Genomic DNA, 72,089 nt, shown 5'->3' on the forward strand with positions numbered 1-72,089 from the left:
GAATGGCGGGAGGAAAGGGGCAAATGGGAGGGAAGTGGGGGAAAAGCGGGAAGAAACGGCGGGAAGAGGCGCTCGACTCGCCGACAGGGCGGACCCACACGCCCCTTTTCGCTTGTGCCGGCGCCCCAGGCGCCCCCAGGGCGCCGGGTTCTGCCTGGGTCCGCCGGCACCAATTTCGGTCTGAGCCGACGAAAAACGGGCTTCTGGGGGGCGACTGGGCCGTTTTTTCGGCGCCGGCGCGGAAAAAACGCCTGGGGAGGGCCTGTTGGGGGCGCGACTGGAGATGCTCTTAGAGCATCTCTAGTGGATCATCTATATGGACGTGTATAACAAATATATACACGATGTGAGCTGAAAAACTGCTCCCAGCGACTCATGTAAAAGGGCGTGTAAACATCCACACCCAAGCCACGACGATACGAGGCATGGAACTAAACACGAGCAAGCCACGCCGTGAGCTCGCGAAAAGGAGATCGCTGCTTCGTCCCGCGCCCGCCCGAAGGAAGGATCGGAGGAGCTCGCCCCCAGGTCGCCGTCACTGTTCATCATCATGGACGATCATTCAAACTATACATGTCCTAATTTACACGTTCCACTGAAAAATTGGGAGGTGTATAATTTAGCAAGGTGTATATGGACGTGTACTCTTACCCATATAAATGCACACATGCACACCCTACCACTATGAACACCTCTGAGAGACTGAGTCAGCATATCATCTTGAGACTGATGAACTTGGCACATATGCCTTCATAATCAACGAGAATGTCTCTCTCACTGAATGCACATCCGAAAGGCCTGGAATAAATCCAGGCAAATGCGAGCACCAGACCCTATGGGTTGGGAATACATGTTGGTTCATTTGTTTCCATGAGTTGGGTCATGTGCTAGGTGCCATTACCATGATGAGACGGGATGTGTTGTCATGTGTGTCGCTGCACAATGAACAGATAGACGAAATGTCATGCGATTTAGAATTACTGAGGGCCAAAAGACTTTTGAAGCTTTGTGCTTGCCACTACACCGCATCCTTGAAAATGATACTTCCCAGGGTCCGCTCCACCTTCTAAATGGGAGGTCCCCTCCTACTAGGGCGTCACTATATGCGGACAATGTAGCTAGCCATTTTTGTTGCACCAATTAAAGAGGATATTCAGTTCTTGGCTTCAACTTTGGATGACTTTGGTGATGTCATTGGGTCATAAACTACACCAAAAGCCTTGTTGCACCTATCCGATGCGCAAACATTGACCTCGAGGACATTCTTCAGGCCTTCCCGGTAGTCCGCTCCTCCTTTTCGATGCGCTACCTTGGTCTCTCTCTGTCGATTAAAAGGTTGAAGCACATTCATTTCCAGCACCTCGAGGACAAGGCTGCAGGTAAGCTTGCACCTTGGTGTGGCAAGCATGCGGCCACCCCGGCCGGATTGTCCTTGTCAAGGCGGTGTTGACAACCATTGCAATTTATCATTTAAGCCGCTCGATGTGCTTGTTGAAGTTAAAATGAAGGTAAATTCTTTGAGACACACCTATCTTTGGGCGGGTTGTGAAAAGGTGTCTGGAGGCAAGTGCAAAATCAATTGGGAGCTGGTTTGTAAGCCATAATCTTGCGACAACCTGGGTATTCTTAATCCAGAGAACTTTGCCTTTGCGCTTCCTATAAGTTGGCTCTAGTATGAATGAGCCAACCCCCCTAAGACTTGGATTTGGTCTTGGATCACCTTGTAATGACAATGATTGTGACATTTTCATGGCGGCTACCAAAGTTTTTGTGGGAGATGGGAACACATGCTAATTTTTGGTTTTTTCCTTGGCTACAGGGCATTAGGCCGAGAGACCTCTCCCCCAAGATCCCTCAAGAAGAACTGCTCGGTTAGCATGGACTATGTTGGATAACTTGTGGCTCCACCATATCAACACCCATCGTGGCTTGCCAATGGAGTTTGTCACTGTCGGTGTCAAAACCGGCGGATCTCGGGTAGGGGGTCCCGAACTGTGTGTCTAAGGTTGATGGTAACAGGAAGCGGGGGACACGATGTTTACCCAGGTTCGGGCCCTCTCTATGGAGGTAATACCCTACTTCCTGCTTAATTGATCTTGATGAATATGAGTATTACAAGAGTTGATATACCACGAGATCGTGATGGCTAAAACCCTAGAAGTCTAGCCTGTACGATGATTATGATTGCCTCTACGGGCTAAGCCCTCCGGTTTATATAGACACCGGAGGGGACTAGGGTTGTACAAAATCGGTTACAGAGAAAGGAATCTTCATATCCGGGCGCCAAGCTTGCCTTCCACGCCAAGGAGAGTCCCATCCGGACACGGGAGAGAGTCTTCTGTCTTGTATCTTCACGGCCCAACAGTCCGGCCATCCGAGGACCCCTTAATCTAGGACTCCCTCAGTAGCCCCTGAACCAGGCTTCAATGACGAGGTGTCCGGCGCGTGAATTGTCTTCGGCATTGCAAGGCGGGTTCATTCTCCGAATACTCCAAAATAGTCTTTGAACACAAGAATCGTGTCTGGATCTGCAAAACAAATTCCACACACAACTGTAGAGAGTATAATATTTCACGAGGTCAATCCGCTGACAACTTTTTGTAGCGTGACATCACGTTGCCGCCCGACCATTATTTTGAACCGTTTTTTAGCCTGCCGCTCCATATTTCGAGATGCAGTTTCATTGGCACGTCTTGTCAAAGAAGAGATTGTGTCCCCTTATTACGGGATTCTCATCAATACGGGCATGGGTAATCTCACCGTATCGTCTGCACGGCCCTTGGGAATATGCGGGTTTTTAGGGCGAGTGGGGAGGCGCTTGATATTCACTGCCTTTATAAAGAGATAACGATTCACCCCTTTCACCCACGCCTTCTCTCTCTCTGCCTCCCCCATTCTCGAGCTCCAGCGCCCAAGTTCTCATCTTTTTCGCCCCAAGAAAGCACTCCAACCATGTCCGGATTCGGAGCGCAGGGCAAGTGGATGGTCTCCTCCGTCAAGGAGAAGGACATTACGAAGCTCCGGAAGGCGGGGTATCTGGCCAAAGAAATCGCCCACCGGCTCCCGGCCGGGGGGCAGATCATCCCCACTCCGGAGCCCCATGAGAGGGTGGTGTTCATCCCCCACTTCGTCCGCGGGCTGGGATTTCCTCTCCACCCATTCGTCCGCGGACTCATGTTCTACTACGGGCTAGATTTCCATGCTGTAGCCCCAAATTCTTTCCTCAACATCTCAACATTCATTGTCGTGTGCTAGGCTTTCCTCCGCATCCCACCCCACTCCGGATCGTGGTTAAAGATCTTCAATGTGAAGCCGAAGGTGGTGGGTGGCCAACACGCAGAGTGCGGAGGCGCCATGGTGAGCAAGATGCCCAACATCACATGGCCCGAAGGCTCCTTCACGGAGTCCATCAAAGGGTGGCAGCAATCGTGGTTCTATATCACAGAACCCTGCGACGCCACCTGGGCCGCGGCTCCCGAATTCAAGTCCGGAGCCCCAATGCGGCTCACCTCCTGGATGGAGAAGGGCCTGAATTGGGCTGCATTGGACGAGCTGACAACACTGCAGACGCGCATCCAGAGCATGGTGGACAAGAACATCAAGCTTGTCAACGTGATCCAGGTGATGCTAGTTCGCCGAATCCTTCCATGCCAAAGCCAGACCTATAATTTGTGGGAGTTCGATCCGGCCGAGCACCAGACGCTGCAATATTTCTTTGGCGTCATGCATGAAGGCACTTTGAAGGTGCTCTTCAAGGCCAATGAGACGTGGCCGAAGGAACCGAAGACCGTGGGTACAACCTGACCCATCCCGCCAGTCCGGTAATTAGTTTTTCGCATTTCAAGGTGAATCCTTTACTTACTTATTCAGGGAAGATGCATGAGCCTTCTATTTATTTTTGCAGGGCTGGACAAAGAAAGCGGAGCGGATCAAGTGTCCGGCTCCGCTGCCCGAGGAACCGGCCATCCCGCTTCTGACGAAGATGCTGGTTTTGGCACCCTACCAGGCGCCGGAGAAGAAGGCCAAGGGGAAGGCCAAGGAGACCAGAAGCGGTCTCCGTCGCAAGGGTACTTCGGACATGACATCCGAAGACACCGAGACTCACTCCTCCCCCGCTGGGGATGAAGAGGAGGAGGAAAGCAACTCTCCGCCTGAGGGGGGAAGGAAGAAGAGGGCGGCCTCTACAAATCTGGAGGCAGAGGTGTCCAAGAGGGGGAAGGGTTCCCTCGTGGATAACTTTGCGTGGGACGTCAACAACAGCCTAGAGCGACGCCCCCGAGACAAGCCCCTGGCCGAATCGTGAGTACTCAAAAACCAGGACTCATTCATATATCCGACCTCTCTACTTCATAGTCTTAACATGTTGAATCATGCATTTGCAGTCCGGCTCGGTCCGACCTCGAGCGATCCTCATCTTCGGGGAATTCACTGGACCCGAAGGCGATGGACAGCGGGTCCCTTCCGGTGGCCTCCTCTCCCAAGGCCATGGATGACACCTAGGTGTTGTCCCGAAGGATCCTAGGCCAGGGAGAGACTCAGGAGGCCGTCAGGGCGGCGCCGGAGGTTGAAACCTCAGCCACCGGACACATGGGGGAGCAAATCCCCATGGAGACTGGCGATGGGGGCCATATTCAGTTCGGCCCCTAGCCGAATACGGTCCCGGAGACCTATGCGGCTCCAGAACCTGGCAAGCAGCCTCCTTCAAAAGGAGGAGGTGTGCCAATTCCGCCGGTGTCCTCTGTCCTGCCAGAGGCATCAGACACTCTAATGGAAGCGCTGCGAAGTGCTTCCATTGTTGAGGAACACCGTACCCTTATGGGTACGGTGGTTGAGAGGATTCAGTCCGTGAAGAGCGGACTTACCGAAGCCTGCACAAGCCTGCTAACAAGCTTTGAGGTAAGCAACGCAATTATGTAAAAAGAATGACACAGTATAGACAGTAGCCCCTGAGACATTGTCCGATGTTTGAAAAGAAAAGTCGGAAAGAGGATCAAACAAGTTTCGTAGGAGACTAACCAGATGATTTAATGTGAACAAGCAAGCGTCGTTACTGGATGCGACCTCTCATACTGCTGAGGTTTCCGGACTGAAGCAGAGTCTGGAGCGGGCCGGGGAAGAGCTCGACCGCGTGAAAAAGCAGTTAGAGGATAAACAAGGTATGAAATGACCTTATGTATATCATAAAGGATAGATGATTTGTAATGACCGTAGTGCCATTTTATTTGTAGGAGCGGCGATCGAGGTGGAGGCTCTCAAAAAGGAGCTGGTCGAGGCCAAAAAGAAAGCAGCAAAGGAGCAAGCCGCCTGTGAAAAACACGAGGCTAGGGTTAATGAGGTCCATCAAGAGCTCCAGGATGCTGTTAAGAAATGCGAGTCCTTTGAGCGCGATATTGCGGATCGAGAGACCGAACTCGCCAAGGCTCGCCAGAGCGCGCAAGATGCCCGGGTGGAAGCCCAGGGCGCCCTCCAGAAAATCCAAGAGGTCAAGAAAATTACAGCGGGTAAGGACTTCATTACGCAAAGCAAATATTTGAAGAAGAGGTATCTCTTACTAACCCGGATTTGGAGTTCTCCAGGGGAGTTTGCGAATCTGCCGCGCAGTGTTTTCGACGCTGTGGAGTTCTTCCGAGCCGAAGAGGGGAGCTCGATGGAGAGCTGTTCTGGTCACAATACCTTGCGCCAGAACATCCGGTGCCCTTTAGCGATCAGCTAAAACAGCTAGTCGAACTACATAGGGTGGCTGAACTGGCCATGAAGGATTTGATAGTCCGACTGTGGCCTGCCGAAGCCATACCCAGCAGCTACTTCAGGCTTGTGAAGCGGCTGGTCAATGCCTGCCCCCGGCTTGACGTCCTCAAGCGGCCGGTCTGCATCGAAGGTGCACGGATGGCCTTCGCCCGTGTCAAAGTTCAGTGGGCGAAGATGGATGCCGTCAAGCTCGTGACCGAAGGACCGCTCGCTGGCAAGGAGCACCGCACGCCCGAGCGGTATTTTGACGATGTCCTAGAGGGATCCCGCATTATGGCGGAGCAATGTGCTAAGTATATTATCTTTGAATAAATACAATCATGTTATCCTGTCCTATACTATGAAACAAGGTCGCGATGTAATATAATGCTTGTTTTTTATTTAAAATTTTACCTCCTGTGCGGCTGTTTTCATTGAATCTGAGAGTTGGCCAGTCGTCGGCTTCAGCCCCCACGTAGTTAGTACGGGGGTGTTCGGGATGGAATCTAAACACTCTTGATCCAAAGGTTTGGTCCTTAAAGGAGGTGTTTAGGGCAACGAGCTAGGCAATCAGACTATGTGACTTTATCACCCTCACTTAGCCATAGGAGTTTGACAATAGAAATTTAGGCCCAGCCCCTAGTATTCGTACGTCCGAACTTGGGGTGTTGTAAACACCTGATCGGATAAAAAACGATTCATCGCATAATGCGGGAAAAATCGCAAAAGATTTATAACCTCTTGAACAGCTGACCGGCTCACGCCGCATCATGGCAATCAATTTTCGACTTTCTCTACTGAGGTGCTCATCCGGATAAACAAGGAGACAATCGCATTAGTTCTTCCTTTACTACCCTAGCCGATATAGCGGAACTTAAGGTAGTAGGCACAGGAGCCGGGCAACCCAACTATTGACCAAAGACATGATTCGGAGCCGATGCATATAGTGCTAAAGTTCGGGGTGACTTTGTTGGCGTATTATGGGGCATAATGAAGCCCCTGGCGAATTAAGGCGTACTAGAGTGTACGGGTGCAATTGATAAGAATATCAAAAAAATGAAGTAATAGGCTAATGCCGCAGAAGTTGGGCCGCAAACTATTTTCCATTATAGTTTGATTAATACGTCAAAGCGTATTTGTACAAGTAGTGCGATAAGCAACATGGCTATTTAACATGCCACAACCAAGGGAGAGCTGCGTGCGGGTCCTTTAAACAGGCATAACGATCGTTTAAAGAGACAACCTGGAAATTCCCTTATACGTCAATGCTTCTTGCCGTCTTGGTGTATCCGTCCTTCGATAGGTCCGACAATCAGGCCACCAGGAAAGGCCTGGGAAAAAAAGAAACCTGAAAAGAAAAAGAAAAAGTGAAAGCATGTGGGTCCAGGGAAGGTTGAGCCGTATTATGGACCACAATCTAGTTGTGCCTCCGTCTATGCCCATGGTATTTTGAGTGTGTAGTTATGTACGCGCGGTACGAATGCCGCCGTTTGGTCGGGATTGAGACGGAGGCCGAATTGCTAGTCAAGTTCTTGACAAGCTGGACTGTCCTGCTGTAGAGTAGTTCAGACTCGTTTGACAGTGTCCGGGAGCTTGGCTGCCGTATTAAGGTTCTGCCTGAAAAGGCTGCTCTATGCTTCTGCTGCGAGGGCATCGGTGTGCTCCTCGGTACGGAGGGAGCGTTCTGTGTTTCCATTGACTGTTATGACACCGCGTGGTCCGGGCATCTTGAGCTTGAGATAAGTGTAGTGTGGCACCACATTGAATCGAGCGAATGCGGTTCGTCCGAGCAGTGCGTGATAGCCACTGCGGAAGGGGACGATATCGAAGATCAACTCTTCGCTTCGGAAGTTGTCCGGGAATCCGAAGACCACCTCTAGTGCGATTGCCCGTACAGCGGGCCTCTACACATGGTATGACTCCTTTAAAGGTGGTTTTTGTGGGCTTGATTCTTGAGGGATCAATACCCATTTTGCGCACTGTATCCTGATAGAGCAGGTTCAGGCTGTTGCCACCGTCCATTAGGACTCACGTAAGATGGAATCCATCAATGATTGGGTCGAGGACCAGTGCAGCTGAACCGCCATGACAGATACTGGTCGGATGGTCCCTGCGATCGAAGGTGATCGGGCAGGACGACCATGGGTTGAACTTTGGGGCGACTGGCTCCATCACGTAGACGTTCCTGAGCGCGCGCTTGCGCTCCCTCTTGGGGATATGGGTAGCATATATCATGTTCATCGTTTTAAGTTGAGGGGGAAACTTCTTCTGTCCCCCTGTGTTCGGTGGCCGGGGCTCCTCGTCATCGTCCTCGCTTTGCGACCCCTTCTCCTTGTTCTCAGCATTTAACTTGCCGGCCTATTTAAAAACCCAACAGTCTTTGTTGGTATGATTGGCTGGTTTATCAGGAGTGCCGTGGATTTGACATGGACGATCGAGTATGAGGTCCAAGCCGGACGAGCCCGGATTGTTTCTTTTATATGGCTTTTTCTGCTGACCGGACTTAGAGCCACTGAATCTGGTGTTGACCGTTGTGTCCTCGGTGTTGTCACTGTTGCTTCGACGCTTGTGTTTGTTGTGTCGGGGCTTGCCGTTGCTATTTATGGCTTCAGAAGTGCCAGGTTCGCTTGTATTGTTATTGCTACGGGCTAGCCAGCTATCCTCGCCCGCGCAGAAGCGGGTCATAAGCGTCGTGAGGGTTGCCATAGACTTCGGCTTTTCTTGGCCAAGGTGTCGGGCGAGCCATTCATCACGGATCCTATGTTTAAAGGCCGCTAGGGCTTCGACTTCCAGACAATCGACGATGTGATTCTTTTTAGTTAAGAACCTAGTCCAGAATTTCCTGGCTGACTCTCCGGGATGTTCAACTATGTGACTTAAGTTGTCGGCATCCAGAGGTCGGACATATGTACCCTGGAAGTTGTCGAGGAAGGCGTCTTCCAAGTCTTCCCAGCTGCCAATTGAGTTTTTGGGCAAACTGTTCAACCAGTGCCGAGCAGGTCCCTTGAGTTTTAGCGGGATGTATTTGATGGCGTGAAGATCATCACCGCGGACCATATGAATATGGAGGAGAAAATCCTCAATCCATACCACAGGGTCTGTTGTCCCATCATATGATTCGATGTTCATGGGTTTAAACCCTTCCGGGAATTCATGTTCCATTACTTCATCAGTGGAGCAGAGGGGGTGTGCGGTGCCTCTATATCGGGCCAAGTCGCGACGTAGCTCGAATGGAGTTCATCTGCGGTTTTCGGCCCGAGCGTGGTTATGTTTGTCACGTCCGGCCGGATGGCCATCTCGCGCATCGAGGCATGCCCCCGCGATCCATAGATCGATCTGGTCTGACTGCTCTGTTTTCCAGGTCATGCCGCAGGTCATATGTGTATCCTCGAGCTGTTGTGTCTCTGTTTTTACGGTGAGGTAGTGCGGGCTGGTGTTCGGCTTGAGTTGCCGCTTTGTCCCGGCCACGTGGTGGTCGGTCAGCCGCATTATGCGCTGGTAGGACGGGCTCCAGCACCTCATCATCGAATTGGGGTAACAATTTGCGTTTTGGGTAAATTTTGGTTGGGCGCTCGAGGCCGTATTCCTCGGCTGCCAGGACATTAGTCCATCTGTCATTGAGTAGATCTTGATCAGCTTGAAGCTGCTGCTGCTTCTTTTTCAGGCTCCTTCAGTGGCTATTAGCCGGTGCTTAAAGCGCTCCTGATCGACAGGCTCCTCAAGCACGATAAATTCTTCGTCGCCGAGGCTCGCCTCATCCTCGGAGGGTGGAAGATAATTACTGTCCTCCCAGTCTTTGTTAACGGCTTGTTCATTAGGCTGACTTGCCCATCCTCCCGTTCATCCTGTTCGGAAGTTGGCTCAATGGGGTCTTCTTTGTCTTCGGCATCGTCCGGAGTATTATTTTCTCCTATGCCGGTATTGCTGTTTTTTCCATGGCATGGTTTAGAGCGGCGCCGCTGACGTCGGCGCTTTGGCTGTATCTCAGGAGGCTTATCCTCGACTGGATCCTTTTCATTGTCACCGTTGTTCTCTTTGGGTGTATCCACCATGTATACGTCATACGAGGATGTGGCTGTCCAGCGCCCTGTAAGCGGTGGTTTTTGTGCCTGCTCCTCTCCGGCATCGTCGCCATACCGTCGATGTCTTCGGAGTCATAATCGAGCATGTCGGTTAAGTCTTTGAGAGTGTCTATGAAGTGGGTGGTGGGTGGGAAGCGGAATTCTCCGTCATCAGCTTCCAATCCAAACCGGATATAGTTCGGCTGAGAGTCCCCTGATAAGGAGAGGGGTTTTAATGAGTTTAGCACATCGCTTAAAGGTGAGTGCCGGAAGATGTCCGCGGAGCTGAATTCAACGATCGGCACCTGACCAGGTTCGATGGGCGCGGATGCACGCGGTTTGGAACCTATTGCCGGAGATGAATCCGAGGTTCCGGTGACACAGGCCCCGCTCGAGGTTGGATCTGTGTGCGGCTCTAACACCGCTGAGTCTGCGGCTTCCGCGGCGGGGTTGAGCTTCCCGTCCTCGGACGACACAATCTGCTCCGGATCCAGGCCAGAGCAGTTACGAGCGCTATCTCTTGGGCACGGTCCGATGACAGATTTAGGTCATGTTTATCGTGGTGGCAGGGAGCGGCTGCCATGGGCTCGAATCCGTCGAAGATCAAGTCTCCGCGGATATCGGCAATGTAATTCAAGCTTCCAAACCTGACCTGATGGACAGGGGCGTAGCTGTCGATCTGCTCTAGATGGCCAAGCGAGTTGGCCCGCAATGCGAAGCCGCCGAATACAAAGATCTGTCTGGGGAGGAAAACCTCCCCCTGGACTGCATTTTTGTAGATGATTGACAGAGCCATCAAACCTTTTGGTGACGACACAGCGGAACTCTCAATGAAAGCACCAATGTCGGTGTCAAACCAGCGGATCTCGGGTAGGGGGTCCCGAACTGTGCGTCTAAGGTTGATGGTAACATGAGGCAGGGGACATGATGTTTACCCAGGTTCGGGCCCTCTCTATGGAGGTAATACCCTACTTCCTGCTTGATTGATCTTGATGAATATGAGTATTACAAGAGTTGATCTACCACGAGATCGTGATGGCTAAAACCCTAGAAGTCTAGCCTGTACGATGATTATGATTGCCTCTACGGACTAAGCCCTCTGGTTTATATAGACACCGGAGGGGACTAGGGTTGTACAAAGTCGGTTACAGAGAAAGGAATCTTCATATCCGGGCGCCAAGCTTGCCTTCCATGCCAAGGAGAGTCCCATCCGGACACGGGAGAGAGTCTTCTGTCTTATATCTTCACGGCCCAACAGTCCGACCCACGCTACATAGTCCGGCCATCCGAGGACCCTTTAATCCAGGACTCCCTCAGTCACCCTTTGGGAAAATCTTACTCATATTAAGCTCAACCATGAATTCAGGACACCATTACATGGAAATTCACTGCCAATGGGGAGTACTCGACGTCTTCGCTGTACAAGGCACAATTTGTTGGTCTGACCTCCACGACCATGGTTCCCACAGTGTGGAGGGTCTAGGCTCCCCCCCCAAGTGCAAGTTCCTCGTCGGGCTTGTCATCTAGGATATGGTATGGAGGACCGATAGGTTGCTTCGCGGTGGAATGGCCAAGCTACGTGTTGTGTCCCCTATGTAAGCAAGTACTTGAGTCCGCGGTGCACCTCACTTGTCATTGCAGATACACTTGACAGATTTGGTCAGAAGTCACTACTTGGCTTGGGCTCCAACACATCATGACTTTGGATTGGCGCCTGTTGGCTCGATGAAGGACTGGTGGATTGATATGGCTACCATGAGGGGCCAACATAGGAAGGCTATCTCCTCCTTGATGATGCTTGTTACGTGGGAAGTTTAGAAAGAGCGGAATGCCATAGTCAAAACAAATCATGAAACAATTACAAAAAAATGCATGAAATGTTCTTAAAATAATGTATTTGAAAAAAACCTCACCTTGTTTTAAAAAACCACTCTGTGTTTAAAAGAATGGTCACCATTTTAAAAAAATCACCGTGTGCAGGGAAAATGTTCATCATATATTTTCAAACAAATTTAACATGTGTTTTGAGGGGAAATGCACACAAAATTATGTTTTATACATAAAAATAAATAAAAGTTCATCATGTGTTCTGAAAAAAATGCTCGCCACGTATTTGAAAAAATGTTCAACATGTTTTTGGAAAACATTAATGTACACATAATATATTTATAAAAGTATAAGGGAAAAAAGAAGGAATATAAAATAAATTGAGAAAAATGAAAATGAAGATAAGGAAAACAAAAGAAAAGTTAAAAACAAAATAAAGCGCAGTCGTAAACTAAAAAAAGAAAGAAAAGAAAACCAGAAAAACCAAACAAAACAAGGAACCGGAAGAAGAAACCCACTGCCGGTGTCAAAACCGGCGGATCTCGGGTAGGGGGTCCCGAACTGTGCGTCTAGGCGGATGGTAACAGGAGACAAGGGACACGATGTTTTTATCCAGGTTCGGGCCCTCTCGTTGGAGGTAAAACCCTACTCCTGCTTCATTAATATTGATGATATGGGTAGTACAAGAGTAGATCTACCACGAGATCGGAGTGGCTAAACCCTAGAAGCTAGCCTATGGTATGATTGTTGTTCGTCCTATGGACTAAAACTCTCCGGTTAATATAGACACCGGAGAGGGCTAGGGTTACACAGAGTCGGTTACAATGGAAGGAGATCTTCATATCGTATCGCCAAGCTTGCCTTCCACGCCAAGGAAAGTCCCATCCGGACACGGGACGGAGTCTTCAATCTTGTATCTTCATAGTCCGGGAGTCCGGCCAAAGGTCTTAGTCCGGCCATCCGGACACCCCCTAATCCAGGACTCCCTTAGTAGCCCCTGAACCAGGCTTCAATGACAACGAGTCCGGCGCGCAAGTTGTCTTCGGCATTGGAAGGCGGGTTCCCCCTCCGAATATTCCGTAGAAGATGTTGAACACCAGGGTAGTGTCCGACTCTGCAAAATAAGTTCCCCGTTCCACCGTAGAGAGAATAATATTTGCATCAATCGAATCTGCTGACGTATTCCGCAACGTGACATCATGCCATGGCCAGGCTTTTATTCACTTTACCGTTCCACCTTGGCGCGTTTAGCGAGGCGGTTTTCTTGGCACGTCTTGTCAAAGCAGAGATCGTGTCCCCTTATTCCAGGATTCTCATCAATACGGGCGTGGGTAACCCAACCGGGTATGACTCCCTAATTAAAAGCGAGTCTCAAACGGTTACGGGGAGGGCTCTTGGTATTCACCTCCTTTATAAAGGAACCAAGGCCCGGCTCCCTTGTTCTTAAACCAATCAAATCCGCCCCTCGCTTCGAGTTCCAACACCCAAAGCTCTAGTTTTAGGCGCTTCGGACCTTCGAAGATGTCCGGCTCCGACCCTCAAGGCCGGTGGATGCCTTCCTCCATTACGGAAGAAGATGTGCGAAAGCTAAGAGATGCCAGGTATCTAACCGGTGAAATCTTGCATAGACTGCCTACTCAAGGGCAAGCTGTTCCCGCTCCCCAGCCTGGTGAAAGCATGGTGTTCGCATCTCACTTCCTTCGGGGACTAGGCTTCCCGATCGAACCCTTTGTGAGGGGGCTTATGTTTTACTACGGGCTGGAGTTCCACGACCTAGCTCCGGAGTCCATCCTCCAGATCTCATCATTCATTGTCGTGTGCGAGACCTTCCTCCATATCACCCCTCACTTCGGATTGTGGCTAAAAACTTTCAAAGTGGAACCGAAAATGATCGAGGGGCAGCACGCTGAGTGTGGAGGGGCTATAATAAGCAAGATGGACGACGCTCCATGGCCCGAAGGCTCTTTTCAAGAGGAGCTCGGCTTATGGCAATGGGACTGGTTTTACATCACAGCCCCTAGGGGCACCACATGGGTGGCACCGCCTACTTTTCGCTCGGGTCCCCCACCACGACTGGCGTCATGGGTTAATGAAGGACTTATCTGGGGGCCGCCAAAAGACGTGCCCCTGCTGCAGGGTCGTATTCGAGATCTTCTAGAAAGAGATATCAATCTGACTGTAGTGGCACAAGTCATGGTGATTCACCGCACACTGCCCTGCAAACGTCGACCTCTCCGCCTGTGGGAGTTCAATCCGGAGGGACCACGAGTCCTACAACATTTCATGGGAATGACACCCATGGAGACGTACAAATTGTTCTTCGGATCACAAGCAAGGTGTCCGGATTTGTCCGAGGACGCAGGTCTAAGCTGCAACCGCCCGGATGCTAAAGTAAGTAGCCCCGTATTTGAACACACCATTCATATTTTTATCAAATCTACCCTTTAGCAGAGTTGCCCTTTGAACAGGAGTGGATAGCGAAGGCAAAGCTTATCAGGTGTCCAGCCCCCCTGCCCGAGACCGTACCGAATCCCATGCTAACCAGGATGCTGGAGGCCCCGCCATTGGCGGAAGGCGAAGGGGGGAACCAAAGAGCTACCGCCTCCACGAAGGAGGCCATTAGGAAGGGAAGAATCGAAAATTCTCCCGACCAGGGAAAGAAAAGGACTGCCTCTGAAGACCCGGAGGTGATGACCTCAAAACAGGGAAAGAAATCTTTGTCAAAGAGTTCGGCACCGGAGAACGCCCCAGCTGAATCGCCCCCTAAAGGGGACCCGCTCTCCCCTGAGTCGTAAGTGAAGGGAGAGGTTCCATAATGAATCACATTCATGTTTTATTCCTGAGGAAAATAACTGAAACATTATCTTGCAGTTCGGATCTCAACCCTTCTCAGCAGAGCTCATCTTCAGGGGATCTTCGTCCAGAGATGATAGAGAGCGAAACGCCTCCTCTCGTTCCACCGTCTCATGAGGCTGGCGACCCCGAGGTATCGTCCCGGAGGGTTTTTTCAAGTCCGGACCCTGGGAAAGGTTGTCAGACTAGTCCGGCACCCTCTTGCGCACCGGCGGAGGGGCTGAAGGATCTGCTTAGTAGGGCGTCCATCTCAGAAGAACACCGTATGTTGATGGATACAGTGATTGGAAGGATTTCATCCGCGGAAAGCGGATTGTACGAGGCTGCCAGGAGTTTACTAACAGGCTTTGAGGTATGTAAAAAGGTGTACCTTTTGGTAGAGCTGCATATTAAATGTGCCCTGTATGAATAGTAGCCCCTGAGACTCTGTGTGTCGTCACGAGTGACGGTGCACAGAGGATCATAACCCCAGGTATAATGTGCCACCTATTCCATGAAGGTGGCGAGGCGTTCGGTGGCTATCCGGACTGATGAATCTGCCGAACTAAAGCGGCAACTTGACGTAGCAGATGCCGACATCGCGCTTGTACATAAGCGGCTAGACGAGGCTCAAGGTATGTTCAAAAGACACCCATTAATAGGAGCTTGATGCTTGGGCATTATATATGTTGTATGTAGATGGTGCTGCTGCCGTGGAGAACCTTCGAGCGGAACTTGCCCGAGCAAAGGAGGAAGCAAAGAAGAGTGATGCGGCTGCCGTTAAAGCGCCTGAAGAGCTAAAAGCCGAACAGGCTGCTCACTGCCAGAGCAAGAAGGAAATGGCCGAGATGGCCATAAAATTGAAGGATGCTACCGACCGCTTTAGATTTCTTGAACAAGAAGATAGGGCGGCTCAGAAGGATCTTGAAAATATCACTGCCGAAGCCAAGGATACTCGCTCTGCCATGAGAGCGATGAAGGAGGAGCTGCGTCAGGCCGGAGATATCATGGCTGGAAAGCCTTATATGCTGCGGATGAAGTTCGGAGACCCCAAGTATGCTCCATTAGACCGGCAGTGGAGTTTGGAAAACGCTTATCTGGATTTGGCCGCAAGTGCGGCGGACGCGACCGAACACTTTCGCAGCCGAGGTGACCATGAATTGGAGGAGCTTTTTTGGTCGCAGTACCACAATCCAGAACGCCCACTGTCAGTATCCGACCGTTTGGCCGCCTGGGCGGAGCTGAACAGATTATCCGGACTCACCATGAAGTATGTTGCGAGTCGTCTGTGGCCGGAGAAGCCGGAGCCGAAGAGTTATTTTGGCTTGGTGCAGCAGTTCCTTGGTTCGGTGCCGCATGCTAATGCAATGAAGAGGTCGGCGTGCATAGAGGGCGCATAGATGGCTCTTGCCCGTGTCAAAACATACTGGGCAGATATGAAGGCCAGTATTGTTGCGTCCCAGGATTCAGACGAAAGCCGAGTACCTGCCAAGCACTATCTTGAGGAAGTTCTTCCTGGCGCTCGTATAATAGAGTCGCAGTGCTCGAAGGATGTTGTGTTCGAATAGCTTATACTATTTGTAAGACGAATTGTGTTTTTATGAAAAAAGCTTTTTTATACTTGTGCTTGCAAGAATCATGATGCCTCCTGTGCGGCCGTTTAATGTATATATTTGTATATAACCTGAAAGATGGCAGTCGTTGGCTTCAGCCCCCACGCATAGAATGCGGGGGTGTTCGCAAAAAGGCGCCTTTTCACACTTAATCCAACGTCTTGGTCCTACAAAGGAGGTGGTGGCGCGGCGAACTAGGCAACCGGACTATAATGCTTTATCACTTTCTTAGCCATAGGAGTTTGACAGTGGGACTACTGAATAGCCCCTAGGGGCACCACGCTCTCCCGAATTCGGGGCGCGAGTGTGCCTGACCGGGAAGTGGCCCTTCGTTAATGCGGGGGAATCCTAAAGATTCTGAAAGTCATCGAGTGGTTGACCAGTCTCTCGCTATATCATGACAGTCAGTTTTCGGCTTTCTCTATTGAGGTGCTCACCCGGCCGAACTGGGGCACAATCGCAGTAGTTCTCCTGGTGCCGTGTTAGCCGATATAATGGAATGTAAGGCAGCAAAACATAGGAGCCGGGCAAACCCAACATTTGACCAAAGACATGATTCGGAGCTGATGCATATAGGGCCAAACTCGCGACGCCGAACACTCCCTAAGGTATTCGGTCTTTATGAAGACCGGCCGAAATAGAGCCCTTGGTAAAAAAAAGCCCCTAGTGTCCAGGTATGTGCAAAAATTCTGGCGTGGCCACATGCCAAGACGCCAGCCTCCTCCTCGGCTATAGAAAAAACCGGGGGATGTTATTAACAAGAGATAGTAAAAAAGGTTTACGCAGGGTCTTAATCTGAAAAGAATCCTTGGAACGGGTCCCTGCTGCACGTTTGCGCTTGTGTCTCCATTGTGCCGTATCCTGGACGGGCGTAGCACGATGTTTGTCTGCGAAAGAGAGGAACTTGGTAAAAAATAAGCGTGCGAGAAATCTATATCGAAATAAACAAAATATAGTTGGAGTAAGAGTTGGGCCGTATTGTCTCCGGGCGTGAGCACACGGAGCCCCTTGCACGAGGGTATGCGGCTATTTAAGCATGTTGACGCCAGACTCCTCGATCCGTGCCCGGGATAGTAGGGCTGGATTTGTGGGCGGCTGTCTAGGCAGCCACACCCCTGCCCGTACTTTGGGGGTCAATTTATGTTCCCTTGTAATGAAATGATGCCCTTTGGACCGGGCATTTTAAGTGTAAGGGATGCGTAGTGCGGTATTGCGTTAAAGTGGGCGAAAACTGTACGTCCCAGTAGCGCTTGATAGCGACTAATGAATGGGGCGATGTGGAATGTTAGCTTTTCGCATCGGAAGTTGTCGGGTGATCCGAACGTGACTTCTAACGTAACGGAACCCATACTTGGGGTCTCCAAACCTGGCGTTACTCCTTGAAAGGAGGTGTTGCCGAGGTGGATTATGGCTGGGTTTACCCCGAGTTTGCGGACTGTGTCCTGATATAACAGGTTCAAGTCGCTGCCGCCGTCCATAAGGGCGTTTGTAAATTGGAGTCCGTTAATGATTGGATTTAAGACCAAGGCAGTCCAGCCCGCATTCTGGTCTCCTCTAGAGTAATCCTGATGATCAAAGGTGATTGGTTGTAACAACCAGTGGGGTTGCTCCTCCGGGGCTGGCTGTACGGCGCGTGTCGTTGTAGGTGCCGTTCTGCTCTTCCCTTTCGTCACATGAAGTAGATTTACTGTCTTGACTTCTTGTGGGAACTTCTTTTGTTCTCTGGTGTTCTGCTCGTGGGGTGCATCGTCATCTTCGCTTGGTGTGTTGAGCCCCTTGTGTTCGGCGTTGAGCTTGCCGGACTGCTTGAAGACCCAATAATCTCTATGGGTATGGTTTGCAGGTCTCCCCGGAGTGCTGTGGATTTGACATATTTTGTCCAGAATTTTGTTGAGGTTGGATAGCTCGTCCCTATCGTCTTTGGGGGGCAGCTTTTTCTGATTTTGCCGAGAGCTTTTGAATCCGGCGTTTACTGTCGTGCTCATCGGGCTGTTGTCCTTTATCCGGTGCGGTTCTTTGTTACGGCGCGGCTTCCCGTTCCCATCTCTAGGTTCGGACGTATTCGGGTCGCTGGTGCTGCTTCTTGCCAACCAGCTATCCTCTCCTGCACAGAAGCGGGTCATGAGGCTTGTTAACGCGGCCATTGTTCGCGGCTTTTCTTGGCCGAGGTGTCTGGCGAGCCATTCATCTCAGACGCTATGTTTGAAAGCTGCTAGGGCCTTTGCGTCCGGACAGTCGACTATCTGATTCTTTTTGATGAGGAATCTGTTCCAGAGCTTCCGGGCTGACTCTCCGGGTTGCTGAGTTATATGACCCAGATCATCTGCATCCGGGGGCCGGACATAGGTCCCTTGAAATTTGCCCGGAAAGCATCCTCAAGCACTTCCCAACTTCCCATGGTCTTTTCGGGAAGGCTTTTAAGCCAATGCCGGGCTGGCCCTTTGAGCTTAAGGGGTAAGTATTTTATGGCGTGGAGGTCGTCTCCTCTGGCCATGTGTATGTGGAGGATGTAGTCCTCGATCCAGACTCCAGGGTCTGTTGTTCCGTCGTATGATTCTATGTTCACTGGCTTGAATCTGGCTGGGAATTCATGATCCAGCACCTCATCGGTAAAACATAGGGGGTGTGCGGCGCCCCTGTATTTAGGCGTGCCGCGATGTTCGGGTATTTTTTGTGTTGCATCACTCATTGGAGCTTGCTTTCTTGGCCTATAGATGGATCTAGTTGGGCCAGTTTTTTGATGCGAATTCTTGGACGGATCGCGCGCCATATTGAGTGCGGCGTCCTTTGGTGCGTGAGATTGATCGTAGGGTCGTCTATCCGACCTTGTGGCTTCCTTATTTTTTGACTGTGAGGGCTTTATGGCCTCTTCGTCAAATTCCGGTAGTAGTTTCCGCTTCGGATAGCTCTTTGTGTGGCGACTACTGCCGTACTTGTGTGCGGTATTGAGTACTTTGCCCCATCTGATCCTGAGTGCATCTTCCGCTGTCTTGAGCCTCCGCTTCTGCTTTCTCAGGCTACGTGCAGTGGCGACGAGCCTTTGGTGGAGGTTCTGATGTTCCAGCAATTTGTTTTGTGTGAGGTCGTCCGGGCTATTATCTTTCCCGGGGATTGGTTGTTCAGATTGTCCGCCCTGCTTGAACGGATGCTCGACGGCATGTTCATCGTCCGTTGAGTCACCCTGCTCTATGGCTGGGTCTTTGTCGAGGTGAGGCTTGGCCTTGCGCTTACGCCACCGCTTTGATTGTTTTTCGGGGGAGCGATCCCTGGTCGCATCCTTTTGGTCCTCGTTGTCGTTTCTGTTGTATGTGTCCACCATGCATACATCGTATGATGAGGTGGTTTTCCGGAGCCCTATAGGTGCTAGTTCTTGATCGTCTCCTTTATCGGCGTCCATACCGTTGATATCTCCGGAGTCAAAATCTAGCATGTCGGTTATATCTTCGACAATGGCTATCAAGTGGGTGGTGGGTGGGTTTCGAACTTCGTCGTCCGCATCCCAACCACCCCGACCGTAGTCCGGCCGGGGTTCTTTCGACAAAGAGAGGAACTTTAGTGAATTTAGGATATCGCCAAAGGGCGAGTGCTGAAAGACGTCCGCGGCGGTGAACTTCGTGACCGGAGCCCGATCGGGTTCGATCGAAAGGGGTGCAGAATATTCAGAGTCCGGAACGGAGTCCGGCACCTTGGAGTTACCGGCCTTGCAAAGGACTTGGCTGGTATTCGGCTCTATCGCCGCAGAGATTGCGGCTCCTGGGGCGGCGTCCAACCGTCCGTCCCTGGCTAGCGCAGTCGGCTCCGAACTAATGGTCGGAGTGAACACCTGAGTGGCGCTCTGGTCGCTGTCCGGCGGCAGAGCTAGATCATGCCCATCGAGACAGTGCGGCGCGCCCGGTCGTGGCCCGAATCCGTCGAAGATCAAGTCTCCGCGGATGTCGGCCGTGTTAATTTAAGCTTTCAAACCTGACCTGATGGCCAGGGGCGTAGCTTTCGATCTGCTCCAGATGGCCGAACGAGTCGGCCCGCAGTACGAAGCCGCCGGATACGAAGATCTGTCCGGGGAGAAAGATCTCATCCCGGACCACATCGTGATTGACGAGCGAAGAAGCCATCGGGCCTACAGGCGACGACACAGAGGAACTCTCAATGAAAGCACCAATGTCGGTGTCAAAACCGGCGGATCTCGAGTAGGGGGTCCCGAACTGTGCGTCTAGGCGGATGGTAACAGGAGATAAGGGACACGATGTTTTTACCCAGGTTTGGGCCCTCTCGATGGAGGTAAAACCCTACTCCTGCTTGATTAATATTGATGATATGGGTAGTACAAGAGTAGATCTACCACGAGATCAGAGTGGCTAAACCCTAGAAGCTAGCCTATGGTATGATTGTTGTTCGTCCTACGGATTAAAATTCTCCGGTTTATATAGACACCGGAGAGGGCTAGTGTTACACAGAGTCGGTTACAATGAGAGGAGATCTTCATATCATATCGGCAAGCTTGCCTTCCACACCAAGAAAAGTCCCATCCGGACACGGGACGGAGTCTTCAATCTTGTATCTTCATAGTCCAGGAGTCCGGCCAAAGGTCTTAGTCCGGCCATCCGGACACCCCCTAATCCAGGACTCCCTCACCCACTAAACCCGCCAGAATCATATAGGCATGAAAACTACCGTAGTTGGGTCACCCAAGTTCCTTCCTCCTACTGCAGCAGACTGCTTCCAGTTTCTAAAAATCAAAAAGCATACTGCTTCCAGCCGACATGCTCTGTACCACATGGCATACTAAAAAAACCCAACATATCAAAGCCGACATGCTCTGTTTTCTTCATCAAAATATTTAGACGGCAAGCATCAGTTTTACAGAGGAGCCATATGCTTCTCTCAGACATCTGTACATCAAGTCACAGAACATGACAAATACTGGGTGTCTGGGTGATTTTCATCAAATCCAATAGGCAGTTGCAATTTGCATCGATGAGAAACAAAGAGATCCAGCTCAAAATAAAAAAAATGAGAGGCAATAACAGATAACAAACTCACATCTTCAGCAAAAGCTCGATTCCGATAACATTCATCGATTTATGAGAAATACAAGATTTGCCCAAGGAATAAACAAAGTCATAGCAATTCGAGATTTACACAGAGAATCCAATCTGTTGCTCCTATTACAATTTACGAGATGTCAATATCCCAAGGCTCGCTGCCGTCCGCCGCGGTTGATCCGGCTGGTGACGCTCCTCTGGTACGGATGGTGGCGGCAGCGCGCTGTAGACATGGTCGAGTCTGCTTCTGACGCCAGGGGCGATGGAGGCGGCGTGCTGGGCGTGTAGTCCGGCGACTCGGCGCTCCTGGAAGGAGTTGACGGTGTGTAATACGGCGACGCGCACGACTCGGCGTCAGACACCGCCGGGGGGGACGGAGGCGGCGTGCTGGGCGTGTAATCCGGCGAAGAAGTTGGCCCAGGACCGGGAGGACTCAACGGAGTATAGTAAGGTGATGAAGCAGCGTGCTCTGACGGCGTCAGGGGCGTGTAGTCTGGGGATGCGCCGCGCAGAGGAGACGGCATCATGAAAGCGAGCCGAACAGGGCTCGACGAAGTGTACTCCAGCGACAGCGAAGGGCTCGCCGGAGTGTAGTCCGGGCTCGCTGGAGTGTAGTCAGGGCTCGCCGGAGTGTAGTCCGGGCTCGAGGGAGTGTAGTCCGGCTCCGGCGACTGCAGGGGGCTCGACGGAGCGTAGTCCTTGGAGCTCGTGAGCGGCGAAGGGCTCGATGGGGCGTACTCCTCGTAGTCGTAGTAGCCGGCAAACGACGGGTCGCAGCACTCGCTGCCGAAGCCGAAGCCCAGGAAGAAGGGGGCGCGCTGGAACGCACCCGTGGTGCACGACAGCGGCGGGCAGAACCCGGATGCGAGCGCCATGATCGCCGTCCGGAGTTGGCCGGTGGGATCTACAACTAGAGCGCGTGCGTGCGTACGATGTGGAGGGAGGCGGAGGTGGAGGAAGACTGCGATCGAATCAGCCGGGGTGGGGGCATAATATCGCCGTGATCACGTGGCGGCCACGCCTCCGAGCTCGTCCAGAGTCGGATTCGAAATGCCGAGCTCTATCATGGCTCCAACGCAACGCGGCGGTCACGCACGCCTCCGAGTTCTACCCGGAGCCCATAACACAACGCAACGCGCAGTCCGGCCGAGCCTGCCTGTCACGAATTCAGTTCAAAACGCAACTCGACTGGAGGGGGGAGATTTCAAAAAAGAAGAAAATGAAAAAATCAATGAGATGTAAGGTTCACAAATTTAATGGTAGTTCAAACTTTTGGGATCAATTTTGTTGCTATTTCTCTTTCTCGAAATTGCAGTTTACACGCTTCGATTCCTGTCGCTTTCGGCGTCTTCAGAGGGTTGCATTTCTCTGTTTGTTGTTCGTCAGTTACAGAACTTGGTATGCGCCCAGCCTTGTGCTTCTGTTTTGATGTAGCCATAGCTGAATTGTCATTTTATTCGACAGTTGGAGAGAGAGAGAGAGAGAGAGAGAGAGAGAGAGAGAGAGAGAGAGAGAGAGAGAGAGAGAGAGAGAGAGAGAAGCATATTCTTGCTAAATCAGTGAGCGCTCGAGCGCACAAACTTCTAGCATGATGATGTGTTTCATGGGTCCTAATCCTCTGCCATGTCATAATTCGTGTCCAGCAGAAGGGAAGCGCACCCATGACATTGGACCCATAGGAAGTTTCACTTGGTTGTTGATGCGTAACTTCATGTCATCACCTGAGAGACACAACAAATACTTGTTGAATTGCTTTATCTCTTGTACTCTACTAGTTGGTAATGTCTTACATGTTTGAGAGTACAATAGCATTTTTACAACTCGAAATTTCGCTCAAAAGGCCTGACATTGAGAAGCTGATCAACATATTGTTTCTCCTTTAGAGAGTCATGGAGAATTATTTGGTGTATGATCTTATCTGTTCGTCACTAGATGATTATTTCAGGAATATTGGTCAACATTTAGCTACGAATGAAGTTGGTTCAGAGGTGTCAAATAGAGAGGTCAGATATTTTCCTTCCTTCTGGTTAGTTCCAGACTTGCTATTGTTTTAGTTACTTTCTCAGTGCATTATATCAAAATCTTGTATTCCTATTGCCTTTTTTTAAAGGGAAAAGTATATTTTTCGTCCGTGAACTCTCTCAAAAGTATAGAAATGATCTCTCGACTACGATACCGACAAACTTTAGTCCCTCAACTTTTCAACCAGATTAGTTTAGTCCCTTGACTCAACAAAAATGGTTTTGGTGCTGACTTGGCATGGTTTTGACCGTCGTCTTCTACGTGGCAATCTTCTTCCTTCGTCTTTTCACTTTTCGTCGAGCAGCTGGCGTGCGCAGATAAACAGGAAGAAAAGGACACGGGCGTGGAGCTTGTATGGCTCGTGGCGCGCACACGGATGGTGCAGGAGGCCGGGGAGCTGCGACACGACGAGCCCCATCTCTCGCACCAAAATGATACAGGTTTTTATCGGAAAGAAACGGACGACAGTGCCGCACTTCGTGCCTGGCGTGGCACGTGGTGGCCGAAGCGTGAAGTGGAGGTACAGGTGAGCCTTGGACGCGGCTGGCGGCATGTTCTACGTGGCTGGTAGGGTCGCAGTATCCGATGATGGCGCACGGGATCTCGAGGTGTACGAGTGCACCCAGTTCGTGGATGCACTAGGACGCGGCAGCGGTGGTGATGGTCGTCAGCGTCCACAAGTCGATGAAGCGCCCCAGCACCATGGTCACCACGGGACTGGTGGTGACCGTGAGGACGAGCTCAAGAAGACGGCAATGGCGACGATTTAGCCGAGCTAGCCCTACACGCTGCCCATCGCTCCAGTCCTTGGCGCGGGTCGGCGGGTGCGGGCGTTGTCGCGATGGGGACGGATACGCACAGCAGGTACTCGCGCATTTGGCGTGAGCTTTGGAGAGCTGGAATGGGAAAGGAGCCTAGACACGCTAGAGACGACGAGAGGCTAGTTAGTGCAGTGGTACGACAAGATTTGAGCTATGGGACTAGCTAGGAGTGAGTGAGAGGAGCAGTAAATGGAGGGAGAGGAGTGTGTGAGAGTACGCACTTCGTCTTGGTGCTCGCGACACGACGTGCGCAGTTCCCCGGCCGCCTGCATCCTCTGCGTGCGCAGCCGCGAGTACAAGCTGCACGCCGAAATCCTTCTCCTGTTGCCGCGCGCGCGCCGGCTGCTCCACAAAATGCCCAGCTGAGCTATCATGGGAAGGAAGAAAAAAATTGCCACGTGGGCGACGGCCGGCGAAAACCATGCCAAGTCAGCATGAAAACCACTTTTGATGGCCAAGGGACTAACCTAATCCGGTTTGAGAAGTTGAGATACTAAGGTTGCCGTTTTCAAAGTTGAAGGACCATTTCTATACTTTGAGGAGAATTTAGGGATGAAAAATATACTTTTCCCTTTTTTAAATGAGAGAAAAATCCTCACCTGAATATGATTTCATTTCAAAAAGAGACTGATCGCTGGTCCCTAAGGGAAATAAGAAAAGGATGGGGGAGGTAGACGACTATGAGGACGCATGCTCTTCGAATTATCAGTCAATTTGACAAAAGACCATCCCGAAACCAAACTACAAAACATGTAATGATGTAAAGCAATTAACCCGAATAAAATCAGCAGCATCCCCCGGCATCTAATAGCTGCAGACATCCTTTGCACGCCAACTTTTGCATCAGAATATGATAAAGTGGCCTCGGTGATAACCGCACTTTAAATTTACAAGAAACCATTAGGGCTTCAACATCGCGGGGATTTATATAAGATTACAACATTTTACAAGTGCTTTACCCGACGTTTTGTTCATTCTGTGAATTGCTCTCAGCACTACATAACACAAGTAATTAACTACTGACTAACAAGTAACAACAAAGGGGGAGGGCCAGTTCAGACTCTGGACACCGCTAGCCAATTTGTATCCCATGGACTTGGATGGGAAGACAAATGTTAATTCGGCCTAACATAGCCGAATCTGCAATAAAGATAATGTTGTTATTGATGAATCTAGGAAAAGCAAGGAGGGCGACAAGGTCTTGGGAAGAAAGATTGTTCTTGAGAAGCAACCCTATGGCAAGGGGGTGTTGAAGATCATTATAAAAAATGGTACATTCGGGGGTGGGGGGGGGGCAACCACAAGTACAAGAGGATACTCATGTTAAATTTATCAAGCCCAAGAATTCAGAAGTTGGCAAGTGGAAAAAGAATGAAACTAAGCATAAGAGAATCAAGCCAAATTTTGATATGTTGTTGTCCAAATATGCCAATTAAGCGGGCGGTTCTAACACTAATTAGCCATCGCCTTCGAAGCGTTCAAGATCATCTCCGAAGCAAGAATTTCGACGCTACGCAAGGCCACATGGGTCATGGGCACCAACACTGTGGATGTCCCACTATGCGCCATATTATGACTTCAATGGAGGTTGGGGGAAGAAACCAATGGCACCTTATGCTTTTCATATGGGGTGGGCAACAACCAGGAGGCATGCTCATGAGAAGCTTTATTATCCTACACAAAGCCGATCAAGCCATCATGCTAATCCATGACCAGGATGAAGCTTGGATGAAACTAAGCAGAGGTCCGAACCGACTGATGTTGAAGAATCAGCGGATGAGTTGTGGTTAGTCGGCCAACAAAAATTTCTCCAAGCAGAGTCAATAAAAAAGTGTGGCGTGTTAAGTAACCTAATGTGAAAATTTTAGAATGCGACAAGCAAAAGGAGATCAAAGAGCCGATTGTTGGTAATCTGACTAATTCTAATGGTGATATTGTTATTATTTAGTAGGGTTCCATGGCTAATGATCATGAGGCTAGCACAAGCAAGACCAAACTTAGGGATCCCAAATATACTCAACCTAAGTGGTGTCCTCCCGGTTTAACTAAGACCATGAAAAGGAGATTGCAACGCACGAGGAACCATGAGAAGGCAGCGCATGAAGTGGTGGAGCAAAGGGATGGATTGTTCAATGAAATTCGGCCCATGGCACCCTTAAAACAAGTGGGTGGCCTAAAAAACACAGATGCTTCTACATTAATTACAACATCACCTACACCACGAAAAGAGGATGATGTGGCCCCTATTATATTGTCCACGCCACCTGAAACATCCCCTTCAATTGAGGAAACTTCAAGTCCAATATACACATTGGAAGATAAAGATGAGATGGTGGATTATGAATCTACGCCGGTTCGGGAAGGTATGGATATTAATATGGTGTATTACTTACCTGTTGAGTTTTGTGCTACATATGAAGAAGGAGAGGTAGCCCAACTAGATTTCGGTCCTAAGAACGCTAATCTTCGAGAAGCCAAAAGAATCGGTGAAACAATTGAAGCCATTGTACCTCAAAAGTCATATTAAGGGATCACGGTTGCTAAGATGCTCGTTGATGGTGGTGTTGTGGTAAATCTTATGCCGCATTTGGTCTTCAAAAATTGTGATTACATGATGATGCGTTGATGAAGGCCAATATGGTACTTAATGGATCTGAGGGTAAAGAAAAGACAAAGGTCAAAGGAATGATGTGCATGGAACTCACTGTGGGGAGCAAAACTTTGGCCACCACATTCTTCATCTCCGAGGTGTAAGGTAATTATAATGTTATATTAGGCCGCGATTGGGTTCATCCTAACCAATGCATGCCTTCTACCATGCATCAATTCTTAATACAATCGGTCGATGATGAAGTAGAAGTCATTCACGAGGATAATTCGGCTTATGTCGCTTTGGCCGATGCATTAGATCGGCGGATTAGAATCATTCCGATGGTACTTGCTTAACAGGGTGTGACCTCATAAACTTTGATTTCCTTAATGCTACAAGGAATGTGTTCATTCCCATCTCTTTAAAGCTGATTGGTGGTAATCGGTTCCAAGGTATGATTTAAAACAAAAATGCAATGGACGATATTGTTGGAAATATGCCCTAGAGGCAATAATAAATTAGTTATTATTATATTTCCTTGTTTATGATAATCGTTTATTATCCATGCTATAATTGTATTGATAGGAAACTCAGATACATGTGTGGATACATAGACAACACCATGTCCCTAGTAAGCCTCTGATTGACTAGCTCGTTGATCAATAGATGGTTACGGTTTCCTGACCATGGACATTGGATGTCATTGATAACGGGATCACATCATTAGGAGAATGATGTGATGGACAAGACCCAATCCTAAGCCTAGCACAAGGATCGTATAGTTCGTATGCTAAAGCTTTTCTAATGTCAAGTATCATTCCTTAGACCATGAGATTGTGAAACTCCCGGATACCGTAGGAATGCTTTGGGTGTACCAAACGTCACAACATAACTGGGTGGCTATAAAGGTGCACTACAGGTATCTCCGAAAGTGTCTGTTGGGTTGGCACGAATCGAGACTGGGATTTGTCACTCCGTGTAAACGGAGAGGTATCTCTGGGCCCACTCGGTAGGACATCATCATAATGTGCACAATGTGACCAAGGGGTTGATCACGGGATGATGTGTTATGGAACGAGTAAAGAGACTTGCCGGTAACGAGATTGAACAAGGTATCGGTATACCGACGATCGAATCTCGGGCAAGTACTATACCGTTAGACAAAGGGAATTGTATACGGGATTGATTGAGTCCTTGACATCGTGGTTCATCCGATGAGATCATCGTGGAACATGTGGGAGCCAACATGGGTATCCAGATCCCGCTGTTGGTTATTGACCGGAGAATGTCTCGGTCATGTCTGCATGGTTCCCGAACCCGTAGGGTCTACACACTTAAGGTTCGATGACGCTAGGGTTATAAAGGAAGTTTGTATGTGGTTACCGAATGTTGTTCGGAGTCCCGGATGAGATCTCGGATGTCACGAGGAGTTCCGGAATGGTCCGGAGGTAAAGATTTATATATGGGAAGTCCTGTTTTGGTCACCGGAAAAGTTTCGGGTTTTATCGGTAACGTACCGGGACCACCGGGAGGGTCCTGGGGGTCCACCGGCCCCGGAGGGCTGCATGGGCCAAGTGTGGGAGGGGACCAGCCCCAGGTGGGCTGGTGCGCCCCCTCCACAAGGGCCCAAGGCGCCTAGGGTTTGGGGAGGGGGTGCTTCCACCTAACTTGGGGGGCAAGTTTCCCCCCTCTCCCCCCTTGGGATTGGGGGCAGCCGCACCCCTTAGGGTGGAAACCCTAGAGGGGGCGCACCCCCCTCCCTCTCCCCTATATATACTTGAGGGTTTTGGGGCTGCCAACAGATGAGTTTGACCTCTCCTTGGCGCAGCCCTACCTCTCTCCCTTCTCCTCTCCCGCGGTGCTTGGCGAAGCCCTGCAGGATTGCCACGCTCCTCCACCACCACCACGCCGTTGTGCTGCTGCTGGATGGAGTCTTCCTCAACCTCTCCCTCTCTCCTTGCTGGATCAAGGCGTGGGAGACGTCACCGGGCTGTACGTGTGTTGAACGCGGAGGTGCCGTCCGTTCGGCACTAGGATCTCCGGTGATTTGGATCACGATGAGTATGACTCCTTCAACCCCGTTCTCTTGAACGCTTCCGCTTAGCGATCTACAAGGGTATGTAGATGCACTCTCCTTCCCCTCGTTGCTAGTTTCTCCATAGATAGATCTTGGTGACACGTAGGAAAATTTTGAATTTCTGCTACGCTCCCCAACAATGGCATCATGAGCTAGGTCTATTGCGTATATTCTTTGCACGAGTAGAACACAAAGTAGTTGTAGGCGTTGATTTTGTTCAATATGCTTACCGTTACTAGTCCAATCTTATTTCGACGGTATTGTGGGATGAAGCGGCCCGGACCGACCTTACACGTACTCTTACGTGAGATAGGTTCCACCGACTGACATGCACTTGGTGCATAAGGTGGCTAGCGGGTGCCAGTCTCTCCCACTTTAGTCGGAATGGATTCGATGAAAAGGGTCCTTATGAAGGGTAAATAGCAATTGGCATATCACGTTGTGGTTTTGCGTAGGTAAGAAACGTTCTTGCTAGAAACCCATAGCAGCCACGTAAAACATGCAAACAACAATTAGAGGACGTCTAACTTGTTTTTGCAGGGTATGCTTTGTGATGTGATATGGCCAAGAAGAATGTGATGAATGATATGTGATGTATGAGATTGATCATGTTCTTGTAATAGGATTCACGACTTGCATGTCGATGAGTATGACAACCGGCAGGAGCCATAGGAGTTGTCTTTATTTATTGTATGACCTGCGTGTCATTAAACAACGCCATGTAATTACTTTACTTTATTGCTAACCGGTAGCCATAGTAGTAGAAGTAATAGTTGGCGAGACAACTTCATGAAGACACGATGATGGAGATCATGATGATGGAGATCATGGTGTCATGCCGGTGACGATGATGATCATGGAGCCCCGAAGATGGAGATCAAAAGGAGCAAAATGATATTGGCCATATCATGTCACTATTTGATTGCATGTGATGTTTATCATGTTTATGCATCTTGTTTACTTAGAACGACGATAGTAAATAAGATGATCCCTTACAACAATTTCAAGAAGTGTTCTCCCCTAACTGTGCACCGTTGCTAAAGTTCGTCGCTTCTAAGCACCACGTGATGATCGGGTGTGATGGATTCTTACGTTCACATACAACGGGTGTAAGACAGATTTACACACGCGAAACACTTAGGTTGACTTGACGAGCCTAGCATGTACAGACATGGCCTCGGAACACAAGAGACCGAAAGGTCGAGCATGAGTCGTATGGAGGATACGATCAACATGAAGATGTTCACCGATGATGACTAGTCCGTCTCACGTGATGATCGGACACGGCCTAGTTGACTCGGATCATGTAATCACTTAGATGACTAGAGGGATGTCTATCTGAGTGGGAGTTCATTAGATGAACTTAATTATCCTGAACATAGTCAAAAGATCTTTGCAAATTATGTCATAAGCTCGCGCTTTAGTTCCACTGTTTAGATATGTTCCTAGAGAAAATATAGTTGAAAGTTGATAGTAGCGATTATGCGGACAGTAGAAAGCTTATGTCCTTAATGCACCGCTTAGTGTGCTGAACCCCAAACGTTGTTTGTGGATGTTGCGAACATCGGACATACACGTTTTGATAACTACGTGATAGTTCAGTTAAATGGTTTAGAGAAGAGGCACCAAAGACGTTTTCGAAACGTCGCGGAACATATGAGATGTTTCGAGGGCTGAAATTGGGATTTCAGGCTCGTGCCCACGTCAAGAGGTATGAGACCTCTGACGATTTTCTTAGCCTGCAAACTAAGGGAGAAATGCTCAATCGTTGAGCTTGTGATCAGATTGTCTAAGTGCCACAATCACTTGAATCGAGTGGGAGTTGATCTTCCAGATGAGATAGTGATGTTTCTCCAAAGTCATTGCCACCAAGCTGCTAGAGCTTCGTGATGAACTATAACATATCAGGGATAGATATGATGATCCTTGAGGTATTCACGATGTTTGACACCGCAAAAGTAGAAATGAAGAAGGAGCATCAATTGTTGATGGTTGGTGAAACCACTAGTTTCAAGAAGGGCAAGGGCAAGAAGGGATACTTCATGAAACGGCAAATCAGATGCTGCTCCAGTGAAGAAACCCAAGGTTGAACCTTAACCCGAGACTGAGTGCTTCTATAATAAGGGGAACAACCACTGGAGCAGAATTACCCTAGATACTTGGTAGATAAGAAGGCTGGAAAGGTCGATAGAAATATATTGGATATACATTATGTTAATGTGTACTTTACTAGTACTCCTAGTAGCACCAGGGTATTAGATACCAGTTCGGTTGCTAAGTGTTAGTAACTCGAAATAAAGAGCTACGGAATAAACGGAGACTAGCTAAAGGTGAGATGACGATATGTGTTGGAAGTGTTTCCAAGTTTAATGTGATCAAACATCGCACGCTCCCTCTACCATCATGATTAGTATTAAACCTGAAACGAATGGTTTATTGAATCTCGATCATAGTGATACACATTTTCATGCCAAAAATTATAAGATAGTAATGATAGTACCACTTACTTGTGGCACTGCCATGTAAGTCATATTGGTATAAAACGCATGAAGAAGCTCCATGTTGATGGATCTTTGGACTCATTCATTTTGAAAAGTTTGAGACATGCGAACCATGTCTATTGGTGCATACGCATGAAGAAACTCCATGCAGATGGATCGTTTAGACTCACTTGATTTTAAATCACTTGAGATATGCAAATCATACCACATGGACAAGATGACTAAAAAGCCTCGGTTTCAGTAAGATGGAACTAGATAGCAACTTGTTGGAAGTAACACATTTTGATGTGTGCAGTCCAATGAGTGCTGAGGCATGTAGTGAATATCGTTATGTTCTTACTTCACAGATGATTCGAGTAGATGTTGAGTATATTTACTTAATGAAACACAAGTCTGAATTATTGAATGGTTCAAGTAATTTCAGAGTGAAGTTTATGTTGGGGAACGTAGCAGAAATTCAAAATTTTCCTACGTGTCACCAAGATCTATCTATGGAGAAACCAGCAACGAGGGGAAGGAGAGTGCATCTACATACCCTTGTAGATCGCTAAGTGGAAGTGTTCAAGAGAACGGGGTTGAAGGAGTCGTACTCGTCGTGATCCAAATCACCGGAGGTCCTAGTGCCGAACGGACGGCACCTCCGCGTTCAACACACGTACAACCCGGTGACGTCTCCCATGCCTTGATCCAGCAAGGAGAGAGGGAGAGGTTGAGGAAGACTCCATCCAGCAGCAGCACAACGGCGTGGTGGTGATGGAGTAGCGTGGCAATCCTGCAGGGCTTCGCCAAGCACCTGCGGGAGAGGAGGAGGTGTCACGGGAGGGAGGGAGGCGCCAGGGCTTCTGGTATGGATGCCCTCCCTCCCCTCCACTATATATAGGGGCAAGGGAGAGGGGGGAGGCGCAGCCTTGCCCCTTCATCCAAGGAAGGGGTGCGGCCAAGAGGGGGGGAGGAGTCCATCCTCCCCAAGGCACCTCGGAGGTGCCTTCCCCCTTGAGGACTCTTCCCTCCCCAAGTTTCCTTGGCGCATGGGCCTCTTGGGGCTGGTGCCCTTGGCCCATATAGGCCAAGGCGCACCCCCTACAGCCCATGTGGCCCCCCGGGGCAGGTGGACCCCCCCGGTGGACCCCCAGACCCCTTTCGGCACTCCCGGTACAATACCGATAAAGTGCGAAACTTTTCCGGCGACCAAAACAGGACTTCCCATATATAAATCTTTACCTCCGGACCATTCCGGAACTCCTCGTGACGTCCGGGATCTCATTCGGGACTCCGAACAACATTCGGTAACCACATACAAACTTCCTTTATAACCCTAGCGTCATCGAACCTTAAGTGTGTAGACCCTACGGGTTCGGGAGACATGTAGTCATGACCGAGACGTTCTCCGGTCAATAACCAACAGCGGGATCTGGATACCCATGTTGGCTCCCACATGTTCCACGATGATCTCATCGGATGAACCACGATGTCAAGGACTCAATCGATCCCGTATACAATTCCCTTTGTCTAACGGTATTGTACTTGCCCGAGATTCGACCGTCGGTATACCGATACCTTGTTCAATCTCGTTACCGGCAAGTCTCTTTACTCATTCCGTAACACATCATCCCGTGATCAACCCCTTGGTCACATTGTGCACATTATGATGATGTCCTACCGAGTGGGCCCAGAGATACCTCTCCGTTTACACGGAGTGACAAATCCCAGTCTCGATTCGTGCCAACCCAACAGACACTTTCGGAGATACCTGTAATGCACCTTTATAGCCACCCAGTTACGTTGTGACGTTTGGTACACTCAAAGCATTCCTACGGTATCCGGGAGTTGCACAATCTCATGGTCTAAGGAAAAGACACTTGACATTAGAAAAGCTTTAGCATACGAACTACACGATCTTTGTGCTAGGCTTAGGATTGGGTCTTGTCCATCACATCATTCTCCTAATGATGTGATCCCATTATCAACGACATCCAATGTCCATAGCCAGGAAACCATGAGTATCTATTGATAACAACGAGCTAGTCAACTAGAGGCTCACTAGGGACATATTGTGGTCTATGTATTCACACGTGCATTACGATTTCCGGATAATTTAGTTATAGCATGAATAAAAGACTATTATCATGAGCAAAGAAATATAATAATAACACTTTTATTATTGCCTCTAGGGCATATTTCCAACAGTCTCCCACTTGCACTAGAGTCAATAATCTAGTTCACATCACCATGTGATTAACACTGACAGGTCACATCACCATGTGACCAACATCCAAAGAGTTTACTAGTGTCATTAAACTAGTTCACATCATCATGTGATTAAGACTCAATGAGTTCTGGGGTTTGATCATGTTCTGCTTGTGAGAGAGGTTTTAGTCAACGGATCTGTAACATTCAGATCCGTATGTACTTCGCAAATATCTAGGTCATATTGTAAATGCTGCTTCCACGCTCCACTTGGAGCTATTCCAAATGGTTGCTCCACTATACGTATCCGGTTTGCTACTCAGAGTCATTCGGATAGGTGTTAAAGCTTGCATCAACGTAACCCTTTACGCCGAACTCTTTATCACCTCCATAATCGAGAAACATATCCTTATTCCTCTAAGGATAACTTTGACCGCTATCTGATGATCCACTCCTTGATCACCTTTGTACTCTCTTGCCAGACATGTGGCAAGGCACACATCAGGTGCGGTACTCAGCATAGCATACTGTAGAGCCTACGTCTAAAGCATAGGGGACGACCTTCGTCCTTTCTCTCTTTTCTGCCGAGGTCGAGCTTTAAGTCTTAACTTCGTACCTTACAACTCAGGCAAGAACTTCTTCTTTGACTGATCCATCTTGAACACCTTCAAGATCATGTCAAGGTAAGTGCTCATTTGAAAGTATTATTAAGCATTTTGATCTATCCTTATAGATCTTGATGCTCAATGTTCAAGTAGCTTAATCCAGGTTTTCTATTGAAAAACACCTTTCAAATAACCCTATATGCTTTCTAGAAAATCATTTCTGATCATCAACATGTCAACAACATATACTCATCAGAAATTCTATAGTGCTCCCACTCACTTCTTTGGAAATACAAGTTTCTCATGAACTTTGTATAAACCCAAAATCTTTGATCATCTCATCAAAGCGCACATTCCAACTCCGAGATGCTTACTCCAGTCCTTAGAAGGATTGCTGGAGCTAGCATACCTTTTAGCATCCTTAGGATCGACAAAACCTTTCTGATTGTATCACATACAACCTTTCCTTACGAAAGTTGGTAAGGAAACTCGTTTTGACATCCATCTGCCAGATTTCATAAATGCAGCTTATGCTAACATGATTCCGACGGACTTAAGCATCGCTACGGATGAGAAAATCTCATCGTAGTCAACTCCTTGAACTTGTGAAAAACTCTTCGCCACAAGTCGAGCTTCATAGATGGTGACATTACCATCCACGTCCGTCTTCTTCTTAAAAGATCCATTTATCTCAATGGCTTGCCGATCATTGGGCAAGTCCACCAAAGTCCATGCTTTGTTCTGATACATGGATCCTATCTCGGATTTCATGTCTTCTAAACATTTGTCGGAATATGGGCCCACCATCGCTTCTCCATAGCTCATAGGTTCATTGTTGTCTAGCAACATGACCTTCAAGACAGGATTACCGTACCACTCTGAAGTGGTACGCATCCTTGTCACCCTACGAGGTACGGTAGTGACTTGATCCAAAACTTCATGATCACTATCATAAGCTTCTACTTCAATTGGTGTAGGTGCCACAGGAACAACTTCCTATGCCCTGCTACACACTAGTTGAAGTGACGGTTCAATAACCTCATCAAGTCTCCACCATCCTCCCACTCAACTCTTTCGAGAGAAACCTTTCCTCGAGAAAGGACCCGATTCAAGAAACAATCCATATTGCTTTCGGATCTGAATTAGGAGGTATACCCAACTGTTTTGGGTGTCCTATGAAGATGTATTTTATCCGCTTTGGGTTCGAGCTTATCAATCCTGAAACTTTTTCACATAAGCGTCGCAACCCCAAACCTTTAAGAAACGACAACTTAGGTTTCTCTAAACCATAATTCATACGGTGTCATCTCAACGGAATTACGTGGTGCCCTATTTAAAGTGAATGTGGTTGTCTCTAATGCCTAACCCATGAACAATAGTGGTAATTCGATAAGAGACATCATGGTACGCACCATATCCAATAGGGTGCAACTATGATGTTCGGACACACCATCACACTATGGTGTTCCAGGCGGTATTAATTGTGAAACAATTTCCACAATGTCTTAATTGTGTGCCAAAGCTCGTAACTCAGATACTCATCTCTATGATCTTATCATAGACATTTTATCCTCTTGTCACGATGATCTTCAACTTCACTCTGAAATTACTTGAACCATTCAATAATTCAGACTTGTTTCATCAAGTAAATATATTCAACATCTACTTGAATCATCTGTGAAGTAAGAACATAACGATATTCACTGCATGCCTCAGCACTCATTGGACTACACACATCAAAATGTGTTACTTCCAACAAGTTGCTATCTTGTTCCATCTTACTGAAACCGAGGCTTTTCAGTCATCTTGCCCATGTGGTATGATTTGCATATCTCAAGTGATTCAAAATCAAGTGAGTCCAAACGATCCATCTGCATGGAGTTTCTTCATGCGTATACACCAATAGACATGGTTCGCATGTCTCAAACTTTTCAAAAACGAGTGAGTCCAAAGATCCATCAACATGGAGCTTCTTCATGCGTTTTATACCATTATGACTTACATGGCAGTGCCACAAGTAAGTGGTACTATCATTACTATCTTATATCTTTTGGCATGAAAATGTGTATCACTACGCTCGAGATTCAATAAACCATTCCTTTAGGTGCAAGACCATGGAAGGTTTTATTCAAATAAATAGAGTAACCATTATTCTCCTTAAATGAATAACCGTATTGCGATAGACATAATCCAATCATGTCTATGCTCAACGCAAACACCAAATGACAATTATTCAGGTTTAATACTAATCTTGATGGTAGAGGGAGCGTGCGATGTTTGATCACATCAAACTTGGAAACACTTCCAACACATATCGTCAGCTCACCTTTAGCTAGTCTCCGTTTATTCCGTAGCTCTTTTATTTCGAGTTACTAACACTTAGCAACCGAACCGGTATCTTATACCCTGGTGCTACTAGGAGTACTAGTAAAGTACACATTAACATAATGTATATCCAATATACTTCTATCGACCTTGCCAGCCTTCTCATCTACCAAGTATCTAGGGTAATTCCGCTCTAGTGACTATTCCCCTTATCACAGAAGCACTTAGTCTCGGGTTTGGGTTCAACCTTGGGTTTCTTCACTGGAGCAGTAGCTGATTTGCCTTTTCATGAAGTATCCCTTCTTGCCCTTGCCCTTATTGAAACTAGTGGTTTCACCAACCATCAACAATTGATGCTCCTTCTTGATTTCTACTTTCGCGGTGTCAAACATCGTGAATACCTCAAGGATCATCATATCTATCCCTGATATGTTATAGTTCATCATGAAGCTCTAGCAGCTTGGTGGCAATGACTTTGGAGAAACATCACTATCTCATCTGGAAGATCAACTCCCACTCGATTCAAGTGATTGTCGCACTCAGACAAACTGAGCACAAGCTCAACGATTGAGCTTTTCTCCCTTAGTTTGCAGGCTAAGAAAATCGTCGGAGGTCTCATACCTCTTGACGTGGGCACGAGCCTGAAATCCCAATTTCAGCCCTTGAAACATCTCATATGTTCCACGATGTTTCGAAAACGTCTTTAGTGCCTCAACTCTAAACCGTTTAACTGAACTATCACGTAGTTATCAAAACGTGTATGTCCGATGTTCGCAACATCCACAAACGACGTTTGGGGTTCAGCACACTGAGCAGTGCATTAAGGACATAAGCTTTCTACTGTCCGCATAATTGCTACTATCAACTTTCAACTGTATTTTCTCTAGGAACATATCTAAACAGTGGAACTAAAGCGCGAGCTTACGACATAATTTGCAAAGGTCTTTTGACTATGTTCAGGATAATTAAGTTCATCTTATGAACTCCCACTCAGATAGACATCCCTCTGGTCATCTAAGTGATTACATGATCCGAGTCAACTAGGCCGTGTCCGATCATCACGTGAGACGGACTAGTCATCATCGGTGAACATCTTCATGTTGATCGTATCTACTATACGACTCATGCTCGACCTTTCGGTCTCCGTGTTCCGAGGCCATGTCTGTACATGCTAGGCTCGTCAAGTTAACCCTAAGTGTATTGCATGTGTAAATCTGTCTTACACCCGTTGTATGTGAACGTAAGGATCTATCACACCCGATCATCACGTGGTGCTTCGAAACGATGAACTGTAGCAACGGTGCACAGTTAGGGGAGAACACTTCTTGAAATTGTTGTAAGGGATCATCTTATTTACTACCGTCGTTCTAAGTAAACAAGATGCATAAACATGATAAACATCACATGCGATCAAATAGTGACATGATATGGCCAATATCATTTTGCTCCTTTTGATCTCCATCTTCGGGGCTCCATGATCATCATCGTCACCGGCATGACACCATGATCTCCATCATCATGATCTCCATCATCGTGTCTGCATGAAGTTGTCTCGCCAACTATTACTTCTACTACTATGGCTACCGGTTAGCAATAAAGTAAAGTAATTACATGGCGTTGTTCAATGACACGAAGGTCATACAATAAATTTAAGACAACTCCTATGGCTCCTGCCGGTTGTCATACTCACCGACATGCAAGTCGTGAATCCTATTACAAGAACATGATCAATCTCATACATCACATATCATTCATCACATTCTTCTTGGCCATATCACATCACAAAGCATACCCTGCAAAAACAAGTTAGACGTCCTCTAATTGTTGTTTGTATGTTTTACGTGGCTGCTATGGGTTTCTAGCAAGAATGTTTCTTACCTACGCAAAACCACAACGTGATATGCCAATTGCTATTTACCCTTCATAAGGACCCTTTTCATCGAATCTGTTCCGACTAAAGTGGGAGAGACTGGCACCCGCTAGCCACCTTATGCACCAAGTGCATGTCATTCGGTGGAACCTGTCTCTCGTAAGAGTACGTGTAAGGTCGGTCCGGGCTGCTTCATCCCACAATACCGTCGAAACAAGATTGGACTAGTAACGGTAAGCATATTGAACAACATCAACGCCCACAACTACTTTGTGTTCTACTCGTGCAAAGAATCTACGCAATAGACCTAGCTCATGATGCCACTGTTGGGGAACGTAGCAGAAATTCAAAATTTCCTACGTGTCACCAAGATCTATCTATGGAGAAACCAGCAACGAGGGGAAGGAGAGTGCATCTACATACCCTTGTAGATCGTTAAGCGGAAGCGTTCAAGAGAACGGGGTTGAAGGAGTCGTACTCGTCGTGATCCAAATCACCGGAGATCCTAGTGCCGAACGGACGGCACCTCCGCGTTCAACACACGTACAGCCCGGTGAAGTCTCCCATGCCTTGATCCAGCAAGGAGAGAGGGAGAGGTTGAGGAAGACTCCATCCAGCAGCAGCACAACGGCGTGGTGGTGATGGAGTAGCGTGGCAATCCTGCAGGGCTTCGCCAAGCACCTGCGGGAGAGGAGGAGGTGTCACGGGAGGGAGGGAGGCGCCAGGGCTTCTGGTATGGATGCCCTCCCTCCCGTCCACTATATATAGGGGCAAGGGAGAGGGGGGAGGCGCAGCCTTGCCCCTTCATCCAAGGACGGGGTGCGGCCAAGAGGGGGGGGGAGGAGTCCATCCTCCCCAAGGCACCTCGGAGGTGCCTTCCCCCTTGAGGACTCTTCCCTCCCCAAGTTTCCTTGGCGCATGGGCCTCTTGGGGCTGGTGCCCTTGGCCCATATAGGCAAAGGCGCACCCCCTACAGCCCATGTGGCCCCCCGGGGCAGGTGGACCCCCGGACCCCTTTCGGCACTCCCGGTACAATACCGATAAAGTGCGAAACTTTTCCGGCGACCAAAACAGGACTTCCCATATATAAATCTTTACCTCCGGACCATTCCGGAACTCCTCGTGACGTCCGGGATCTGATCCGGGACTCCGAAAAACATTCAGTAACCACATAAAAACTTACTTTATAACCCTAGCGTCATCGAACCTTAAGTGTGTAGACCCTACGGGTTCGGGAGACATGTAGTCATGACCGAGACGTTCTCCGGTCAATAACCAACAGCGGGATCTGGATAACCATGTTGGCTCCCACATGTTCCACGATGATCTCATCGGATGAACCACGATGTCAAGGACTCAATCGATCCCGTATACAATTCCCTTTGTCTAACGGTATTGTACTTGCCCGAGATTCGATCGTCGGTATACCGATACCTTGTTCAATCTCGTTATCGGCAAGTCTCTTTACTCGTTCCGTAACACATCATCCCGTGATCAACCCCTTGGTCACATTGTGCACATTATGATGATGTCCTACCGAGTGGGCCCAGAGATACCTCTCCGTTTACACGGAGTGACAAATCCCAGTCTCGATTCGTGCCAACCCAACAGACACTTTCGGAGATACCTGTAATGCACCTTTATAGCCACCCAGTTACATTGTGACGTTTGGTACACCCAAAGCATTCCTACGGTATCCGGGAGTTGCACAATCTCATGGTCTAAGGAAAAGTTACTTGACATTAGAAAAGCTTTAGCATACGAACTACACGATCTTTGTGCTAGGCTTAGGATTGGGTCTTGTCCATCACATCATTCTCCTAATGATGTGATCCCGTTATCAACGACATCCAATGTCCATAGCCAGGAAACCATGACTATCTTTTGATCACAACGAGCTAGTCAACTAGAGGCTCACTAGGGACATATTGTGGTCTATGTATTCACACGTGTATTACGATTTCCGGATAATAAAGTTATAGCATGAATAAAAGACTATTATCATGAGCAAAGAAATATAATAATAACACTTTTATTATTGCCTCTAGGGCATATTTCCAACAGTTTAAGATCTTCGTGACAAGAGGATAGAATGTCTATGATATGATCATAGAGATGAATATCTGAGTTACGAGTTTTGGCACACAATTAAGACATTGTGGAAATTGTTTCACAATTAATACCGCCTGGAACACCATAGTGTGATGGTGTGTCCGAACATCATAGTAGCACCCTATTGGATATGGTGCGTACCTTGATGTCTCTTATCGAATTACCACTATCGTTCATGGGTTAGGCATTAGAGACAACTGCACTCACTTTAATAGGGTACCACGTAATTCCGTTGAGACGACACCGTTTGGAGAAACCTAAGTTGTCGTTTCTTAAAAAAGTTTGGGGCTGCGACGCTTATGTGAAAAAGTTTTAGGTTGATAAGCTCGAACCCAAAGCGGATAAAATGCATCTTCATAGGACACCCAAAACAGTTGGGTATACCTCCTAATTCAGATCCGAAAGCTATAGGGATTGTTTCTTGAATCGGGTCCTTTCTCGAGGAAAAGTTTGTCTCGAAGAATTGAGTGGGAGGATGGTGGAGACTTGATGAGGTTATTGAACCGTCACTTCAACTAGTGTGTAGCAGGGCATAGGAAGTTGTTCCTGTGGCACGTACACCAATTGAAGTAGAAGCTTATGATAGTGATCATGAAGTTTTGGATCAAGTCACTACCGTACCTCGTAGGGTGACAAGGATGCGTACCACTTCAGAGTGGCACAGTAATCCTGTCTTGAAGGTCATGTTGCTAGACAACAATGAACCTACGAGCTATGGAGAAGCGATGGTGGGACCAAATTCCGACAAATGGTTAGAAGCCATGAAATCCGAGATAGGATCCATGTATCATAACAAAGCATGGACTTTGGTGGACTTGCCCGATGATCGGCAAGCCATTGAAATAAATGGATCTTTCAGAAGAAGACGGACGTGGACGGTAATGTCACCATCTATGAAGCTCGACTTGTGGCGAAGAGTTTTTCACAAGTTCAAGGAGTTGACTACGATGAGATTTTCTCATCCGTAGCGATGCTTAAGTCCATCGGAATCATGTTAGCATTAGCTGCATTTATGAAATCTGGCAGATGGATGTCAAGACGAGTTTCCTTACCAGTTTTCGTAAGGAAATGTTGTATGTGATACAATCAGAAAAGTTTTGTCGATCCTAAGGATGCTAAAAGGTATGCTGGCTCCAGCGATCCTTCTAAGGACTGGAGTAAGCATCTCGGAGTTGGAATGTGCGCTTTGATAAGATGATCAAAGATTTTGGGTTTATACAAAGTTCATGAGAAACTTGTATTTCCAAAGAAGTGAGTGGGAGCACTATGGAATTTCTGATGAGTGTATGTTGTTGACATATTGTTGATCAGAAATGATGTAGAATTTTCTGGAAAGCATATAGGGTTATTTGAAAGGTGTTTTTCAATAGAAAACCTGGATCAAGCTACTTGAACATTGAGCATCAAAATCTATGAGGATAGATGAAAATGCTTAATAATACTTTCAAATAAGCATATACCTTGACATGATCTTGAAGGTGTTCAAGATGGATCAGTCAAAGAAGGAGTTCTTACCTGAGATGTAAGGTATGAAGTTAAGACTTAAAGCTCGACCACGGTAGAAAAGAGAGAAAGGACGAAGGTCGTCCCCTATGCTTTAGACGTAGGCTCTACAGTATGCTATGCTATGTACCACACCTGATGTGTGCCTTGCCACATGTCTGGCAAGAGGGTACAAAGGTGATCAAGGAGTGGATCACCAGATAGCGGTCAAAAAATTGTCCTTGGAGTAATAAGGATTTATTTCTCAATTATGGAGGTGATAAAGAGTTCGGCGTAAAGGGTTACGACGATGCAAGCTTTAACACCTATCCGAATGACTCTGAGTAGCAAACTAGATACGTATAGTGGAGCAACCATTTGGAATAGCTCCAAGTTGAGCATGGAAGCTGCATCTAGGATATGACATAGATATTTGTAAAGCACACACGAATCTGAAAGGTTCAGACCCGTTGACTAAGAACCTCTCTCACAAGCAAAACATGATCAAACCCCAGAACTCATTGAGTCTTAATCACATGATGATGTGAACTAGTTTAGTGACACTAGTAAACTCTTTGGATGTTGGTCACATGGTGATGTGACCTATGAGTGTTAATCACATGGCAATGTGAACTAGATTATTGACTCTAGTGCAAGTGGGAGACTGTTGGAAATATGCCCTAGAGGCAATAATAAATTAGTTATTATTATATTTCCTTGTTCATGATAATCGTTTATTATCCATGCTATAATTGTATTGATAGGAAACTCAGATACATGTCTGGATACATAGACAACACCATGTCCCTAGTAAGCCTCTGATTGACTAGCTCGTTGATCAATAGATGGTTACGGTTTCCTGACCATGGACATTGGATGTCATTGATAACGGGATCACATCATTAGGAGAATGATGTGATGGACAAGACCCAATCCTAAGCCTAGCACAAGGATCGTATAGTTCGTATGCTAAAGCTTTTTCTAATGTCAAGTATCATTCCTTAGACCATGAGATTGTGCAACTCCCAGATACCGTAGGAATGCTTTGGGTGTACCAAACGTCACAACGTAACTGGGTGGCTATAAAGGTGCACTACAGGTATCTCCGAAAGTGTCTGTTGGGTTGGCACGAATCGAGACTGGGATTTGTCACTCCGTGTAAACGGAGAGGTATCTCTGGGCCCACTTGGTAGGACATCATCATAATGTGCACAATGTGACCAAGGGGTTGATCACGGGATGATGTGTTACGGAACGAGTAAAGAGACTTGCCGGTAACGAGATTGAACAAGGTATCGGTATACCGACGATCGAATCTCGGGCAAGTACTATACCGCTAGACAAAGGGAATTGTATACGGGATTGATTGAGTCCTTAACATCGTGGTTCATCCGATGAGATCATCGTGGAACATGTGGGAGCCAACATGGGTATCCAGATCCCGCTGTTGGTTATTGACCGGAGAACGTCTCGGTCATGTCTGCATGGTTCCCGAACCCGTAGGGTCTACACACTTAAGGTTCGATGATGCTAGGGTTATAAAGGAAGTTTGTATGTGGTTACCGAATGTTTTTCGGAGTCCCGGATGAGATCCCAGACGTCACGAGGAGTTCCGGAATGGTCCGAGGTAAAGATTTATATATGGGAAGTCCTGTTTTGGTCACCGGAAAAGTTTTGGGTTTTATCGGTAACGTACCGGGACCACCGGGAGGGTCCCGGGGGTCCACCACGTGGAGCCACCGGCCCCGGAGGGCTGCATGGGCTAAGTGTGGGAGGGGACCAGCCCCAGGTGGGCTGGTGCGCCCCCCCACAAGGGCCCAAGACGCCTAGGGTTTGGGGAGGGGGTGCTTCCACCTAACTTGGGGGGCAAGTTTCCCCCCTCTCCCCCCTTGGCCGCCACCCTTAGATGGGATTGGGGGCAGCCGCACCCCTTGGGGTGGAAACCCTAGAGGGGGCGCACCCCCTCCCTCTCCCCTATATATACTTGAGGGTTTTGGGCTGCCAACACATGAGTTTGACCTCTCCTTGGCGCAGCCCTACCTCTCTCCCTTCTCCTCTCCCGCGGTGCTTGGCGAAGCCCTGCAGGATTGCCACGCTGCTCCACCACCACCACGCCGTTGTGCTGCTGCTGGATGGAGTCTTCCTCAACCTCTCCCTCTCTCCTTGCTGGATCAAGGCGTGGGAGACGTCACCGGGCTGTACGTGTGTTGAACGCGGAGGTGCCGTCCGTTCGGCACTAGGATCTCCGGTGATTTGGATCACGCCGAGTATGACTCCTTCAACCCCGTTCTCTTGAACGCTTCCGCTTAGCGATCTACAAGGGTATGTAGATGCACTCTCCTTCCCCTCGTTGCTAGTTTCTCCATAGATAGATCTTGGTGACACGTAGGAAAATTTTGAATTTCTGCTACGTTCCCCAACAGATATAGTATTATCGCCCTAAGAATAAACATGATCGATATATAATTATCGCCCTTAGCAAATACAAATTGCCGTTGGAGTGATGACATTGTACTTAGATCAAGCACTATGCAAGTTATTTTTCGTCATGCAAGCTCTGCCGAAAAATAGTGGGCATGTGTTGACATCAGATTTTGGCACGAAAAAAAAACATTATTAAGATGGCCTGAAATGAAGAAGTGATCTACATGAAGAAGTTCCGTGTTGTCGACATGATCATCTTTGAAGTTGGGGTCCTCACCATTCGATATCATCTCGAGGGACGGAGTTGAGCTCGAAGTACTAAGATTTGGTATTCAGAGTACTGTTCGGCCTATTACGCCCCAAGACGGCCTCATATAAAAAACGACTCTACACAAATTGTCTTCGTCTCGTCGAATAAGTCAAGTTTGATATAAAAATCGTCTCAATCAAAGATCGTATGCAAAAGTTAAAGCCCGCACAACGCGGCCCTACCGTGAGTAAATTATGATGCCCGGGACCAGACACACATGTGACTATGTCTGATTGGTCACGTGAGTAATTGTCTATTTTGCATGAGCTATTCGGTCTTCAAAACGTTCAACATGAAATTTGTTCGTCTCGCAAAAACGGTTAAATATGCTTTTGGGATCGTCTTCATCTGAGGCCGTTTGTGGCCCGTGAGACGGAAAAACTAAATTGATGTCTCAGAATTACCTAAATCCGAGTTTGGTTAATTTTGGAAAGATTTAGATGGAATTTGGAGTCCTTTTCTTGTACGAGAAGTCCAGGTGCTTCATAAATAGCTGAGAGGTGACCGCCAATTGAAAAAACAACAAATAATCGTAAAACCCATCTACTTTTTACCCTAGTTTTACATCTCTCCCTTGTTTTTTCTCTCTCCTTCTTCGTATTGAAGGGCAACAATCCTCGAGGCTCTCGGAGCGGGCAAACCAACCTAGAGTAGCCCCTAGCCGTCGCGCATCCAGAAGGGGTCCCTCCCTAGTGCGTGGCATTTCGGGTGCTCAAAAGTGCCAGCCAGATTGCTTGCATACTGCGCTTCCAGACAGGTCTCCTTCTACGTGAGCTGCGGTGCATCACCTCGAGGTTGGAGGTACACAGTGACGTGTTCATGTGTGAATAAGTACTCTCCATTGCTTTGCCATTATTTTCATTCAACCTGGTTGCTATAACAGTCGGTAGCATCGTGGATGCATGTATCCCTGATGACCGATACTAGCTAGTTGAAGACCGGCGTCGACGAGTAGTTGGGAGGTCCCAGGCAGGAGGCCTGCACCTTTTCAATCTAGTGTCGTTGTTATGCTCAGCCTTCTTAAAGCAAAACTTTTTAAACTTGTCTGTACCTAGACTTAACTTGCTATATTACAGATGTATTATGGGGTCTCATGGCCTTGGTTATAATATAAAGATTTATGTTTAAATTTGTGTCTAGAGTTGTGTTGTGGTATTAACGTAGAGTTACCGTTCATGATCATGCATGATGCGTGTATTATTAGTGCACGGTTATGAATGGGGGCGTCACACGGTGCTACATCGATGGCATTGAAGACAGTGGGTCTTGGTGGCGTGGAGCAGTGGAGTCTCAACATTGGACAAGGTTTGATGGACACAGGCAGGCTGGTGGCGCTATCTAGTGTCATGGTGACGTCGATGGCAGATGGGACTTGCAAGATCTATGCAATGGCCCCTCCTAAAGACGGGATGATGAAAGATGGCAGCGGCAGTGTTGGGTAACGTTGCATGAAAACAAAAAAAATTCTACGCCCATGCAAGATATATCAAGGAGATGCATAACAACGGGAGGGAAGAGTGTGTCTACATACCCTCGTAGATCGTAAGCGGAAGCGTTTCACAATGCGGTTGATGTAGTCGAACTTTCTTCGCGATCCAACCGCCGAGTACCGAACGTACGACACCTCCACGTTCAACACACATTTAGCTCTCTGACGTCCGCGCCTTCTTGATCTAGCAAGATGGCGAGGTAGTAGATGAGTTCCAACAGCACGACGGCATGGTGACGGTGATGGTGAAGTGATCTTTGCAGGGCTTTGCCTAAGCATTACGAAAATATGACCGAGGGTGTAAACGGTGGACGGGAGCGCCGCACACGGCTAGGCAATTGTCTGTTGTGTGCTAGGTGCCCCTCCCACATATATAGGTGGGAGGGAGGGAGGAGCAGCCAAAGGAGGCGCCCAATTAGGAGGAATCCTACTTGGAGTCCCTCCCAAGCCGCGCCCCTGCCTTATATAGGTGCGGCGGAAAGGAAGGGTAGGGTGGCGCCCTCCCTTTTCTTTCTCCCATGAGAGGGAAAGGCAGGAGGGGCTAGTGAGGGAGTCCTAGATTAAGGGGTCCTCAGACAACCGGACTATATGCATATGCCGGACTGTTGGGGTATGAAGATACAAGATAGAAGACTGTTGGAAATATGACCTAAAGGCAATAATAAAATGGTTATTATTATATTTCCTTGTTCATGACAATTGTCTATTGTTCATGCTATAATTGTGTTATCCGGAAATCGTAATACATGTGTGAATACATAGACCACAACATGTCCCTAGTGAGCCTCTAGTTGACTAGCTCGTTGATCAATGGATGGTTACGGTTTCCTGACCATGGACACTGGATGTCATTGATAATGGGATCACATCATTGGGAGAATGACGTGATGGACAAGACCCAATCGTAAGCATAGCACAAGATCGTGAAGTTCGTTTGCTAGAGTTTTTCTAATGTCAATTATCATTTCCTTAGACCATGAGATCGTGTAACTCCCTGATACCGTAGGAGTGCTTTGGGTGTACCAAACGTCACAACGTAATTGGGTGGCTATAAAGGTATACTACAGGTATCTCCGAAAGTGTTTGTTGAGTTGACACAGATCGAGACTGGGATTTGTCACTCCGTATGACGGAGAGGTATCTCTGGGCCCACTCGGTAATGCATCATCATAATGAGCTCAATGTGACCAAGTGGTTGGTCACGGGATCATGCATTACGGTACAAGTAAAGTGACTTGCCGGTAACAAGATTGAACGAGGTATTGGGATACCGATGATCGAATCTCGGGCAAGTAACGTACCGATTGACAAAGGGAATTGTATACGGGATTACTTGAATCCTTGACATCGTGGTTCATTCAATGAGATCATCGTGGAACATGTGGGAGCCAACATGGGTATCCAGATCCCGCTGTTGGTTATTGGCCGGAGAGCTGTCTCGGTCATGTCTGCGTGATTCCCGAACCCATAGGGTCTACACACTTAAGGTTCGATGACGTCAGGGTTATTTAGGAAGACTTGTATGTGATTACCAAATGTTGTTCGGAGTCCCGGATGAGATCCCGGATGTCACAAGGAGTCCTGGAATGGTCTAGAGGTGAAGATTTATATATGGGAAGTTGTCATACGGTCAACGGAAAAGTTCGGGGGCATACCGATATTGTATCGGGGCCACCGGAGGGGTTCCCGGGGTCCACCGGGAGGGGCTACCTCTCTCGGAGGGCCTCATGGGCCGTACTGGGAAAGGAACCAGCCCTTGGAGGGCTGGGAGCATCCCCCTTGGGCCCATGGGCCTTGGGTTGGGGGGGGGAAACCCTAGAGGGGACGCCCCCTTGCTTGGGGGGCAAGCCCCCTCCCCTTGGCCACCCCCCTCTAGATCTCATCTAGAGGGGCCCGACCCCCTTCCCCCTCCTCCTATAAATAGAGGGGCGAGGGGAGGGCTGCAGCACCACATCCAAGGTGCAGCCCCTCCCCTCCCCAGCACCTCTCCTCCTCCGTAAGAGCTTGGCGAAGCCCTGCCGGAGTATTGCCACTCCATCACCACCACGCCGTCGTGCTGCTGTTGGAGCTCTCTTCCTCAACCTCTCCCTCCTCCTTGCTGGATCAAGGCGTGGGAGACATCTTCGCTCCGTACGTGTGTTGAACGCGGAGGTGCCGTCCGTTCGGCGCTAGGATCATCGGTGATTTGGATCACGACGAGTACGACTCCATCAACCCCGTTCTCTTGAACGCTTCCGCTCGTGATCTACAAGGGTATGTAGATGCACTCCTCTCTCTCTCGTTGCTAGATGACTCCATAGATTGATCTTGGTGATGCGTAGAAAATTTTAAATTTCTTCTACGATCCCCAACAGTGGTATCAGAGCTAGGTCTATGCGTAGTTTCTATGCACGAGTAGAACACAATTTTGTTGTGGGCGTAGATTTTGTCAATTTACTTGCCACTACTAGTCTTATCTTGTTTCGGAGGCATCATGGGATGAAGCGGCCCAGACCGACCTTACACATACGCTTACGTGAGACAGGTTCCACCAACTGACATGCACTAGTTGCATAAGGTGGCTAGCGGGTATCTGTCTCTCCCACCTTAGTCGGATCGGATTCGATGAAAAGGGTCCTTATGAAGTGTAAATAGAAATTGGCATATCACGTTGTGATTTTGACTTAGGTAAGAAACGTTCTTGCTAGAACCCTATTGCAGCCACGTAAAAACATGCAACAACAATTAGAGGACGTCTAACTTGTTTTTGCAGCATATGCCTTGTGATGTGATATGGCCAAAAGGATGTGATGAATGATATATATGTGATGTATGAGATTGATCATGTTCTTGTAATAGGAATCACGACTTGCATGTTGATGAGTATGACAAGTTGTCTTAATTATTGTATGACCTACGTGTCATTGAATAAACACCATGTAATTACTTTACTTTATTGCTAAACCATTTGCCATAGTAGTAGAAGTAATCGTTGGCGTGACAACTTCATGAAGACACGATGATGGAGATCATAATGATGGAGATCATGGTGTCATGCCAGTGACAATGATGATCATGGCGCCCCGAAGATGGAGATCAAAAGGAGCAAAATGATATTGGCCATATCATGTCACTATTTGATTGCATGTGATGTTTATCATGTTTTTGCATCTTATTTGCTTAGAACGATGGTAGTAAATAAGATGATCCCTCATAATAATTTCAAGAAAGTGTTCCCCCTAACTGTGCGCCGTTGTGAAAGTTTGTTGTTTTGAAGCACCACGTGATGATCGGGTGTGATAGATTCTAACGTTCACATACAACGGGTGTAAGACAGATTTACACATGCAAAAACACTTAGGTTGACTTGACGAGCCTAGCATGTACAGACATGGCCTCGGAACACAAGACACCGAAAGGTCGAACATGAGTCATATAGAAGATACGATCAACATGAAGATGTTCACCGATGATGACTAGTCCGTCTCACGTGATGATCGGACACGGCCTAGTTGACTCGGATCATGGATCACTTAGATGACAAGAGGGATGTCTATCTGAGTTGGGAGTTCATTAAATAATTTGATTAGATGAACTTAATTATCATGAACTTAGTCTAAACTTTTGCAATATGTCTTGTAGATCAAATGGCCCACGCTAATGTTGCCCTCAACTTCAATGCGTTCCTAGAGAAAACCAAGCTGAAAGATGATGGCGACAACTATACGGACTGGGTCCGGAACTTGAGGATCATCCTCATAGCTGCCAAAAGAGCATATGTCCTAGATGCACCTGAAGCACCCATTTTCCCAGCAACTCAAGACGTTATGAACGCCTAGCAGTCACGTAGTGATGATTACTCTCTGGTTCAGTGCGGCATGCTTTACAACTTAGAACCGGGGCTCCAAAAGCGTTTTGAGCAACACGGAGCATATGAGATGTTCCAAGAGCTGAAAATGGTTTTCCAAGCTCATGCCCGGGTCGAGAGATATGAAGTCTCCCACAAGTTCTACAGTTGTAAGATGGAGGAGAATGGTTCTGTCAGCGAGCACATACTCAAAATGTGTGGGTTGCACAACCGCTTATCTCAGCTGGGAGTTAATCTCCCGGATAACGCGGTCATTGACAGAATCCTCCAATTGCTCCCACCTAGCTACAAGAGCTTTGTGATGAACTACAATATGCAGGGGATGGTCAAAACCATTCCTGAGGTATTTTCAATGCTGAAATCAGCGGAGGTAGAAATCAAAAAGGAACATCAAGTGTTGATGGTCAATAAAACCACTAGTTTCAAGAAAGGCAAGGGTAATAAGAACTTCAAGAAGGACGACAAGGGAGTTGCCGTGCTTGGTAAGCCAGTTGCCGGGAAGAAGCCAAAGCATGGACCCAAACCTGAGACTGAGTGATTTTATTGCAAGGGAAGCGGACACTGGAAGCGGAACTGCCCCAAGTACTTAGCGGACAAGAAGGCCGGCAACACCAAAGGTATATGTGATATACATTTAATTGATGTGTACCTTACCAGTACTCGTAGTAGCTCCTGGGTATTTGATACCGGTGCGGTTGCTCATATTTGTAACTCAAAACAGGAGCTGCAGAATAAGCGGAGATTGGCGAAGGACGAGGTGACGATGCACGTCGGGAATGGTTCCAAGGTCGATGTGATCGCTGTCGGCATGCTACCTCTACATTTACCTACGGGATTAGTTTTAAACCTCAATAATTGTTATTTAGTGCCAGCTTTGAGCATGAACATTGTATCTGGATCTCGTTTAACACAAGATGGCTACTCATTTAAATCCGAGAATAATGGTTGTTCCATTTATATGAGAGATATGTTTTATGGTCATGCCCCGCTGGTCAATGGTTTATTCTTAATGAATCTCGAACATGATGTTACACATATTCATAGTGTGAATACCAAAAGATGTAAGATTGATAATGATAGTCCCACATATCTGTGGCACTGCCGCCTTGGTCACATTGGTGTCAAACGCATGAAGAAGCTCCATGCAGATGGACTTTTGGAGTCTCTTGATTTCGAATCATTTGACACGTGCGTACCATGCCTCATGGGCAAAATGACCAAGACTCGGTTCTCTGGAACAATGGAGCGAGCAACCAACTTATTGGAAATCATACATACTGATGTGTGCGGTCCAATGAGCGTTGAGGCTCGTGGAGGCTATCGTTATGTTCTCACTCTCACTGATGACTTAAGTATATATGGGTATGTCTACTTGATGAAACACAAGTCTGAGACCTTTGAAAAGTTCAAGGAATTTCAGAATGAGGTAGAGAATCAACGTGACCGAAAAATAAAGTTCTGACAATCAGATCGTGGGGGAGAATATTTAAGTCACAAATTTGGTGCGCACTTAAGGAAATGTGGAATCGTTTCACAACTCACGCCGCCTGGAACACCTCAGCGTAACGGTGTGTCCGAACATCGTAATCACACTCTATTGGATATGGTGCGATCTATGATGTCACTCACCGATTTACCGCTATCATTTTGGGGATACGATCTAGAGACAACTACATTCACTTTAAATAGGGCACCATCTAAATCCGTTGAGATGACACCATATGAATTATGGTTTGGGAAGAAACCTAAGCTGTCGTTTCTAAAAGTTTGGGGATGCGATGCTTATGTCAAGAAACTTCAACCTGAAAAGCTCGAACCCAAGTCAGAAAAATGTGTCTTCATAGGATACCCTAAGGAAACCATTGGGTATACCTTCTACCTTAGATCCTAAGGTAAGATCTTTGTTGCCAAGAACGGGTCCTTTCTGGAGAAAGAGTTTCTCTCTAAAGAAATAAGTGGGAGGAAAGTAGAACTCGATGAAGTACTGCCTCTTGAACTGGAAAGTAGCGCAGCTCAGGAAGATGTTCCTGTGGTGCCTGCACCGACTAGAGAGGAAGTTAATGATGATGATCAAGGTACTTCGGATCAAGTTGCTACTGAACTTCGAAGGTCCACAAGGACACGTTCCACACTAGAATGGTATGGCAACCCTGTCCTAGCAATCATGTTGTTAGACAACGGTGAACCTTCGAACTATGAAGAAGCGATGGCGGGCCCAGATTCCAACAAATGGCTTGAAGCCATGCAATCCGAGATAGGATCCATGTATGAAAACAAAGTATGGACTTTGACAGACTTGGCCGATGATCGGCGAGCGATAGAAAACAAATGGATCTTTAAGAAGAAGACGGACGCGGATGGTAATGTTACCATCTATAAAGCTCGACTTGTCGCTAAGGGTTATCGACAAGTTCAAGGGGTTGACTACGATGAGACCTTCTCACCCGTAGAGAAGCTAAAGTCCGTCAAAATCATGTTAGCAATTGCCACATTCTACGATTATGAGATATGGGAAATGGACGTCAAAACGGCATTCCTTAACAGCTTCCTTAAGGAAGAATTGTATATGATGCAGCCGGAAGGTTTTGTCGATCCTAAGAATGCTAACAAGGTATGCAAGCTCCAACGCTCCATCTATGGGCTAGTGCAAGCATCTCGGAGTTGGAACATTCGCTTTGATGAAATGATCAAAGCGTTTGGGTTTATGCAGACTTATGGAGAAGCCTGCGTTTACAAGAAAGTGAGTGGGAGCTCTGTAGCATTTCTCATATTATATGTAGATAACATACTTTTGATGGGAAATGATATAGAACTTTTGGGCAGCATTAAGGCCTACTTGAATAAGTGTTTTTCAATGAAGGACCTTGGAGAAGCTGCTTACATATTAGGCATCAAGATCTATAGAGATAGATCGAGACGCCTCATAGGTCTTTCACAAAGCACATACCTTGACAAGGTATTGAAGAAGTTCAATATGGATCAGTCCAAGAAGGGGTTCTTGCCTGTGTTGCAAGGTGTGAAATTGAGCTCTGCTTAAAGCCTGACCACGGCAGAAGATAGAGAAAAGATGAGTGTCATCCCCTATGCCTCAGCCATAGGGTCTATTATGTATGCCATGCTGTGTACCAGACCTGATGTAAACCTTGCCGTAAGTTTGGTAGGAAGGTACCAAAGTAATCCCGGCATGGAACACTGGACAGTGGTCAAGAATATCCTAAAGTACCTGAAAAGGACTAAGGATATGTCTCTCGTTTATGGAGGTGACGAAGAGCTCGTCGTAAAGGGTTACGTCAATGCTAGCTTCGACACAGATCTGGATGACTCCAAGTCACAAACCGGATACGTGTATATTTTGAATGGTGGGGCAGTAAGCTGGTGCAATTGCAAGCAAAGCGTCATGGCGGGATCTACATGTGAAGCGGAATACATGGCAGCCTCGGAGGCAGCACATGAAGCAATCTAGATAAAGGAGTTCATTACCGACCTAGGAGTTATTCCCAATGCGTCGGGGCCGATGACTCTCTTCTATGACAACACTGGAGCCATTGCCCTTGCTAAGGAGCCCAGGTTTCACAAGAAGACCAGGCACATCAAGCGCCGCTTCAACTCCATTCGTGAAAATGTTCAAGATGGAGACATAGATATTTGCAAAGTGCATACGGATCTGAATGTCGCAGATCCGTTGACTAAACCTCTTCCGCGAGCAAAACATGATCAACACCAGAACTCTATGGGTGTTCAATTCATCAAAATGTAACTAGATTATGGAATCTAGTGCAAGTGAGAGACTGTTGGAAATATGCCCTAGAGGCAATAATAAAATGGTTATTATTATATTTCCTTGTTCTGATAATTGTCTATTGTTCATGCTATAATTGTGTTATCCGGAAATTGTAATACATGTGTGAATACATAGACCACAACATGTCCCTAGTGAGCCTCTAGTTGACTAGCTCGTTGATCAATGGATGGTTACGGTTTCCTGACCATGGACATTGGATGTCATTGATAACGGGATCACATCATTGGGAGAATGATGTGATGGACAAGACCCAATCCTAAGCATAGCACAAGATCGTGTAGTTCGTTTGCTAGAGCTTTTCTAATGTCAAGTATCATTTCCTTAGACCATGAGATCGTGTAACTCCCAGATACCGTAGGAGTGCTTTGGGTGTACCAAACGTCACAACGTAACTGGGTGGCTATAAAGGTATACTACAGGTATCTCCGAAAGTGTCTGTTGGGTTGACACGGATCGAGACTGGGATTTGTCACTCCGTATGAAGGAGAGGTATCTCTGGGCCCACTCGAAATGCATCATCATAATGAGCTCAATGTGACCAAGTGGTTGGTCACGGGATCATGCATTACAGTACGATTAAAGTGACTTGCCGGTAACGAGATTGAACGAGGTATTGGGATACCGACGATCGAATCTCGGGCAAGTAACGTACCGATTGAAAAAGGGAATTGTATACGGGATTACTTGAATCCTCGACATCGTTGTTCATTCGATGAGATCATCGTGGAACATGTGGGAGCCAACATGGGTATCTAGATCCCGTTGTTGGTTATTGGCCGGAGAGCTGTCTCGGTCATGTCTGCGTGATTCCCGAACCTGTAGGGTCTACACACTTAAGGTTCGATGACGCCAGGGTTATTAGGAAGACTTGTATGTGATTACCGAATGTTGTTAGGAGTCCCGTATGAGATCCCGGACATCACGAGGAGTTCTGGAATAGTTCGGAGGTGAAGATTTATATATGAGAAGTTGTCATATGGTCACCGGAAAAGTTCGGGGGCATACCGGTATTGTATCAGGGCCACCGGAGGGGTTCCGGGGGTCCACGAGGAGGGGCCACCTCTCCCGGAGGGCCTCATGGGCCGTAGTGGGAAGGGAACCAGCCCTTGGAGGGCTGGGCGCACCCCCCCTTGGGCCCATGCGCCTAGGGTTAGGGGGAAACCCTAGAGGGGGCGCCCCCCTTGCTTGGGGGGCAAGCCCCCTCCCCTTGGCCGCCGCCCCCCTCTAGATCTCATCTAGAGGGGGCCGACCTCCTTCCCCCTCCTCCTATAAATAGAGGGGCGAGGGGAGGGCTGCAGCACCACATCCAAGGCGCAGCCCCTCGCCTTCCCAACACCTCTCCTCCTCCGTAAGAGCTTGGCGAAGCCCTGCCGGAGTACTGCCACTCCATCACCACCACGCCGTCGTGCTGCTGTTGGAGCTCTCTTCCTCAACCTCTCCCTCCTCCTTGCTGGATCAAGGCGTGGGAGACGTCTTCGCTCCGTACGTGTGTTGAACGTGGAGGTGCCATCCGTTCGGTGCTAGGATCATCGGTGATTTGGATCACGACGAGTACGACTCCATCAACCCCGTTCTCTTGAACGCTTCCACTCGCGATCTATAAGGGTATGTAGATGCACTCCTCTCTCTCTCGTTTCTTGATGACTCCATAGATTGATCTTGGTGATGCATAGAAAATTTGAAATTTCTGCTACGATCCCTAACAAAGACTTTGTCCTGTGTCCGGATGGGACTCTCCTTTGCGTGGAAGGCAAGCTTCGCGGTTAGGATATGAATATTCCTTTCTCTGTAACCAACTCTGTGTAACCCTAGCCCCCTTTGGTGTCTATATAAACCGGAGGGTTTAGTCCATAGGACAACAACAATCAGAATCATAGGCTAGCTTCTAGGGTTTATCCTCTATGATCTCGTGGTAGATCAACTCTTGTAATACTCATATCATCAGGATCAATCAAGCAGGAAGTAGGGTATTACCTCCGTCGAGAGGGCCCGAACCTGGGTAAACATTGTGTCCCCCGCCTCCTGTTACCATTAGCCTTAGACGCACAGTTCGGGACCCCCTACCCGGGATCCTCCGGTTTTGACACCGACATTGGTGCTTTCATTGAGAGTTCCACTATGTCGTCATCGTAAGGCTTGATGGCTCCTTCAATCATCTACAACAATGCAGTCCAGGGTAAAGTTTTTCTCCCCGGACAGGTTTTCATATTCGGCGGCTTCGCACTGCGGGCCAACTCACTTGGCCATCTGGAGCAGATCGACAGCTATGCCCGTGGCCTCAGGTCAGGATTGGAAGCTTGAACTACACCGCCGACATTCGCGGAGACTTGATCTTCGACGGATTCGAGCCCATGACAACCGCGCCCTGCCGCCACGATGAACATGACCTAAATCTGTCATCGGACTGTGTGCAGGAGATAGCGCATGTAATCGCTCTAGCCCTAGATCCAGAACAGAGCGCACCATCCAAGGACGGGAAGCTCAACCTCGCCACAGAGGCTGCAGACTTAGCGACGCTAGAGCCGAACACATATCTGACCTCCAACGAGGCATGTGTCATCGGAACCTCGGACTTGTCTCCGGCCATAGGCTCCGAACCGCGTGTATCCGCACCCATCGACCGGATGCCGATCTTAGAGTTCATCTCCGCGAACATCTTCCAACACTCACCCCTAGGCGATGTGTTAAACTCATTAAAATCTCTCTCTATGTCAGGAGATTCTTGGCCGAACTATGTCCGACTTGAGTGGGAAGCGGACGATGAAGAGCTTCGTTACCCACCCACCACCCACTTGATAGCCACTGTTGACGATTTGACCGACATGCTTGATTTCGACTCCGAAGACATCGACGGTATGGACGACGATGCCAGAGAAGAACAGGAACCACCGCCCACAGGGCACTGGACAGCCACCTCCTCATACGACATATACATGGTGGATACACCCAAAGAAGACAACGGCGATGACAAAAAGGACCCAGTTGAGGATAAAACTCCTGGAAAGCAGACAAAACACTGACGTCAGCGGCGCCACCCGAAACCACGCCATGGTAAAAATAGCGATACCGACACAAGAGGGAATAACACCCCGGACGACGCCGAAGACAATGAAGAAACCGCGGACCAAGCAATGGAGCAGGATGAGCAAGGTGATGGCGAACACAGTCCGGAGCCCCTGTCCGATCACAGCGATGGCGAAGACTCCAATTATCAACCTATCTCCAAAGAGGAAAACAGTCAGGATGACGATACATTCATCGTCCCGGAAAAACAATTGGAACAAGAACACCTCCACTAGAGACTTATCGCCACCGTGAGGAGCTTGAAGAAGCAGAAGCAACGGCTTAAAGCCGCACATGATACGCTCAATGATAAATGGAACGAAGTGATCGACACTGAGGAAAAATATGGCGGCAATTACCAAACAAAGAGCTACCCCAAAGGCAAACTGCTGCCCGAATTCGATGACGATGCTATTGCGCCCATACCGCCGAATAACAATACGGCCGATCAACCAGGCCGACCACCTCATGGTCGAGATAGAGCGGCTAACAAGGCCGCACAGAAAAACGCACCCCCTCCCCATAAAGGAAAGGAGGTCGCAACCCAGAACCAGAAACATGATTTGCGTGAAGACCTGGACAAAAGGGCTAGCAGAACCAGGTCCATTTATGGATCCAGGGAATGTGTTCCCGCACAAGATCAGGGCCATCAAACCAAATATGCTGGTCACTTACCAGTTCGAAACCAACACCGAATACAACAACCGTCGGACCCACGCCACGACACAGCCAAATACAGGGGTGCCGCACACCCCCTGTGCTTCACCGATGAGGTGCTGTATCACGAATTTCCAGAAGGGTTTAAACCCATGAATATCGAGGCATACGACGGAATGACAGACCCTGCAATCTAGATAGAAGACTTTATTCTTCACATCCACATGGCTCGCGGAGACGATCTCCACGCCAACAATACCTGCCCCTCAAGCTAAAAGGACCAGCTCGACACTGGCTGAAAAGCCTCCCTGAAAATTCCATTGGAAGCTGGGAAGAACTTGAGGATGCTTTCAGGGAAAATTTCCAAGGGACCTATGCCGACCTCCGGATGCAGACGATCTAAGTCACATAACCCAACAACCCAGAGAGTCAGCTCATAAGCTTTAGAATTGATTTCTCACTAAGAAGAACCAAATCATCGATTGTCCGGACGCCGTAGCATTAGCAGCTTTCAAACAGAGTGTCCAGGATGAATGGCTAGCCAGACACCTTGGCCAGGAAAAGCCAAAGACAATGGCAGCCTTAACTACACTCATGACCCGGTTTTGCGTGGGAGAGGACAGCTGGTTGGCCCGTAGTAGCACCAGCGATCCTGGCACATCCGCAGTTAGGGATGGCAATGGAAAGCCATGATGCAACAAAAACAAACATTGGAACAATGAAGAAAGCCCGGGCAATACAGCAGTAAACGTCGGATTCAGGGGCTCCATACCCGATCAACGGAAAAAGTCACTTAAAGGCAGAAGAGATGGTCCATCTAGCCTAGATAAAATTCTAGAAAGGTAATGCCAGATTCATGGCACCCCCGACAAACCAGCCAATCATACCAACAGATAATGTTGGGTCTTCAAGCAGGCCGGCAAGCTCAACACCGAACACAAAGGGAAGGGACCGCAAAGCGAAGACGAGGACGAATCTCGCCAGCCGAATATGGGGGGACAGAAGAAATTTCCACCGGAGGTCAAAACAGTGAACATGATTTATGTCACTCATATCCCAAAGAGGGAGCGCAGACGCGCACTCCGAGACACATATGCTATAGATCCTGTCGCCCCCAAATTTAAGCCATGGCTGGCCTGTCCGATCACCTTCAATCGCAGGGATCATCCGACTAGTATCCGTCACGAGGGCACGGCTGACTTAGTGCTCGACCCAATAATTGACGGATACCACCTCACCCGAGTCCTTATGGATGGCGGCAGTAGTCTCAATTTGATGTATCAAGACACTATCCGCAAGATGGGGATAGACCTGTCAAGAATCAAGCAAAGCAACACTACCTTTAAAGGAGTAATACCAGGCATAGAGGCCCGCTGCATGGGCACCCTAACATTGGACGTCTTCTTCGGCTCTCCGGTAACTTTCGAAGCAAAGAGCTAATCTTCGACATTGCTCCATTCCAAAGTGGCTATCATGCACTACTCGGATGAACGACCTTCACCCGTTTCAATGCAGTCCCGTACTACGCTTATCTTGAACTCAAGATGCCTGGACCGCGTGGCGTTATCACGGTGAGCGGAAACATAGAGCGTTCTCTTTGTATAGAATAATACGCGGTGACTCTAGTAGCCGAAGCACGAAGCGGCCTTCTCAAGCCGAACAACTCATCGGTCCTCCAGATCGTGGACACAACCAAACGTGTTCGGCACACACCTACGTGTAAAAGCTCAGATAAACCTGAGCTTGTTTAGCAACACTGCCCCCATAGATCTCCCCATAAGAAGACTGTACATGTTTTCCCGTATACATAAATATACACTCAAAATTCCTTGGGTAGCGCTGGGGGCACCCTGCACGTAAGAAATCTATAGTTCGGCTTGACCCTATTCGGACCCAAGAAGCTACAGTTCACGGTTCATCAAAACCAACAAACTATACCCACAGCCGTACCAGATTCTTTCACCTGGTTCTTTCTTTTTTACAAATAGGCCATCATGATATACCCTTCAAGGACACTGCACAACGAAGACAAAGGCACAGACGTGCAGCAGGGCCCCGTTTCAAGGTTTCTGTTTAGATTAAGGCCCTGTGTAAACCTTTTTTCTTATTATTATCTCTTGTTGTTGCATACCCTCCTGGCATATAAAATGCCCAGGAAAGATATTGGCAGTATTCGCGAACTTACGATTCGCCGTACTAAAATGGATGTTATAGAAGCAGCCAACAATGTGCTTTGAGAACTATGTTCTCACCACAGGCCTCTCTCCTCACGCCGGGTCGTAGCACGTGCCTTGAATTCAGGGTTCATTACCGGGGGCTGTACCAGCCCGGTATATATTGAAAAAATCCGAATACCTTCGGGAGTGTTCGACATTGCGAGTTTTGGCCTTATATGCATCAGCTCTGAATAATGTCTTTGGTCAATAGTTGGGTTTGCCCGGCTCCTGCATTTGCTACCTTACGTTCTGTTCTATCGGCTAAGGTGGCCAAGGGAGAACTACTGCGATTGTGCCCTGGTTCATCCGGATGAGCACCTCAGTAGAGAAAGCCGAAAACTGACTGTCATGATAAGGTGAGAGCTGGTCAACCACTCAATGACTCAGCGGAATCTTCGCGATTACTCCGTATTAACGAAGGACCGGTTTCCCGGTCACGTATGTAAACACACCGTATTCGGATAAACGCGGACATACCAGGGGCTATATAGTAGCCCCACCGTCAAACTCCTATGGCTAAGTGAAAGTGTTAAAGCTCTATAGTCCGATTGCCTAGTTCGCCGCACTAAACACCTCCTCAACGGACCAAGACGTTGGGTCAAGTGTGATCAAGTGCTTTTCCAAACTCCCCCGTGTTATACACGAGGGGGCTGAAGCCAACGACTGCAAACTTTCAGGTTATATACATATAGACATAAACGGCCGCACAGGAGGCACTAAAATACTTTGCGGGCAAAAGTATAAATGCAGCCTTCATTATCATAAGCATTGTTTTTACAATTCAGATACATGTTACTCGAACATAATATTCTTTGAGCACTGACCCTCTATCAAGCGGGCACCCTCTAAGACTTCTTCAAAATATTGATCTGGTGTGTCCTGACCCCCGGGTGGACCCCCTGTTGCAATGTCGGTGGCCTTCATCTTTGCCCAATACGTCTTCACACGGGCAAGGGCCATCCGTGCACCTTCTATGCACGTTGACCGCTTGATAGCATCGATATGCGACACAACACAAACAAGTTGCTGCACTAAACCAAAATAACTAATCACAGTTGGTCTCCCAGGCCACAGCCGGTCCGAGACAGCCTTCATGGCAAGTCCGGATATCCAGTGGAGCTCGGCCCATTCGGCCATCTGCTCATTCAACAGCAGCGGACGCCTTGGAATGCTAGACTGCGACCAGAAAAGCCATTCCGCTTCATGGCCTTCTTGGGCCTGGAAAAACTGCGTCGCATCAGAAGCACTTTTCGACAAGTCCAAATATGCGTATGGAGAACTCCACATTTGATCAAGCGGGGCATACTTCGGATCACCGAACTTAGTTCGTAATAAAAAGGGCTTCCCAACCGCGATCTCCTAGGCTTGCCGGATCTCCTCCCTTGCCGCTCTGGCCTCGGGCCGGGTTTCCTTTGCCGCTTGTAAGGCCTTCTCAAGGTCAGCCATTTTTTCTTTGGTCTCCTTCTCGAGAAGTGCATATTGGCTAGCGGCATCCCTTAGCTCACGCACCATGTTGGATATTTCCTCCTCAGTCAGGCGATGAGCAGCCTGTTCGGCTTTTAATTCACCAACTGCCTTCTCGGCAGCCGCGTTGCTTATCCTGGCTTGCTCCTTGGTCCGGGCAAGCTCAGCCCAAAGGGTCTCCACAATGGCAGCACCATCTGCAGTCAAGCATATTATAAATTCCAACATCATGCTCCTATTTATACCCACTGACCGCGCAAAAAACATACCTTGCACCTCGTCAAGCCGCTTGTTCACGAGCGTGATGTCATCATCCGCTACATCGAGTTGCCGCTTCAGTTCGGCAAATTCGGCAGCCCGGGCAGTGGCCGGGGCTGCAGCCGCCTGTGTACAAATTAGCAAAATTATTACCTAAGCTTATTTATCTCTCGTTCCTCTGATCGCCCCGTTCGGAGGGCAACTAGAGTCTCAGGGGCTACTTTCTATATACAGTACACAGTGCGTACCTCAAATCCTCTTAGCAGGCTTGTAAAGGCTTCATTCAATCTGCTTTTTGCGGACGAAATTCTCTCAATCACCGTACCCATTAAGGTATGATGTTCCTCCGAGATAGGCGCTTGCCGCAGAAGACCCGTCCATGTGTCCGGCGATATATCGGACAATCCGGATTTTTTGTTGTTGGTCCCTCTAGGAGCCGAACACCCCGGACATCGGGCGGCCGAAGAGTCATCCTCTGGCCTTGTCCTCCTTCGCGGATCGGGAGAGATCCTCCGGGACGACACTTCGGGGTCGTCCGCCTTATGGGGCAGGGAAGTATGAGGCGGCGTTTCTCTCTCCATCATCTCCAGAAGAAGATCCCCCGAGGACGAAGATTGTTGAGGGAGGCTATAGGCCGAACTAAAAAACATACTTTTCATATAATACCCTCACAAACAAGAAAAGAACTGGGTATGCTTATTAAAGCACCTTTGTTCACTTATGGTTTGGCTAAAGGCTGGCCCCCTTGTGGGCACTGTGCGGCAATATCGCCTCCCAAATCCGCGCCCCCTGATAGGGATTTCTTCCCTCGCTTGGAGGCCTCTGCCTTCAGGTCTTCAGGGGTGGCTCTCTTCTTCCCGTGGGGGGAGGGAATGTCAGATTCTCCTCCGTGTTCATCCTCCGATATGAAGGCCACTTTGGGCCTCTCCACTCCTCTCCTTTTCTTCCCTCAACGACACTTGATAGGGTGCCGGAGCCAGTATCCTAGTTAACACTGGGTCCGCTGAGTTTTCAGGAAGAGGAGCCGAACACCTGATCCTCTCCGCCCTCTTTACCCAGCCCTGGCAAAGTATGGTTTTCTCAGTTTTGTTACGATAAACTTAAACTAAAAACGTGTTCGGAAATTGAGTACTTACCGGGGAATCCGGATGGTTACAGTCGAGGCCTGCGTCCTCGGTGGTGTCCGGACATCTTTTTCGTGACCCTAAGAATAATGCATACATCCCTTCGAGCGTTGTGCCGAAGAAGCGCTGGATGGTTCGCGGTCCTTCCGGATTAAAGTCCCACATGCGGAGAGATCGGCGCTGGCATGGCAAGACCCGACGGACTAACATAACTTGGATTACCTTGATGAGATTGATGTCCTTCTTAATAAGGTCTCGAATGCGGCTTTGCAGCATTTGAACTTCATCTAGTGATGCCCAATCCAGCCCCTTGTTGATCCACGATGCAAGATGTGGCGGAGGGCCGGATCGGAAGGCAAGTGAAGCCACCCACTTTGTACCACAAGGTTCCGTGATATAAAACCACTCCCGTTTCCATAAGCCGGAAGCTGTAGTGAAGGAACCCTTTGGCCAGACGATATCGGCCGATTTGCTTATTAAAGCACCTCCGCACTCCGCATGTCTCCCATCTATTATCTTCGGATTTACATTGAAGGTCTTGAGCCATAAGCCGAAGTGTGGAGAGATATGGAGGAAAGCCTCACATACGATAATGAATGATGAGATGTGAAGGAAGGAGTCCGGAGCTAGATCATGAAAATCTAGTCCGTAGTAAAACATGATCCCTCGAACGAAGGGATGAAGGGAGAAACCTAGCCCCCGGAGGAAGTGAGGAATAAATATGACCCTCTCATTAGGTTTAGGAGTAGGGATTACCTGCCCTTGTGCAGGAAGCCTGTGAAAGATCTCCGCGGTCAAATACCTCGCCTCCCTGAGCTTCATGATATCCTCCTTGATGACAGAAGAAACCGTCCACCGGCCTTGAAAGATGGATCCGGACATGGCCTGAGGTTCGAAGTGACTGGTTAAACCTTGGGTGTTGGAACTCGAGGTGAGAGGAGAAGGGGAGTAGCATAGAGGGAAAAGGCGGGTCTCGGCCTCCTTATAAAGATGACGAATATCAAACGTCCCCCCACGTGGCCTTAAAACATGCCTATTCCCAAGGAATCATACCAATGGGACGGTTGGGTTACCCACGCCCGTGTTGATGAGAATCCCGCAATAAAGGGATGCGATCTCCGCTTTGACAAGACATGCCAATAAAACCGCCTCGTGAAGCGTGGAGCAGCAGGTTGGAAAAATGATTCGAAATAATGGCCGAATGATGACGTAATGTCGTGTTGCGAAAGCTGTCAGCGGATTGGACTCGTGAAAACATTATGCTCTCCACGGTGGTATATGGAATTTATTTTGCAGAGCCCGACACGATTCTTATCTTCAAGATCTACTTTGGAGTATTCGGAGAAGGAACCCGCCTTGCAATGCCGAAGAAAATCTGCGCGCCATACTCATCGTCATTGAAGCCTGGTTCAGGGGCTACTAAGGGAGTCCTGGATTAAGGGGTCCTCGGACAGCCGGACTATATGCATATGCCGGACTCTTGGGCTATGAAGATACAAGATAGAAGACTTCGTCCTGTGTCCGGATGGGACTCTCCTTTATGTGGAAGGCAAGCTTGGCGGTTAGGATATGAAGATTCCTTTCTCTGTAACCGACTCTGTGTAACCCTAGCCCCCTCTGGTGTCTATATAAACCAGAGGGTTTAGTCCATAGAACAACAACAATCAGAATCATAGGGTAGCTTCTAGGGTTTAGACTCTACGATCTTGTGGTAGATCAACTCTTGTGATACTCATATCATCAAGATCAATCAAGAAGGAAGTAGGGTATTACCTCCGCCGAGAGGGCCCGAACCTGGGTAAACATTATGTCCCCCGCCTCCTGTCACCATTAGCCTTAGACGCACAGTTCGGGCCCCCTACCCGAGATCCGCCGGTTTTGACATCGACAGCTAGCCCTCCCCCTTTCCTTCCCTTAGGGCCTGGTGTCCAAATAAAGGGCACACCAGGGGCTGGACTGTTCCCCCTTTGTCCCATTAGGCCCATATCTTTGCCGAGGGTGCCCAAAACTCCTTCCCGGTGACCCGATAAGTACCCGGTATCCTCCGAAACACTTCCCATGTTCGAATACCATCGTCCTATATACCAATCTTTACCTCTCAACCATTTCGAGACTCCTCGTCAGGTTCATGTTCTCATCCGGGACTCCTAACAACGTTCGGTCACCAAATCACATAACTCATATAATACTATATCGTTATCGAACGTTAAGCATGCGGACCCTACGGGTTCGAGAACTATGTAGACATGACCGAGACACCTCTCCGGTCAATAACCAATAGTGGAACCTGGATGCCCATATTGGATCCTACATATTCTACGAAGATCTTTATCGGTCGAACCGTTATAACAACATATGTAATTCCCTTTCTCCATCGATATGTTACTTGCCCGAGATTCGATCGTTGGTATCTCTATACCTAGTTCAATCTTGTTACAGGCAAGTCTCTTTACTCGTTCCATAATACATCACCTCATAACTAACTCCTTAGTCATTTGCTTGCAAGCTTATGATGTGTATTACCGAGAGGGCCTAGAGACACCTCTCCGATACTGAGAGCGACAAATCCTAATCTCGATCTATGCCAACTCAACAAACACCTTTGGAGATACCTGTACAACATCTTTATGATCACCCAGTTACATTGTGACATTTGATAGCACACAAGGTATTCCTCCGGTATCCGGGAGTTGCATAATCTCATAGTCGAAGGAATATGTATTTGACATGAAGAAAGCAATAGCAATAAAACTGAACGATCATTATGCTAAGCTAATGGGTGGGTCTTGTCCATCACATCATTCTCCTAATGATGTGATCCCGTTATCAAATGACAACACATGTCCATGGTTAGGAAACCTTAACCATCTTTGATCAATGAGCTAGTCTAGTAGAGGCTTACTAGGGACACGGTATTTGTTTATCTATTCACACATGTGTTTAAGTTTCCGATCAATACAATTCTAGCATAAATAATAAACCTTTATCATGAATAAGGAAATATAAAATAACAACTTTATTATTGCCTCTAGGGCATATTTCCTTCAGGCGGATCCTAGAGCGTGCGCGGTGCATGTTGTGGTAATCCTAAACCGGTTGGTACTCTCAGCTTGCCATGCGGGCGGCTTCCTGAGGCTACTAGATTAGATGGTATCCATTGATGCAGTCATGGCACATCTTTATACTTGTAGGTGTGGCGAGCTTGTTCGCCTTGAATGTGGCTTTGAGTTGATCTTTGTATTCATTTTGTCAGACTCTGATGCATAATTAATGTGCATGCATCATTTTGATGCAGATGGCGGGGATGATCCTCATTTTCATTAAAAGAATTAGCAATAACAACTTGTAGCCCCAAACCCCTCGTTTTGCAGTGATAGATCATAAGTCATTTGTTTTCTTATGATTTTCTTGCTCTTCCTTCTCGCGTGTGCGCCGCCCGCCATTGAACGGGTCAGATTTTGAGGTTGAATTTGGCGCAAACAAAGTTTCCAGATTAGGAATCAAGGATACAAAGAGGATTAGTCCGATTCATGCATCGACTCCAACTGCAAGGGCACAACATGATCGACACCGGCAACATGGCAATTAAGGTATGTATTCTCGTATTTTCCTAGTTTTGTCTAGTTATGCTGTGCAAGAAATTATGTAAGTACTAGATACAAACATTAAACACCAATTTTATAATTGAAATTATTCAATTGCAAACGCATGTTTGTGAAGACATGGAGAGGAGATGAAAACTAAGTTTAATTATGAACAAATTATCAAGGCCTTTGATCTTTTTGGTAGTTAAGTATAAAGACTACTTTAAATAAAATTAATAGAAACTTAATTATGATCTTTGATTTGTATCTCGTCATACACTGGACATGTGGATAATTATAATTTATATGTACTTAATATCTGGTAATATAAGACCAGAGCAAAGGAGTGAGTCGAATGTCGAAAGATGACAATATAAGATTAGACATCTCCAACCGTTTTTGTGGGGTTGGACAAAGAACAATAGTGGTATTTATAAGAAGCGGAAAGAGAGGCTATCGAATATCCTTAATGATCTTGATATAAAATATGAGAGTAACTTGTTAGACATTAATGAGCAAGTGGCTAAAAGAGAAGCTAAGGTCCGTTTGGCAAACCTTCTTCGAGAAGAAGAGATCAAAGTGGCGCTTAGAGCTAAGGTGCGTCGGATGGTTCAAAGGGATAATAATACACAATTTTTCCATATGATTGTCAATGGGAAACATAGGAAAAATGATTATACAACTTGAACTGGATGAAGGCACAATTGTTGGTCATGAGAACCTTAAGATGTATTTTACGAACTTCTATAAAAAAACTGTTTGGGCCCCAGTTCAGAATTATGTCTCACTCAAAGAGAGTGTAGTGGATGACATAGCACAAATGGGAGATAATGAGAATGAGGTGCTCACGACCTTGTTCTCCAGGAAGTGTTTGAGGATATTTCACAAATGAAAAATAAGAAAGCACCTGGTTAAGATGGCTTCCTAGCTGAGTTTTATAAGAGGTGTTGGGATCTTATTAAGGGTGACTTCATGCTTATGTGCCATGATCTGTTTAATGGACACTTGCAACTATTTAGATTAAACTTTGGAACAATCACGCTTTTATCAAAGAAGCAAGAAGTGGTTCCCATTGAGCAGTTCCGACCGATATGTCTGCTTAATGTCAGCTTCAAAATTTTCACTAAAGTTTGTACGGACCGTTTGACACAGATAGCTTAGTCTATGGTTCAACCAACTCAGAAAACATTCATGCCTAGATGGCACATACGATTGGGTCACTACAAGAAAAATACACTTCCATGATGATACGTGTTTGTCACAGTAGGTCGCGTTTTTTGTCATCATGTACATCCATGATGATTTTATGACAGAATCAAGATAGTCATACCTATGCTGTCTTAGAAGTGTTCCATGACATTACCAAAATTTTCATCACGGAAGTGTCCACTTCCATGACGATAAATCGCGCGTCACAGAAGTGCTTTCGTCAAGGGTGACTGACACGTGGCATCCACCATAACGGAACACCGTTAAGCTACCGGGTCGGGTTTTGGATCCGATAACCCATTAACAGCCCCGACCAATGGGAAATTTCCACGTGTAAAATTCTTATTGGCCGGACGAAACACATGTCAGCTCGTCAGTGGGTTAGATAGGCACCTATGATATGTCAACACGGGCCACGGCCCACCACAGGCCCATTTAGCTTATAGAGCCAGCCCGTTTGACTTGGTCAAAAGTTAATGGGCTGGCCCATGAAAAGCCTGTTAATGGTCTCTTCGCAAATAGCCCATTTTATGGCCCGTTAACTCATGGCCCGTTAGACCCTAAAGGAAATCGGCCCAACAACGTCATGTGGGCCGTCGAATATAACACCAGCCCATGTATGGCCCATGGCGTCTTTCGGCCCATATGAGGCCTTCGTATCTTCTGGCCCTTTACAGGCCCACGGTGACTCTAGCCCATAATGAATAGTAATTTTCTTTGTACCCGTTAACGGCCCGTGATTTACATGGGCCGTTTCCAGCCCGTGTTAGCTTTCAGCCTATTGACGGCCCATACGTTCTTGGGCTCCTTTTCGGCCCTCAATTATTTCTGGCCCGTTACTGGCCTGTTCCCCTAATGGGCCAAACTCGGCCCATCGCAAGAGTCGGCCCGTTACTGGCCTGTTACCCTAATGGGCCAAATTCGGCCCATGGAAAGAGTCGGCCCGTTTCTGGCCTGTTAACCCATTGTGCCATTTCCAGCATGTCCTATATTCTGTCCCATTAACGACCCATTATGCCTGTGACATAATTAACCCTTTGCTGTCCTACGGCGTGTTAACGGCCCGTTACTGAGCTGGGCCAATACCAATTACGCCCGTTTACGGCCCATGTAGACCCATTTATCCGAGGATCCGAGGCCCACCGATTCTACGACCCTGTTGGAGGCCCATTTATCGATGGCCCGTAGGAGACCCATGGATCGTACGGCCCGTAGGAGACCCATGGATCCTACAGCCTGTATATGGCCCATGGTTGTTGCGGCCACTAGCAAACCAGGGAAAAAGAAGACTAGGAAATAAACAAGGCCGAAACTAACGCTAGGCTATTAAGGCGATTGCACATATTACATCCACTCGGCATCAAAGATCGCCACCAGTGCAAATATAGGGAACACCCTACACTATACAAAAATGGCTTGCTGTTTTCTTTAGCCGGTGGCTGCATGTTAAGAATAAATTTTGTATCGCACCAAAACAAATTACAACTATATAACAAAAGGAAGGTTGGCATAAAACTTAATAGTCTAGCAGATAAATGCACCACCAAAAGTTCAGAAGCTCAATTCATTTGACCTGACTGTTACGTTTTCATGCTGTATTGTCCGATGGAGCACCATAACCCTCGCCTTAATTTCCCCTAGGCTCCTGAACAACATAGAAAATGTCTGATAGGCTGGTTTAAAAACCATGCATATCTTGATGACATCGAACAATGTCTCTCCTTGTTTCACAAAGTGTCTCTGTTAGGGAATGGACTTGTGTCTGGAGCGCAGATACAACATTGCTTTGAGCTTGCATATCTTGATCATGAGACAGTTTGGACGATATTGCCTTAACAACCAACCCAGTATTACGTAGGAACGTGCTTTTGGCACTGTTAGTGGACATGTACTGACCCACTGCAGCAAGAGCTGACATTGCGGTTATAGTTGCCTCGCCACCTTCAGAAGGTGGCGGTTCCACCATTTTTTCAATAGCTCGCTGAAAAGTTGAGGTTTTACATTGGTAGTACCAAAACAGAAGATATTAAGGAGGCAGCAAAACCATACAAAATAGCTTTGGTCTATATACATAACTTATTCTGGTGAACCCATGTAAAATATTAGTTGTATTTTATTGCAAACTACAGAATAAAACCAGGTTCCAAACATTTGACCATGTACCATTGCTAATGTATTGTATATTTCTTCACATTGTATTGAGGGCTAAGGATAAAGAGATGAAGTTTATAATACGGTAAGTGAGGGAGTCCTGGATAAGGGGGTATCCGAACTGCCGGACTATATACTTTGGCCGGACTGTTGGACTATGAAGATACAAGACAGAAGACTCCGTCTCGTGTCCGGATGGGACTCTCCTTGGCGTGGAAGGAAAGCTTGGCGATTCGGATGTAGATCTCCTCCTCTGTAAACCGACTCTGTGTAACCCTAGCCCCCTCCGGTGTCTATATAAACCGGTGGGTTTAGTCCGTAGGACACAACAACAATCATACCATAGGCTAGCTTCTAGGGTTTAGCCTCTCTGATCTCATGGTAGATCAACTCTTGTAATACTCATATCATCAAGATCAATCAAGCAGGAAGTAGGGTTTTACCTACATCGAGAGGGCCTGAACCTGGGTAAACATTGTGTCCCCTGCCTCCTGTTACCATTAGTCTTAGACGCACAGTTCGGGACCCCCTACCCGAGATCCGCCGGTTTTGACACCGACATTGGTGTTTTCATTGAGAGTTCCTCTGTGTCGTCGCTGCAAGGCTAGATGGCTTCTCCAACCTTCAACCACGCTGCCCTGGGTGAGGCTTTTCTCCCCGGACAGATCTTCGTGTTCAGCGGCTTCGCACTGCGGGTCAACTCGCTTGGCCATCTGGAGCAGATCGATAGCTACGCCCCTGGCCATCAGGTCAGGTTTGGAAACCTAAACTACACCGCCGACATCCGCGGAGACTTGATCTTCGATGGATTCGGGCCCGTGTCAGGTGCGCCGAACAATCACGACGAGCATGACCTAGATCTACAGTCGGACAATATTCGGAACATCGCACCTACTTCAGCTCCAGACTTTGTTCCAGAGCAGGTTGTGTCTCCCGAGGACGGGTGGATGGACCCCGCCCCGGAGGCCGCATTCTCATCGGTGTTGGAGCCGAACACAGACTCCTCTCCTCAGGAAATCTGTACTTCCGCACCCCCGGACTCATCTCCTGTAGTGTGTTCCGGACCGCGTGCATCCATGCCCATCGAATCTAATTGGGCTCCAGTCATGGAGTTCGCCGCCGCGGATATCTTTCAGCACTCACCCGTTGGAGACGTGCTGAATTCATTAAGGTCTCTCTCTTTGTCAGGAGACTCCTGGCCGAACTATGTCCGGCTCGAGTGGGAAGCTGGCGACGAAGAAATTTGTTACCCACCCACCACCCACTTAATAGCCACGGTCGATGATTTGACCGACGTGCTTAACTTCGACTTCGAAGACATCGACGGTATAGACGACGATGCGGGAGAAATACAGGAACCACCGCCCACAGGGCGCTGGACTGTCACCTCTTCATATGATATATATGGTGGATACTCCCAAAGAAACCAGTGTCGATGAGGCAACGGGAGATAACCCCTCGGGGAAGAAAGCAAAACATGGGCATCATCGGCGCTGCTCCAAGCCCCGCCACAACAATACCGGCACTGGAGAAGAAAATCCAGATGGCGCCGAAGAGGAATATGATCTTGATCAACCCACCTTCGAGCAAGCCGAACAGGAACACGGGCAGGCTAGCCCAGACGAACAGGCGACAGGCGGATACTTGGAGGACGATAACTATATGCCTCCCTCCGAAGACGAGGTGAGCCTCGGTGACGACGAATTCGGCGTACCAGAGGATCCCATAGAGCAGGAGCGCTTCAAGCGCAGGCTTATAGCCACTACAAGAAGCCTGAAAAAGAAGCATCAGTAGCTCCAAGCGGACAAAGATCTGCTCGCAGAAAGATGGACCGAAGTTTCGGCGGCTGAAGAATATGGACTCGAACCCCAAGTAGGGGATACCCAAAGCATAAACCGCTAGAAGAAGAGGCCGAAGAGCCTGAACTTCCAGCACAAGATGAGGCTGACAGACCACCATGTGGCCGGGATAAAACAACATGTCAGGCCGAACACCAGCCCGCACCCCCATGCCGGTTCACCATGGCCCGGGGTAATACGCAGGACCTGCGAGATATACTGGAAAACAATGCAGGACAACCAAGATCGATCTATGGATCACGAGGGCGCGCCATAGCTCAGGACACCGATCGTCATGCCGGATACAATACTGATCAATCCGACCGGGCCGGACATTACCGACAAGACCTAATCGGACTACGCCGCGACATAGCCCAGCACAGAGGTGCCGCACACCCCCTCTGCTTCACTGATGAAGTAATGGAACATGAATTCCCAGAAGGGTTTAAATCCATCAACATCGAGTCATACGATGGCACAACAGACCCCGCAGTGTGGATCGAGGATTTTCTTCTCCACATTCATATGGCCCACGGTGACGACCTACATGCCATCAAGTACCTCCCACTCAAGCTTAAAGGGCCAGCCAGACACTGACTGAATAGCCTTCCAGCAAACTCTATTGGCAGCTGGGAAAACCTTGAGGATGCATTCCTCGATAACTTCCAAGGTACCTACGTGCGACCACCGAATGCTGATGACTTAAGTCACATTATCCAACAGCCCGGAGAGTCAGCCAGGAAATTCTGGACTCGGTTCCTAACTAAAAAGAACCAAATTGTCGACTGTCCGGTCGCCGAGGCCCTAGCGGCCTTTAAGCATAATATCCGTGACGAGTGGCTTGCCCGACACCTCGACCAAGAAAAACCGAAGACCACGGCGGCACTCACGACACTAATGACCCGCTTTTGCGTGGGTGAGGACAGTTGGCTGGCTCGCAGCAACACACTGCCAAGAAA

Source organism: Triticum dicoccoides, chromosome 4B, assembly GCF_002162155.2.
Source record: "Triticum dicoccoides isolate Atlit2015 ecotype Zavitan chromosome 4B, WEW_v2.0, whole genome shotgun sequence".
Classification (NCBI taxonomy): domain Eukaryota; kingdom Viridiplantae; phylum Streptophyta; class Magnoliopsida; order Poales; family Poaceae; genus Triticum; species Triticum dicoccoides.